Here is a 72,089-nt window from a genome sequence, read left to right on the forward strand (position 1 = left end):
ACCGATGAAGTAAAAGCTGTTTACGAGACTCGGAAAACTCGGTACTCTCAAGTTCGGTGTGCCATCCTGTGCGATCTGGAATCCGATCTTCAAAAACGTTTTGAGCACCACGATCCTCATGAGTTGATGAATGAGCTGAAAGCTATTTTTGAGACTCATGCGGCCGTGGAATGCTATGAAGCATCGAAACATTTCTTCAGCTGTATGATGGAAGAAGGCAGCTCCATTAGTGAGCACATGCTCGCCATGACCGGGCATGCGAAGAAACTCGGTGACTTGGGAATAGTGATTCCTAACAGACTGGGGATTAATCGTGTCCTTCAATCACTGCCACCAAGTTACAAGAACTTTGTGATGAACTACAATATGCGAGAACATGAACAAGGAGTTACACGAACTCTTTGGCATGCTAAAAGCTGCTGAGATTGAGATCAAGAAAGAGCACCAAGTGTTGATGGTCAACAAGACCACCGGTTTCAAGAAACGAGGGCAAGTCTAAGGGAAAATTCAAGAAGGGTGGCAAGAAAGCTGCCACGCCTCCTATGAAACCTAAGAACGACCCTAAGCACGATGCTTGAGTGTTATTACCGCAAAGAGAAGGGACACTGGAAGCGTAATTGCTCCAAGTATTTAGCGGATCCGAAGAGCGGCCTTGTCAAGAAGAAGAAAGAAGGTATATCTGATATACATGTTATAGATGTTTATCTCACTAGTTCTCGTTCTAGTACCTGGGTATTTGATACTGGTTCGGTTGCTCATATTTGTAACTCGAAACAGGAACTAAAGAATAAACGACAACTACTGAAGAATGAAGTGACGATGCGCGTTGGAAACGGATCCAAGGTCAATGTGATCGCAATCGGCACACTTCCTCTACATCTACCTTCGGGATTAGTTTTAAGCCTAAATAATTGTTATTATGTACCTGCGTTAAGCATGAACATTATATCTGGATCTTGTTTAATGCAAGACGGTTATTCATTCAAGTCTGAGAATAATGGTTGTTCTATTTTTATGAATAATATCTTTTATGGTCGAGCACCACAAAAGAATGGCTTATTTCTATTAGATCTCGATAGTAGTGATACGCATATACATAACATTGATGCTAAGCGAATTAAATTGAATGATAATTCTACTTATATGTGGCACTGTCGTCTTGGTCATATTGGAGTGAAACGCATGAAGAAACTCCATACTTATGGATTACTTGAATCACTTGACTTTGAGTCACTTGATAGATGCGAAGCATGTCTAATGGGAAAAATGACTAAGACTCCATGTTCTGGTATGATGGAGCGAGATACTGACTTATTGGAAATCATACATACCGATGTGTGCGGACCAATGAGTGTAGCATCACGCGGTGGTTATCGTTATGTTCTAACCTTCATGAGATGATGCGAGTAGATATGGGTATATCTATTTCATGAAACATAAATCCGAAACTTTCGAGAAGTTTAAGGAATTCCAAAGTGAAGTAGAAAATCAACGTAACAAGAAGATCAAATTTCTACGATCTGATCGTGGAGGTGAATATCTGAGTTATGAGTTTGGCATGCATTTAAAGAAATGCGGAATACTTTCACAATTGACACCGCCGGGAACACCACAACGAAACGGTGTGTCCGAACGTCGTAATCGAACTCTCTTAGATATGGTTCGTTCTATGATGTCTCTTACTGATTTGCCGTTATCATTTTGGAGTTATGCATTAGAGACAGCCGCATTCACTTTAAATAGAGCACCATCAAAATCCGTAGAAACGACACCGTATGAATTATGGTTTAATAAGAAACCTAAGTCGTCGTTCCTTAAAGTTTGGGGTTGCGAAGCCTATGTAAAAAAGTTACAACCGGACAAGCTAGAACCCAAAGCGGAGAAATGCGTCTTCATAGGATACCCTAAGGAAACTATAGGGTACACTTTCTATCACGAGATCCGAAGGCAAAATCTTTGTTGCTAAGAACGGAACCTTTCTTGAGAAAGAATTTCTCACTAAAGAGGTATTTGGAAGAAAAGTAGAACTCGATGAGATTAATGAATCTATACTCGTTGATCGAGTAGCGCAGTACCGGAAGTTGTACCTGTACCGCCTACACCGGCAACAGAGGAAGCAAATGATAATGATCATGAAACTTCGAACGAGGAAACTACTGAACCTCGCAGATCGACAAGGGAACGTGCCACTCCTGATTGGTATGATCCTTGTCTAAATGTCATGATTGTGGATAACAATGATGAGGACCCTGCGACGTATGAAGAAGCGATGATGAGCCCAGATTCCAACAAATGGCAAGAAGCCATGAAATCCGAAATGGGATCCATGTATGATAACAAAGTATGGACTTTGGTAGACTTAACTGATAGCCGAAAGGCTGTCGAGAATAAATGGATCTTCAAAAGAAAAACAGATGCTTGATGGTAATATTACTTGTCTATAAAGCTCGACTTGTCGCAAAGGGTTTCCGACAAATTCAAGAAGTTGACTACGATGAGACTTTCTCACCCGTAGCGAAGCTAAAATCTGTGAGGATTTTGTTAGCAATAGCTGCATTTTTCGATTATGAGATTTGGCAGATGGATGTCAAAACGGCATTCCTTAATGGAGACATTGAGGAAGAGTTGTATATGGTACAACCCAAAGGTTTTGTCGATCCTAAAAATGCTCGACAAAGTATGCAAACTTCAGCGTTCAATCTATGGACTGAAACAAGCATCAAGAAGTTGGAGCCGACGCTTTGATAAGGTGATCAAAGACTTCGGGTTTATACGGTGTCATGGAGAGGCCTGTATTTACAAGAAAGTGAGTGGGAGCTGCAGTAGCATTCACGATATTATATGTATATGACATATTATTGATTGGGAATGATATAGAATTATTAAGCAGTGTAAAAGGTTATTTGAATAATAGTTTTTCAATGAAAGACCTTGGTGAAGCATCGTATATATTAGGCATCAATATTTATAGAGATAGATCAAGACGCCTAATAGGGCTATCGCAGAGTACATACCTGGACAAGATTCTAAAGAAGTTTAGAATGGACGAAAGTAAGAAAGGGTTTTTACCTATGTTACCGAGGCAAGGTCTTGAGTAAGACTCAAGGACCGGCTACGACAGAAGAAAGAGAAAGGATGAATCGGATCCCCTATGCTTCGGCGATAGGCTCTATTATGTATGCCATGCTATGTACAAGACCGGATATAGCGCATGCTTGTTAGTTTGACTAGCGAGATATCAAAGTGATCCAGGAATGGAGCACTGGACAGCGGTCAAGAATATCCTGAAGTACTTAAAAAGAACTAAGGATATGTTTCTTTGTTATGGAGGTGACCAAGAGCTCATTGTAACAAGTTACACCGATGCAAGTTGGAACACTGATCCTGATGACTCTAAGTCACGGTCCGGGTACGTGTTTATATTGAATGGTGCTGCGATGAGCTGGGCAAGCTCGAAGCGGTGCACGGTGGCGAAGTCTTCAACGGGAATCGGAGTACATAGCGGCTTCGGAGGCTTCATCGGAAGCGGTATGGATGAAGAGGTTCATTGTAGAGCTCGGTGTGGTTCCTAGTGCATTGGACCCACTAGTCATATATTGTGACAACATGGGTGCCATCGCCAATGCACAAGAACCAAGGTCACACAAGAGGCTGAAGCATATCAAGCTGCGTTACCACTCGATTCGCGAGTACATCGAAGATGGAGAAGTAAAGATTTGCAAAGTACACACTGATCTGAATGTAGCAGATCCGTTGACTAAAGCTCTCCCTAGGGCAAAGCATGACCAACACCGAAATGCCATGGGTGTTAGGTACCTTACAATGTAATCTAGATTATTGACTCTAGTGCAAGTGGGAGACTTGTTGGAGATATGCCCAAGAGGCAATAATAAAAGTGGTTATTATATATCTTTATGTTTATGATAAATGTTTATATACCATGCTATAATTGTATTAACCGAAACATTGATACATGTGTGATATGTAAACAACAAAGAGTCCCTAGTATGCCTCTTAACTAGCTTGTTGATTAATGGATGATTAGTTTCATAATCATGAACATTGGATGTTATTAATAACAAGGTTATATCATTGTGTGAATGATGTAATGGATACACCCATATTAAGCGTAGCATAAGATCTCGTCATTAAGTTATTTGCTATAAGCTTTCGATACATAGTTACCTAGTCCTTATGACCATGAGATCATGTAAATCACTTATACCGGAAAGGTACTTTGATTACACCAAATGCCACTGCGTAAATGGGTGGTTATAAAGGTGGGATTAAGTATCCGGAAAGTATGAGTTGAGGCATATGGATCAACGAGTGGGATTTGTCCATCCCGATGACGGATAGATATACTCTGGGCCCTCTCGGTGGAATGTCGTCTAATGTCTTGCAAGCATATGAATAAGTTCATAAGAGACCACATACCACGGTACGAGTAAAGAGTACTTGTCGGGAGACGAGGTTGAACAAGGTATAGAGTGATACCGAAGATCAAACCTCGGACAAGTAAAATATCGCGAGACAAAGGGAATTGGTATTGTATGTGAATGGTTCATTCGATCACTAAAGTCATCGTTGAATATGTGGGAGCCATTATGGATCTCCAGATCCCGCTATTGGTTATTGGTCGGAGTGAGTACTCAACCATGTCCGCATAGTTCTCGAACCGTAGGGTGACACACTTAAAGTTGGATGTTGAAATGGTAGTATTTGAATATGGAAAGGAGTTCGAATATTTGTTCGGAGTCCCGGATGAGATCCCGGACATCACGAGGAGTTCCGGAATGGTCCGGAGAATAAGATTCATATATAGGATGTCATTTTATGTGAATTAAAATGTCGCGGAAGGTTCTATGGAAGGTTCTAGAAGGTTCTAGAAAAGTCCGGAAGAAACCACCAAGGAAGGTGGAGTCCACATGGGACTCCACCTCCATGGCCGGCCAACCCTAGTGGGGGAGGAGTCCCAAGTGGACTCCCCCTTAGGCCTTGTTCGGTTAGTCCCGCCCCGGCCGGGATTTGGACTCAACCCCCGTGGGTCGACCGGGATTGGCCTGGCCGGGAATCAACCCCGGACAGCACTAGAAATTGCGTTCGGTTAAACCCGGTCTAGATCCCACCCCGGCCTAAACCACCCCGATCCCGTCCAAATCACGTGTATTAAAAACATCGAGTCCCACCCCGTGGAACTGTTCCCTGCGTTCTAGTCCCGAATCGGTACCGAGAATATCTCGCTCTTTTCTCCCTCGCTGCGCCGCCGACGACGGAAGGACCGGCGGCGAGGATGTAGTGCACAGCAGCCGGACGAGATGGGCGCTCCCGCCTCGAGCAGATGCTGCTGAGGAGCCCCGGCCGGAACTCTAGCTAGCCTAGGCTAGGTCCCATCTCCCCTGCCGCTTCCCGTCGGAGAAGATGAAGCAGCTCCGCGCAACAGGTTTGGGCGCGCGCGCTCTCCCTCCCAGATGTCAAGTTCCTTGGATAGTAGTAGATTTTTTGGTGATTTTGCGATTGGTCGTTACTAGGCCGGTGATTTAGCTGCAGTTTCCCTGGGGAGTAGGGAGTAACCGAACAAGCAAATGTCCTGCAGGGATTATAGGGTGTTTATGGGAAGGAATTAATGGGGATCTTGGTGACACGAGGGGATCACCCAATTCCTCGGGTGGTTTGTTCCACGTGTGTATTGGTTCGGGATGAACCGAACGAGCCCTTAGGGGGCCGGCCACCCCCCACATGGGAGGTGGAACTCCCACCTTGGTGGGAGTCCTAGCTTGGCTAGGTTTCCCCCCTCCTATGGAAGGTTTTTTGGTTCGGGTCTTATTCGAAGACTTGGACACAACCTCTTGGGATTCCACCTATATAATGAGGGGCCAAGGGGAGGGGGCCGGCCACCCCAAGACCACAGCCTGGCCGCCCCCCTTGAGTGGCCGGCCACCCCCTCCCAAAACCCTAGCCGCCCCCTCTCCTCCATAGCTCCCGCGTGCTTTAGCGAAGCTCCGCCGGAGTTCTCCACCGCCACCGACACCACGCCGTCGTGCTGTCGGATTCAAGAGGAGCTACTACTTCCGCTGCCCGCTGGAACGGGAGGTGGACGTCGTCTTCATCAACAACCGAACGTGTGACCGAGTACGGAGGTGCTGCCCGTTCGTGGCGCCGGAACCGATCGTGATCAAGATCTTCTACGCGCTTTGCAAGCGGCAAGTGAACGTCTACCGCAGCAACAAGAGCCTCATCTTGTAGGCTTTGGAATCTCTTCAAGGGTGAGACTCGATACCCCCTCGTTGCTACCGTCTTCTAGATTGCATCTTGGCTTGGATTGTGTGTTCGCGGTAGGAAAATTTTTGTTTTCTATGCAACGTTATCCTACAGGCGGTGGTGGAGGGAGGGAGGGAGGGGCGGCGGTAGCGCTGGGAGGGTGGAGGGACGGCGGCTAGGTCAGGGAGGAGCCAGGAATTCTCTCTTCACCTCCTAGTCTTATATGATGGCTCACAAATGTAGCTGGATCCACACTTCATGGGCATTTGGGACGTGATTGATAGCCTGCATGAAGATAGACTAGACCATGGGGATGTAAAATCCCGGCGGCGGGATGCCCGCACGAGCTCTTGGGTGAGGCTAGCGCTCCGCTTAAATCACCTACTCCCTCCATACCGGTTTACAAGACAATTACATATTTCGAGAAAAAAAGTTAACTACTAATTTGGTCAATAAAATATAAAATATATATCACAAAAATTATACTAGTGGAAACTTCTTTTGAATATGAATCCAATGGTATAATTTTTATGGCATATCTTATATTTTGTTGACGAAATTTATAGTTAATTTTTTTTCTCGACATGCATAATTGCCCTGTAAACCGGTATGGACCTGCCAGGCTGCTGTGATCGGCAGTTTTGTTGGAGTGCCCGGGAAGGAGCAAAGAGCGCACATGTGTAATTCCAGGGATGCACTCGCCTATGTGAGCATGCACGGAATTTACTCTGCTCGCTTTCCTTAATCTCATTCATATACTCCCATGTTACACAACCAGGTTTCGATTCAAACTAAACTTTACCTGAAAAAGATGCTATGTTGACGATGTGACTTCATTCTCACAAACGGTTCCGAGTTTCGGTAACAGTAAGCCTTAAATTTCATGTATGAGAATATGTAGATTGGTTTAGTTTCGGCTGTACCTCTAGGGCTGCCGTCAGGTCTCATATATATAGCCGCATGGCACAACAACTGAATACAGTTTATACAATTATAACAACCGAACAACCTCGGTGTTTATCTATCTATACCGAATAGGATCGGTATCTATCTCTAACTCAATCGTAGAGTACAAGTAACGAATATACAACAGAACCTTCTAGAGTACAACTCGTTTAACACGCCCCCTCAAACACAGCTCATCAGATTGAGATGACGTTTGAACATTTCGAGTTGCTTCACCGGTAGGGGCTTTGTAAACCCGTCTGCTACCTGGTCTCCAGAAGGAATGAACCGCACATCCAATAACCTGTTCGCCACACGTTCTCGAACAAAATGAAAGTCTACCTCGATGTGCTTGGTTCTAGCATGAAAGATCGGATTGGCAGCTAGATAGGTCGCTCCAAGATTGTCACACCATAGACATGCTACCTTGGGCTGCGGTACTCCAATCTCTCTAAGAATGGACTGTACCCAAATAACCTCTGCCGTTGCATTAGCCAATGACTTATATTCTGCCTCCGTGCTAGAGCGAGAAACTGTCGCTTTCTTTCGTGCACTGCATGAAATCAAGTTTGGACCAAAAAAGACAGCAAACCCTCCTGTGGAGCGACGGTCATCTGGGCATCCGGCCCAATCTGCATCGGCGAATGCACTCACAAGTAATGAAGATGACCGCCGAATCTGCATACCAAGATCCATGGTATACCTCAAATATCTGATGATCCTTTTCACAGCCGCCCAATGCACACTAGTAGGTGCATGCAAGAATTGAAAAACCTTATTTACCGAATAAGAAATATCTGGCCGTGTCATTGTGAGATATTGGAGAGCTCCAACCACACTTCTGTATTTAGTAATATCTTCAAGCTGTAAGGGTGTTCCTTCATGTGCTGAGATTTTATCTGATGAAGACATAGGTGATGTAACTGCCTTGCAATTGCTCATCCCAACACGCTTGAGCAAATCTGCCGTATACCTCCCTTGCGAAAGAGTTATGCCATCACTTGCCTTCTTCACCTCTATGCCCAAGAAATAGTGCAAATCACCTAAATCCTTTAGAGCAAAGTCATCCCTTAATTGTTTCAGAAGTGTATCAACAGCTGAAGGAACTGAACTAGCCACTATTATGTCATCAACATAGACAAGAACAAACATAGTGACTTCAGGCCTGGCAAAGAAGAATAATGACGTGTCTGCCTTGGAAGGAGTAAAACCAAGATGCTGAAGCTTAGTGCTCAACCTAGCATACCATGCCCTTGGAGCTTGCTTGAGGCCATATAGTGCCTTATCAAGTTTGCAAATCAAACCTTCTCCTTTTTCAAAACCAGGTGGCTGCCTCATGTACACCTCTTCCTCCAGAACGCCGTGCAAGAACGCATTCTGTACATCAAGCTGTCGTAGTGCCCATCCTCTAGATACTGCAATGGATAGCATAAGCCGAATTGTAGCAATCTTCACCACGGGACTAAATGTGTCCTTGTAGTCAATTCCGTAACGCTGCTTGAAACCTTTCGCCACCAGCCTTGCCTTATAGCGATCAATTATGCCATCTGATCTCCTTTTGATCTTGTAAACCCACTTACAATCAATTACATCTTTTCCTTGCTTTGCCGGCACAAGGTGCCATGTATTATTCCTCATGAGAGCTGAGTATTCTTCGTGCATGGCCTTCTTCCAATTTGAGTGCTCAAAAGCTTCTGCAGTGTTCTCAGGTTCACCGGTTTCACAAAGATTAGCATACCGAATCATGCCATCAAATAGTTTTACCGGTTTTTGAATCTTGTTCTGCAGTCTGGTCACAGGCCGACGCACAGGCTGAAGCGGCACAGAGGATCCAGGCGGTACGGACTCCTGGGTCGAGACAGATCCTTCCGCAGAGTCTGCAGGCGCTGACGGAGCTGACGGGGATCCCGTGTGCGCTGCGGAGTCGTGTGGCGCGGACGGGCCGCAGAAGATCCACTCCCTGCGCCTGGAGGAGACCCAGGTTCGGTAGTGCGGGCAGTCGCATCACCCGACCGTGCCGTGGCCCGCGTGGCGTCTGACTGCGCGGATCTCGGAGGGGATCCTGTCGAGGATCTGGCAACCGATCCCGAGGCGGATCTGGCAGGCGAATCAGCATCGCTTTCCGTTCCGGTTGCTCCTGCTCCGTGCACCCCATCCTGTGTACCAGAAAAATCTCCAGAAGCAGAATTAGCAGGATTAGCAGCCAAAAGATCATCTATTAATTCTCCCCCTTGATCAAAACGTGTAGGAGGAAGGAGATGGGTGGGCAGAAGCGAGATTTCTGCACGTAGTCGTGCGCCAGCATTTGGATTTAATTCAGCAAATGGAAAAACGTGTTCGACAAAAACCACGTCACGTGAGATATAGATGCGACCACTTGAAATTTCTAGGCACTTGTATCCTTTATGTAGGTTACTGTAACCCAAAAAGGCACATCGAATGGAACGGAATTGGAGTTTATGTGAGTTGTATGGTCGCAAATTGGGCCAACATGCACATCCAAACGTGCGAAGAAAGGAGTATTCTGTTTTTCTCTTGAATAGGCGTTCTAGTGGTGTGTCATGGTTGATTACTTTACTGGGAACACGATTGATAAGAAAGGTGGCAGTAAGGAAGGCTTCATCCCAAAATTTCAAAGGCATACTAGCATGAGCTAAAAGGGACAAGCCTACTTACACAATGTGGCGATGTTTTCGCTCGGTGGAGCCATTTTGTTGGTGAGCATGTGGGCAGGAAACATGATGTTCTATCCCTATGCGTTGGAAGAATTGATTAAGTTTCTGATACTCCCCTCCCCAATCCCAATCTGACTGGAGAGCAATGATCTTCTTATCAAAAAGACGTTCAGCATGATTTTGGAAGTCATGAAAACGAGCAAAAACATCTGATTTATTTTTGAGAAGATAGATCCATGTAAACTTGCTATAGTCATCAACGAAGCTTACATAATACTTGTACCCTCCAAATGAAGCACAAGCATGACCCCACACATCGGAGAAAATGAGCTCTAAAGGAGCACTTGACACACTACTAGATTTTGGATAGGGGAGTTGATGACTCTTCCCCTTTTGACACGCATCACAAATAAAATCTGATGAATTATCCTTTGAAGAAGGAAGTTTATTTTGGCTAAGGACTCATTGAACAATCTCATACGAGGTATGCCCTAATCGACTATGCCACCGAGCGGTTGATGGTTTATTGACTCTAAAAGCTTGCTTTGTCGAGGAAGAAATGCTCGACGAAAAGGGATAGAGGCCTCCACGACATCTACCTTGAAGGATGGTTTTCCTCGTGCCCTGCTCCTTGACAAAGAAATTATAGGGATGAATTTCAACAAAGGCATCGTTATCACATGCTAATTTGTGGGCAGAAACAAGGCTTTTTGATGCTTGAGGAGAATGAAGAATATTCTTTAATTGAAGATGTTTTTCACAAGGGGTACGAATAATAGCATGACCAATATGACTGATATCCATACCTGATCCATTCGCAGCGTGGATCTGCTCATGGCCGTGATACCTGTCACGCACGGTGAGCTTCTCTAGCTCTCCGGTGACATGGTCGGTGGCGCCCGTGTCGAGATACCAGTTGGTGTCAATCCCGTAGGCAGATGCCGAGCCTGATCCGGCCGACTTTTCTTCGCCATTGTAGTCCTTGTTGAAGCGCTTCCAGCACTTGATTGCCGTGTGCCCGTACTTGGCGCACACCTGGCACTGAGGACGAGGATTGCCGTTGGCGTCGAATGGTTGCTGGCTGTTGGGGCGCGCAGAGTTGTTGTTGAAGTTGCCGCCCCCGTTGCCACCACCGCGTCCGCCATCGCCACGTCCACGGCCGCCACCGCGACCGCCGCCACGATAGCCTGAGCGGCCACCACCGCGTGAAGCCAGGTTGACGGAGGAGACGCCACCCACGCCTCCCGGAGGTCCGCCACCACCGTAGCTGAAGGAGCCAGCACCTGCTCCAGGCGCCCCGCCGTTCTGGACGTCGAGGCGGGTCTCGAAATTCAGCAGATGAGCATAGAGCTCAGAGAGGGAGACCGTGTCAGCCCACGTGGTCATGGACGTGACGAGCGGATTCCACTCCGCGTCAAGCCCGGCAAGGATGTATGCCGCCAGATCGTCGTCGTCCATCTTCTTCCCGGTGGACACCATGGCGTCGCCGAGGCTCCTCATGCGCGCGAAGTACTCCGAGACGCGCATCTCCCGCTTTTGGGTGCTCGCAAGCTGCATACGGATCTGCATGACCTGCACTCGTGACTGCGACGAGTACATCGCGGTGAGTGCCGCCCACACCTCGGATGAGTGTTCCAGGGACGACACTTGGATCAGGACTCCTCTCGTGAGAGATGACAGGAGGAATCCAAGGACCTGCTGGTCCTGGGCTACCCACGCGGCATACGCGGGGTTGGGGACGACCTGTGTCTCCTTCGCGCCCTTCTCGTTCTCGACTTCAACGTCGATCACCTCAGATGGCATCTTTGCTTTGCCATCGAGGAAACCAGTCAGCTGGCGCTCCCGCAGAGGCGGCATCACCTGCGCCTTCCATAGCGGGAAGTTATCCCCGCCGAGCTTCTCCGTCACCGAGCCAGATTGTGGTGCAGAGGTCGGGGCAGGGGCTGTCGATGAAGAGCTTGACATGGTGGAGGAAGAAAGCTCTGATACCATATGAGAATATGTAGATTGGTTTAGTTTCGGCTGTACCTCTAGGGCTGCCGTCAGGTCTCATATATATAGCCGCATGGCACAACAACAGTTTATACAATCATAACAACCGAACAACCTCGGTGTTTATGTATCTATACCGAATAGGATCGGTATCTATCTCTAACTCAATCGTAGAGTACAAGTAACGAATATACAACAGAACCTTCTAGAGTACAACTCGTTTAACATCATGTTCATGTTTGGAGCTATTTTAAATAAACTTTGATTGTCAAGTTTATCGCACACAATCGACCGTTTGAAATTTTCTTGGAAGAATAGCTTCATATTTCCATTTCACATGACTCTCATGTTATAAGTTTCTAGTTTCAATGCTAACAAATGAATATATCTGAGTTATTAATCTCCCAAATGTTATGATTATTATATCTTTTCTATTTTTTTGTACTCTCTTTTGGTAATTTCTGATTTGTCAGTCCATCGTTTCGTGATTACATTTACAAAGAAAAGATTCACATTGAAAATGTGATTATCTATTCAGGCAATCGGTTTCAATTTTCTTAACTTCAAATCCCCAATTTCGTCTTCATGTTTGAACCATTGTTAGACCAGTTTTGTCAAATTCATGGCACATAGTTGATCGTCTCAAATTTCCTTTGACCAGCAGTTTCTTCTCGTCGTTTTACACCACTCTCATGTTGTATTCTTTTTTGTTTTGAGACTCATAAACAAAGTGGTTATGAGTTATTTGCAAGAGGTGGTGTAGGAGGTAAGTCTACCATGTTAAGAAGAGAGACGAGAGAAACATCACTAATGCAGACAACCAAAGACATAGGCATTGCATCATTGGAGCTCATGTAGGCAACTAAGAAGATGCAGCTATGTTGCCAACGATGCAATGCAGGCAACCAAACAACTGACACAACATGGCTCAGAGGTTGTATTCATGAGGTTATGCTCTAGGGGGCATGCACCCACGGAGCGCAAAAATAGGCCCAAGTAACCAATCGCAACCTTGGTTGAACAATTGTTCCATGCATAGAGACGACCTTGCCGTTGGGAGCTTGGTTTGGCATATGCAAGATTAAATTAATTGTGTGCATATTGTTTGTCTGAAGGCATGTCTTAGCTTCCATGAAGGCAAAATTTGAAGCCCATTGTTTGATTGGATGCATTTCTAGTTTTATTTTGGCTTGGCTAATGCAAATACTGGCATTTAGTTGTATCCTAGACAAGTTAACAATATTACACATAAACTCATATAAGATATATCTAATGGCTCCAGAGTGTGTTGGGCATTTGAAAACAACCTCGAAGCAAGAGTAGTCAAATATGACCACATGGAATATGTTCGGGTCCACTAACTTGAAGGTTACAAAAAGCCTTTCTTGAGCTGGTGAGAAACTGCAAAGCCCGTCTGACCATCCTTCATCCATCACTACTTTGTTGTTGACATCCTTGAGCCTGATCATCCACGTACAACTAGTGGTCGTCTTCAGCGTGATGTTCATTGTGGTCATACCACCCAAATATTGCATGAAGCATGGGGATGGGAAAGCACCCATTACCAATGTGCTAACAACAATTTGTAGAAATAGGGAGGGGTTACTTCGTCATGGAAGTGAACAACCCTAGCCATCCACCCCTTGACCTATTCATGATCTGCCCTCTCTGCCATTGGGAATGGAGATTCCATCCCTAAGCTTCGGCTTCTTCCGTGAGCACTTAAAAATAAGATATGAGTCAAAGCTTTATCAACGACATGTGAAACTAGCAAACAATGAACCAATATGTCTCATACCAAGATTCCACACACCCAATGTACTTCCAAGAGACGAATCTAAATTACTAATGAGATGGCACCAGCGATAGCCCCAAGTGAAGGGAATTGTTGTAGCACATTTCAGTAAGTATTGAGTCGTTGATCAAACAAGAAGCTGAAGTTAAAATATCTATTCTCTAATCAATATAAACCCTTTATATGGTCATTCATGCACTGAAATATTTTACAAGGTTGCAAGGTTCTTTATACTACTTGATACTACTTAGTTTGTAAGCCTTAGATTATATGAGATTGAGAGCTTGTGTTTGAAAGTGCGGAAAAGTGTGAGAAAGTGGTAACCAAAGGGAGCAAATGTTCTAGGCCAATAGTTATTTTATTAATTTTGGTTCTCTTTATTTGAGGTGCAAAATTTACACTAGCCAACGGTGGTGCATACCATGCAACCTCCTCATCCACCTACACTTGGTGTGTCAGCACCTCGCGTCATGGGCAGAGTAGTCATTACGAGCAATGGAGCTTGTGACTAAAAGCCCCAGGCCACATACACAAGCAATCAAGGTATTATTAATTGTATACTAACCACCGAATTATCTTTTCATATAAAGATAGTCTATGTTTCTTCTAGGGAGGACCCAAATGTACGTGCACCCACATCCATGAAAATTTACATTTATAGTGATTAATCTCAAGGACCCATGTATGATAAAGCAAGAGATTTGTTAAGATGCATGCTACAAATTTATGTTGCTCTCGCCTTCCCTCCTCCAAGTAAAATATGATATCAATATCCTTATGTGATCACTTAACATACACATGCACTCATTCATCACCACATAAGAGCATCATAGAATATGACAAAAGGTTTATGCAACAAAAATAACGAACTATTACACCATCGTGATGAACGTGTCACTACTCAGAATTAGACACGGTGATACATCGTGGGGAAATAATATATTGCACCACACATCATGTAAATTTCCAAGAGGTTACCTTGGGCCGGGGAGATGATGAAGTTATTGTAAATGATGAGGGAAGGTATGGCGAAGGGGAGAGGCCAACCAGAGGCGATTTCGGTCGTGTTCCCCCTCCAATCTCTTCCGGCGGCAGGCTACCTAGTCTCTATTTTCTAATCTATTCATAGTGTCACCATTGTTGAAAAGTCGCAAAAACGAGGACGTATACCGTCTTTTTTGGTCAAGACGGAGACATGGCAGTTAGGTTGAGGGAAATCAAGTAGTTGGGGCGTCAGATCCTTCTCATGGTGCGGCCAACATGGTGGGTTGTGGCCAACATGGTGGCCACACCATGGTGTCACTTGCCCCTTTGGGTGGCTACTAGCCTCTGACTTTCTCTAGTTCTCTTAATGTCCCATAAATAATAGTGTGCCCAAAACTCCTAAGGTGTTTGAGCCGGGGAGATGATGAAGAAGTTGTTGCAGATGATGAGGGCAGCGATGGCGGAGTGGGAGAGTCCAACCGGAGGCGATTTCGGTGGTGTTCCCTCCTCCAATCTCTTATGGTGGCAACCTATGTAATCTCTAATTTCTTCTCGATTTTTAGTGTCGTTGTTGTTGATAAGTCAGAAAAACAAGGAGGTATCCAGTCATTTTTAGAACAAGACGGAGACGTGGGCATCAAGTTGAAGGCAATGAGGACCAGATCCTTCGCATGACTCGACCAACATGGTAGGGCACACCACGGGGTCGTTTGGCCCTTCAGGTAGCTCCTAGCCTCCGGCTTTCTCTAGTTCTCTTCATTTTCCATAAATAACTAGATCATGACAGCGCGTTGCCGCGCCCGTCCGGTCTAACGCTATGATGAGAATAATTATTGTAAATGTATGGACATGAAACATGAAACTGGTTTTTTTCTTATCACCGAGCTCATATATTACGCAGAACTGGCCCACATCAAAGCAGCCTCTTAAGAAAGAACGATATAAGTATTTGAGAGTTTGGACAGTCCAAATATGTAATAAAATATGAACGGTAAAATAAAAATGCCCTGGTGTAGGGACATATGACTAATGTTTTATGTTCAGAATCGCAAAAATCAGTACAATGGAAACATAAAAAATTACCACTGCCCACTGCACAGAAGTCTATTTTCCAAAACATTTAGATAACATATAAGAAATACACAAGACAGCAGTTACGACATAGTGACTATATGTTTTACAGCAAGGGGTCTTAATGCTACCAATGAATATGGAGATTTATCTTCCAGCTAGCATTGCAAGAAATTTTCACTTCAAAGGAGTCTAGGGTGAGGAATTATCACTTTAAAAAATAAACAGTGCGAATCTAAGAGCATTCTCCCCGATATCAACTTGGTAGGATAAACTAACAAAAAAAAAGTTTTCTCTTTCTTGCCTCAGTTAAAAAAAATCTGCTGTGAGCCACCAGATGATGTTCAAACCAAGTAATTTGTAGATTTAGCCTACGCATAATCTCATTCACTCTCAACATAAAGTTAGTGGACTTTGGATAATATTTCCGCACCAAGATTTTTAACAAAATTTGACAATATCATTATATGGAACTGAGCTATAGCTATGCATATGCAGTCAATACATTACTATGGAGGTTGTACTCCTAGCTAAGTGAACATGTCAACTAAAATAATTTCACAATCAATCAAGACTAACTAATAAATGGTACCGGAAGCACATTACGTATTTTTACATTTCTATAATACAGTTCAGGAAAATAGGATATGCAAGAAATGGACAGAACAAACTGATTCTTTTGTTAATGTGTACCCCCTCATGGGAAGGAAACATCTATACTCAAGTCAATGTGTTTTTACATGCTCTATATACTAAAAATTCGTGAGAAGAAAAAATGCAAAAGATGTAAAGAACAAACTAATTTTCTTGACTGTGTTTTTTATTTGAGAATGTGTATTTGTTCATGACAAGGATAGGTACAATATGTTACAGTTAGATTTATATATTTTTTCGATAAAGGAGCAAAGCTCCAGCCTCTGCATCAATAGATGCACACGGCTTCTTTTATTAATATTGAAGAGCCAAGTCTCAGTATACCATCACTTATAACAGTCACGGAAAATCTAAAGTCGCAACAAGAATCAACCAAAAGAAAATACGGCTAACAGAAGAGCTATGCATTTGCTATTCTATTAAGATGCCGCCACCCAGTAGCCTGGAAAAAGAAGTCCTGAGCAACCAGTAGCATCCGGTTGCATCCAATAACCATAGCCTCCCGCTGCTCCATAGGGAGAAGTAACACCCATTGCTGAATTGAATGAGCAGCTCGCCGGATAACCTGCAAAAAATTAGTCCCAGTTTGTTTGTTAAAGATCATATCATTTCTAGTCCTCCAAATAGCCCAACATAGGGCCGACACACCTATTCGAATCTTATGTTTATCCTCTTTCCTCACTCCATTCAGCCATCTACCAAACATATTAGTAATATTAGCTGGCGGAGGAATGTTATATGTAAGATACATCATACGCCAAATTATCTTCGCAAAAGGGCAAAAAACAAATAAATGATTTACATTTTCCATGGAATCACAAAAACAACATTTTTGACAACCATTCCACTTCCGTTTGGCTAAGTTATCCTTCGTTAGCAGCATCTTATTATTGAGAAACCACATAAAAAAATTTATCTTCAAAGGGATCTTTAACTTCCATAGATACTTTCGAAGGTAAATAGTATGCCCATTCATCATATCTAGATACATAGATTTAACTGTAAACACACCCGAATCATTTAGTTTCCAAATAAAACTATCCGATTCAGTTGTTAAATTGATAGTAATTAATCTTTGGCATAGATGTAACCACTGTATCCACTTATTATCATTCAAGCCTCTTCTAAAAGTAATATTAATAGGTTGAGTATCAAGCACAGTTGACACTAACACATTCTTATGCTGAATAATGTTATACAGAGCCGGATACTGATGGGATGGAGGCACATCCCCCAACCACGCATCCTCCCAGAACCTAACAGATTTTCCATCCCCTACTCTGAATCGGCCTCGCTTAAAGAAATCTTCTTTGACATGCATAAGACCCTTCCAGAAAGGTGAATCAGTCGGTTTAACCTCTACTTGTGCCAATGTTTTGTTTTTAAGATATTTGTTACAAATGAGTTGTTGCCACATACCCTCCTCTGATAGGATTTTAAACAACCATTTACTCAAAAGACATTTATTTTTCAATTCCAAAACCTCAATACCCAATCCCCCTTGATCTTTTGGTATACACAAAATACTCCATTTAGATAGCCTATACTTCTTCTTATGCTCATCAGATTGCCAGAAAAAATTGGATCTATAAAAATCAAGTCTCTTCCTCGCACCAATTGGGATTTCCAAGAAGGAGAGCATAAACATTGGCAAACTTGTAAGGACCGAATTAATTAGCACAAATCTATCACCATATGATAACAATTTACTACGCCAACCCCCCAATTTGGAGGCAAACCGGTTCTCAATAGGATTCCATTCCGCATTCCGCAAAGTTCTATAATGTACCGGAATTCCCAAGTATTTTAAAGGTAGCGTTCCTGACTCACACCCAAAAATGTGCCTATACTGATCCTCCATATCCTTTGCTTTACCAAAAGTAAAATCTCACTCTTATGGAAATTAATTTTTAAACCCGATAATTATTCAAAAATACATAAAATCAATTTCATATTAACAGCCTTCGCAATATCGTGTTCCAAAAACAGAATTGTGTCATCCGCATATTGTAAAATGGAAATTCCTCCGTCAATAAGGTGCGGTAACAAAATTCCCACTTTACCTACTTCCTTCGCTCTAGCAATGAGAATCGCTAACATATCAGCGACAATATTGAAAAGAATTGGGGATAAAGGATCGCCCTGTCGTAGGCCTTTCCTAGTTTGAAAATTATGTCCAATTACATCATTCACTCTATTCCAACACTCCCACCTTGCACAAATTGCTTTATCCTATCACACCATATCGGATCAAAACCCTTCATACGTAGAACTTGTTGCAAAAAGGGCCATTTGACTTTATCATACGCTTTTTCGAAGTCAGTTTTAAAAATCACCCCATCTAATTTTCGTCTATGCATTTCATGTATTGTCTCATGAAGGACAACAACACCTTCTAAAATATGTCTTCCAGGGATAAACGCCGTCTGTGTCGGTTTGATAACTTTTTGAGCTACCTCCGAAATACGATTTGTGGCAACTTTAGTAAAGATTTTAAAACTCACATTGAGTAAGCATATAGGTCTGTATTGTTGAATTTGAGTTGCATTTTCCTTTTTCGGCAATAGAGTGATTACTCCAAAATTCAATTTATAAAGTGGTAGTTCCCCTTTCTGAAAGCTCTCAAATAAAGCCATCAGATCAAACTTAATTACTCCCCAAAAATGTTGATAAAACTCCGCAGGGAAACCATCTGGTCGAGGTGACTTATTATGTTCCATTTGAAAAATTGCATCATGAACCTCCTCCATCGAGAAGTTTTCAATCAACACCTGATTCTCTTCCGCTCACAATTGCGGGATATCATCAATTATACTTTCATCAAGCACAACCGAGCTAGGCTTTGGATTACCAAAAAGTTTTTTATAGTATTCTGAAATATACACCCTTAGATTATCATCACCCACAATAGTTCCTTCCTCTTGCTCAAATTGATAAATTTTCTTTTTCATGTGTTTACCATTAGCTATAAGGTGAAAATTTGGTATTATCCCCCCCTTCCTGAATATATTTAACTTTAGCCCTTTGTGCCCACTTGATATCTTCGTCTCGTCGGAGCTTATTTAACTTTTCATTAGCTATCTTTAGCTCATTACGCTCCCCCTGTGATAGCGGTATCATTTCCGCTTTAATATCTAGCAAATCAATAATACTCAGAAGTCTCTCCTTCTCCTTCTTATATTTTCCACTCAAATTTTTCGCCCAACCACGTAAGAAGCGTCGTAAATGCCTTATTTTATTTTGCCAAGTTTGAATGGGACTTTTCCCAATGGGGCCGGCTGCCCATTCAGCAGCAATGAGCTCATCAAACCCCTCTTGTTCAAGCCATGCCAACTCAAAGGAAAACCGTGATTTTTTACCTATATGCGCCTAATCCCCGCATCAATCAAAAGCGGAGTATGATCAGATCCCGTGCGTGACAATGCCCGGACCGTGACCAAAGGGAATTTCTGTTCCCACTCTACACTCGCAAGAACACTATCCAATTTTTCATATGTAGGCGTTTGTCTTCTACTAGCCCAAGTGAATTGCCGACCCGACAACGCAATTTCTCTCAAATTGAGGTTTTCAATAATCGCATTAAAAATAAAAGGCCAGCGGGGGTTAAAGTTATCATTACTTTTTTCTCCGATTTCCTCAAGATGTTAAAATCCCCAGCTAATAACATAGGTATCGTCTCTGATTCACAAGTCGTGACCAACTCGGCAAGAAACTCATACTTATTTTTATCTTGAGCCGCCCCATACACCGGCACAAGAATCCATTGAAAACCATCAATTTTAGAAGTAATAGACAACTTGACACAATAATCTCCACTATCAACTCTATTGACCACCAAAGTTGTTGTATTAATCCCTACTAGAATTCCACCCGATCTACCATGCGGCGGCAAACAAAACCAAGCAAAAAATTTACCCACCGCCAACTCCCTTAAAAAATGCACCTCAAAATTAGATCTACCAGTTTCTAGCAAAGCAATAAAATCCAGGTCATACTCCCTAATCGATTCCTTCACAAACAAATGTTTACCCGGATCTCGAAACCCTTCACTGTTCCATGTCATACCCTTAAGATTTGTCATTGTAATTTTGATGGTTTGAATCTAACACGGTTACTCCTTCTAACATTTTCTTTATCATAAGACTTCTTCTTTCGAATCTTTCTCTCCCTAGTAATGACCTTGGGCCTCTCTAAATTCTCGTCACTTAAAAAATCCTCCTCGGCTTTTAAATCGTCACACAAATCAGAGGCACGGGAAACCATCATACAATTTTGTGCCAATGAATCATTACATTTTAACAAAGTGATTGATCGTTGTTTCTCAACATCTTTTATTATCTTAGCCGATTTAGTGCAATCTGAAAGAGAAACGCCTAAGGAAACCCCTAACACCCTAGCATCATCAATTATTTGCTCATCCGAAAAAGAATGAATAGATGTTGGTTTTACTGATGACATACCTATCACTGGCATCTCGGCTCGTTTCTGTGCGATCATAGTCGCCCTCTCCATTTGCGTCATATCCGCATTATTCTGAGTCCGCAGTCTTCCACTCGACCGCACCTCGCGCAAAGCCTCCTCCTGAATCCCTCCGAAAGCAACAATCTGCTCATAAGTATGCTGCCCTATCATCGGCCCATTCTTCTTCTTATAATCAGAGATAGTACCAGGTGCCATACATCCCTGTTCATCATAATGTTTAGACTGAAATACCGAATCAGAATTATATAACACAACCCCTACATAAACTGAATGTTTCACCTTAGATAACTTGGTCGGCGTGATCGACGCGCCCAACAGCATGGCCTTGAGAGGCACGCCATGCATACCAGGCTGCCCTCCAACTCGGCCAGAATCTTGGCCTGCTGGTGCCGAAGGCGGGCTAACAGCAGCAGCGGTTCGAGAACCCAACGCCGTGACGGCCCGGCCCACGGCTGCATGCATCGGGGCAGCCGCCGCATGCACGCGCGGCATGTCGCCTCCGATCGACGTAACAGCAGCCTCGGCACCTCCCTTCTGCACTGCTCTACTCCCCATCTGGTTGGCTGAAGTTTGAAGCATAGATGGTGATAGGTTGACAACAGGCTTAGGCATACACTCGCCTGCCTTGTCGGCCACTTCGCTGAAAGAATTAAACAACACTTTTGGACTTAAGCACAAAGTATTCGATCCATACGAAATTTTTTAACACCGCAAGTAATATCGTACCTATTCGCTTGGGGTTGTGACAGTATCATAGCATTCTTCCCCACTGTATTATCAATCCCATTTGGTGATGTGCTAGAACCATTTTTATTAGCATCATTCTCCCCCACATTCTTAGTTCTCTTGTTATTTCTGTCCAGCTCATCCCTCTTCTGGTTATCCGGAGCCTTAGGATCATCATCCCCACCCTCACCAGGAGCCTCTGACATAGTAACATCAGAAGGTACAGCATGTTTCCCCCCTTCCACTTCAAACCTCAATCTGAAGAACTCATTCTTAATTTTAAGATCCCAAGTATCTGGTATGAGAGAAGTATCCAAACAAGTAATAAACATACGAAGAACATTGTACTGTCGAGTAAAGACTATATCAACCTCCTTAGTCTTTCCAAACACATCCCCCAGAGCCCAAAGAGCAAGGTAGTCATCCAACGCCACTGGTGGTAAGCCATATACCCTCACCCATACATCCTTCGGCTCCCAAACTGGCTCAACCTCCTTCTTCCAGAAATCAAAAGACAAAATAATAGTCGAATCTGGCACATGAAAACGCCCAAAGTGTTGAACTCGCACTAATTCAACCTTACTAGCAAAATTCACCTTGAACACATTTTCTTCGACTTGTTGAACCTCCCACTGATATGTACTATCTGGTACAACCCACTGCAAGTGTGTAATAAGTTGTGCTACTGATAAAGTACCCCCTGATACCTCCACTCTTCCTAAGCGCGTGTTCTCGACCCTAGGCCGAACAGAAGTAGAGAGAGGAAGCTCCCAAAATGACAAATCCGGGTGCCCCGATCCATACATTGCTATTCTTTTCCTGGGAGCCTTGTGCAAAGGGCAATCTTTAGTTGCATGGTCTGGTTTTTGGCAACAATCACAAAGAACAACCTCACAATCATTCAAGAAATGACCATTCTGCCTACATCTAAAGCAACTAGGGCCCTTCTTTTTATTTGCAGCAACAAATTCAGCCTCACTCATACCGTCAAAGTCCACAACATTATCCTTACCTCCAATCCCCGCAACGGCTAACAAAGCATCCTCAGCTCGCTGTGGTTGTGGCACCAAACTCGGAACAGGCTGCACCGGCGTGACCCTTGCAAACCCAGGCTGCCGAACCACATTTGGCACCGGCTGCGCCCTCCTATTTTGCGGCTGCTGGTCAGAGTTCTGAGGATTCTGAAATTCTGGTCGTCCGGCGAGCTGACGAGCAAACGCCTCCGCCGCCTCAGTAACCAACTTTTGCTGCAAATCCGATAGCCCCGGCACCGTGGCAGCATACCCGCCATTGGTACTCCTAACATCAGCACTATTATTCGGAACAAAACAACGAGAGTTGTAATTGTTGTACCCATAATTGCGTCTCCCATCATACTGGTTGCTGAAACCATTGTGATGCCGGCGATCACCGCGGTCACCGCCATTGTTTGGACGCGCCGCACCAGCCCGAAAGACACCGTCTCCGAAGACATTGGACTGGTTCGCCTCACCAGCATCCGATCCGCTGTACGCCGTGCCGCTAGAGCCCCCTTGAAAGTAGTTTGCCCCACGGCCAGCAGCGAAACCATCATGCCAACCCGATCCACCGCGGCCACCCGGTGGACGTCCCCTGTTCGGCTGCCCACCACCATGATTTGCGATCGTCAGTGGTAAGATCGGAAGAGCTTTCTGTGAGGAACGATGTGTCTGCGATATGGAAGATGATGGCGGCGAAACAGGAATTGTGCGGGCCAAACTTTTGGTGTTAAACCCTAACCGACAGCGAACCCCCGAGCAAACTGAGGGATCCTTGCCAAAGATCGATCGATCTGACGAACCAGGCCCATACGACCCGATGCGTCTCGAACAGATAATTCCTCGCCCAATTCTGAGCCCATCCGGCCCGTTTTCAAAAAAATTGAATTTGGAACAGTAAGATCACACCGTCGTCGCTGCCGTGTATCAGATCCCACCGGCGGCCATACTCGACGCCGACGAGATCTTACCAGTTTCTTGTTGCGTCTCTGAACCAGGATCCACTCATCAGGATCAAAATCATCGAGAAAGAAAGTCGTCGGTGACAGGACCGGCGTCCTGCATCTGTTCATCATCCTCGGCTCCGGCGTAGGAGTCGAAGACAAAAGATTAGAACGAAAGGGAGAAGTAGATGGAGGCGTACCTGGTCTAAGCTCCAGCGCCGCCGCCCGCTGCCGCTGCCTCTTCTGCTCCCTTCTATCGACGGCGGACAGAGAGGTCGACGCGAGATCCCGCCCATCATCCTCCACCGGCGTACTGTAGTACAGAGCCAAGGATGATGTCGCACCTGCTGCCGGAGACTTGTCGTCGGAATCTTCCTCCGGCGAGATCGCCCAGAACCGCCGCGTCGCCTCTAACGGTCCGCTGCTATTTCCGCTCATACCTGGTGCTGATGTAGAGGAGGCCTCCGTCCCGGCGCGCCCGCATCCCATGCGGAGACCCTTTTAATCCATATAAATAACTGAGATTCATGAATCGCAAAATCTGAGGAGACATAAAAGTCAACAATAATCATATCTACCTTTTTCATATGAGGATGCAGATTTTCACAGATAAATAGCCTGGTTAAGCAGGGTAGGCAAAGTTCGTTACAAATAGTGCAAAACTGTAGTTTTCGAAGCTAAAGGCTCAACATTTGGTTGGTTGAGCTTCGAAATTCTCATAAATAATTGTCTTGGCGATAGAGCTGCAACTTAGTGTTTCCATTTGGAATCTAATAATTGGAAGTTGTTGCCAATCTATGTAATTGAGATGTTAAAACAACAGTAAAATAGATCAAGTTCCAAATACAATGATAAAGAGCGTGTAATGTAGTCCTAGCTGATATGCATGCTTTGGCAAAAATAAATAGAAGAAAATTTTAACCAACTAATTTAAGAGATGTCTGAAGATTGCAGAACTACAAAATGCTTATACAACTACAAGGCAATGCACCAAGAGTACACTGCACCCGTGAAGGATGAACTCTGGAGGCATAAACATGCTTTCTGATTTTGTACCTATTTTAGGTCATTGTCAAGCTTTTGTCCTTGTCGTGGATTCAGCATTTTTTTTTGCCAGACCTAGCATGGCCTGAAGAAGAAGGAAAATAACAACTATTAAGTTACATTCAAGGATAATAAGCTGGCTACATTCCATTAGTTGTGTGTGCTCCTAATTCGAATTCCACTGTTCCTTAGAGGAAAGCGTGCCCCCACCAGAGGCCGCGAAACAAAGGCGAAGGAGTCAAAGAAGCTGCCGACGAACGAGGAGAAAGACGTTGAGGCCGCGAAGCGATAGGGCAAGCACATGAATCTGAAGGAGAGGAAAGATGCGGCGGCGGTTGCACAGCAGGCGAGGGTGGCCACCTGTATGGCCTGGAAGATGCAGGTGAAAGCCAACGCCGAGGTAGGCCATGCTCTACGTCAAGCAAGAGAGGATCGCCAGCGTCGCTCCCCCGGCCTCGTCGGTGTGGTCGGTAAGTTCCCAAATGCGTCCTGAAACGCCATCGGCCTGCACGCAGGTCCACGTGGCGTCCCGGTTCGCCTCTGGCGCCGCGCCGTTCTAGTTCAACAAGGCCCTAGTTCCCGTCCTCAATCGGACGCCGAGAAGCGGTGACTCATTCCCAGCGGTGACACAAAAGATGCGAGCGGTACATGAGGAGAACATGTCGGTGCCCCACATCCTGTTTGAGGAAATGACACCATTTGCCCCAAAGATGGACAACGCGGTACATTCGCTCTCATTGTCTCTATCTGGAGTGTCTCATTCGCCTCACGTTTCGGTGATTCGTAGGACTATTGGGCGGGACGCGTGGATGGCTATATTGCGGCCATGATCTATGGTGGCGGCTTCGTGTGTGAAGGCGGTGTCGGGACTGGGCGCAAGATCCATGCCCAAAGACGCAGGGTCAGTGGCACACACGCTAAATGGGTCAGACATCGATGGCGAACAACTGTTCTTCACCCAGCCGACGCATCCAACATCGTTTGCGTCGATGCCGATGAGGAGGCATTGGGGCCTGACCTAACCCGGGTTGGTGATGCCAAGAAGAAGGGGAGAGCTACAGGACCATCGGCTTCTCCGACGATGAGGACAAATGTTTGTGCAATGTGTTGCTCGCAACCAGCCATGACAACATAAATGAAGCCCAGCATAAGGGCAAGGTATATTGGAGCAAGGTGGTCCAAGAGTAGTATGAGAGAAAGCTCCACAAGCCATACCAGATGCGCGGCAATCGCACGGAAGAGTCCATCAGAAAAAGATGGACCTAGATCAAACAGCCTCCAAGTTTTGCGCCGTCATCGACCATGTTGTTACCCACTACGAGAGAGGCACGGGTGTGATGACATTGGTAAGTAACTGGCATCGTCATTTCATCTATCTATGCGGCAATTAGCATATCATAAACCTAACTTTTAGATATTTTAGGTACCTAAGGCCTTGGATAAGTTCAAGGCAACACATAAGAAGGGATTTCATAAGATCCAATTGTTGGGAGAAGCTGAAGGAGGCGTCGAAGTGGAGGGTTGGCTATGAGGCCTACCATGAAGTTGTCAAGAATTGGACATCCACGTTGGTCGTTGATGGCGAAGACCACGATCTTGGGCAGAATGCCCTTCCACCTCATCCCCGAGGCCATAAGGCTAGCAAGGCCAATCTTGCCCGGGAGGCATCAACCCTTGCGTTAAGCCAGGCCTTGAAAAAGATCATGGCCTATTCTCAAGTCGCCCTGGCCAAAAGGGACGAAAGAGGCGCCTAGAAAAAGAGGTCTCTACTGCCATCTACCTCAACCTTACCAAAGAGGCCATTGATGTCCAAAGGGTGGACGTCGAGGCCAAGCCAGAAGGGCATACGTTGAGGCCAAAAGGCTTGACGCCGAGGCCAGAAGGATGGACGCCGAGACCAAAATTCGGGCAGAGGACACAAGGATCATGCTGCCGACTTGGCCACCATAGACGATGACACCAGGTCTGGATCCTGAAGAAGTGCGCCGAAGTCCGCGCGCGTGACGCATGATCTGCTGTACCAATGTCAATCACCATGAACACAATATCTCCCTACATTTGCTGATCGTGGCCATGGTGTGCCCCTTTTGAACTACATTTTTGCCGTACTATGTGCACAGGCTATGTGTAGGATAACGTTGCATAGAAAACAAAAAATTTCCTACCGCGAACACGCAATCCAAGCCAAGATGCAATCTAGAAGACGGTAGCAACGAGGGGGTATCGAGTCTCACTCTTGAAGAGATTCCAAAGCCTACAAGATGAGGCTCTTGTTGCTGCGGTAGACGTTCACTTGCCGCTTGCAAAAGCGCGTAGAAGATCTTGATCACGATCGGTTCCGGCGCCACGAACGGGCAGCACCTCCGTACTCGGTCACACGTTCGGTTGTTGATGAAGACGACGTCCACCTCCCCGTTCCGGCGGGCAGCGGAAGTAGTAGCTCCTCTTGAATCCGACAGACACGACGGCGTGGTGTCGGTTGCGGTGGAGAACTCCGGCGGAGCTTCGCTACGCGGGAGCTATGGAGGAGAAGGGGGCGGCTAGGGTTTGGGAGGGGTGGCCGGCCACTCAGGGGGTCGGCCAGTGCTGTGGTCTTGGGGTGGCCGGCCCCCTCCCCTTGGCCCCTCATTATATAGGTGGAACCCCAAGAGGTGGTGTCCAAGTCTTCGAATAAGACCCGAACCAAAAACCTTCCATAGGAGGGGGGAAACCTAGCTAAGCTAGGACTCCCACCAAGGTGGGAGTTCCACCTCCCATGTGGGGGTGGCCGGCCCCCTAAGGGGAGTCCACTTGGGACTCCTCCCCCACTAGGGTTGGCCGGCCATGGAGGTGGAGTCCCATGTGGACTCCACCTTCCTTGGTGGTTTCTTCCGGACTTTTCTAGAACCTTCTAGAACCTTCCATAGAACCTTCCGCGACATTTTATTCACATAAAATGACATCCTATATATGAATCTTATTCTCCGGACCATTCCGAACTCCTCGTGATGTCCGGGATCACATCCGGGACTTCGAACAAATATTCCAACTCCATTCCATATTCAAGAACTACCATTTCAACATCCAACTTTAAGTGTGTCACCCTACGTGTTCGTGAACTATGTGGACATGGTTGAGTACTCACTCCGACCAATAACCAATAGTGGGATCCGGAGATCCATAATGGCTCCCACATATTCAACGATGACTTTAGTGATCGAATGAACCATTCACATACAATACCAATTCCCTTTGTCTCGCGATATTTTACTTGTCCGAGGTTTGATCTTCGGTATCACTCTATACCTTGTTCAACCTCGTCTCCTCACAAGTACTCTTTACTCGTACCGTGGTATGTGGTCTATTATGAACTTATTCATATGCTTGCAAGACATTAGACGACATTCCACCGAGAGGGCCCAGAGTATATCTATCCGTCATCGGGATGGACAAATCCCACTGTTGATCCATATGCCTCAACTCATACTTTCCGGATACTTAATCCCACCTTTATAACCACCCATTTACGCAGTGGCGTTTGGTGTAATCAAAGTACCTTTCCGGTATAAGTGATTTACATGATCTCATGGTCATAAGGACTAGGTAACTATGTATCGAAAGCTTATAGCAAATAACTTAATGACGAGATCTTTATGCTACGCTTAATATGGGTGTATCCATTACATCATTCATATAATGATATAACCTTGTTATTAATAACATCCAATGTTCATGATTATGAAACTAATCATCCATTAATCAACAAGCTAGTTAAGAGGCATACTAGGGACTCTTTGTTGTTTATATATCACACATGTATCAATGTTTCGGTTAATACAATTATAGCATGACATATAAACATTTATCATAAACATAGAGATATAAATAATAACCACTTTTATTATTGCCTCTTGGGCATATCTCCAACAGTCTCCCACTTGCACTAGAGTCAATAATCTAGATTACATTGTAAGGAACCTAACACCCATGGCATTCTGGTGTTGGTCATGCTTTGCCCTAGGGAGAGCTTTAGTCAACGGATCTGCTACATTCTGATCAGTGTGTACTTTGCAAATCTTTACTTCTCCATCTTCGATGTACTCGCGAATCGAGTGGTAACGCAGCTTGATATGCTTCAGCCTCTTGTGTGACCTTGGTTCTTGTGCATTGGCGATGGCACCCATGTTGTCACAGTATATGACTAGTGGGTCCAATGCACTCGGAACCACACCGAGCTCTACAATGAACCTCTTCATCCATACCGCTTCTGATGAAGCCTCTGAAGCCGCTATGTACTCCGATTCTGTTGAAGACTTCGCCACCGTGCACTCGCTTTGAGCTTGCCCAGCTCATCGCAAGCACCATTCAATATAAACACGTACCTGCACTGTGACTTAGAGTCATCAGGATCAGTGTTCCAACTTGCATCGGTGTAACTTGTTACAACGAGCTCTTGGTCACCTCCATAACAAAGAAACATATCCTTAGTTCTTTTCAAGTACTTCAGGATATTCTTGACCGCCGTCCAGTGTTCCATTCCTCGGATCACTTTGATATCTCGCTAGTCAAACTAACAGCATGCGCTATATCCGGTCTTGTACATAGCATGGCATACATAATAGAGCCTATCGCCGAAGCATAGGGGATCTGATTCATCCTTTCTCTTTCTTCTGCCGTAGCCGGTCCTTGAGTCTTACTCAAGACCTTGCCTCGGTAACATAGGTAAAAACCCTTTCTTACTTTCGTCCATTCTAAACTTCTTTAGAATCTTGTCCAGTATGCACTCTGTGATAGCCCTATTAGGCGTCTTGATCTATCTCTATAAATCTTGATGCCTAATATATATGATGCTTCACTCAAGGTCTTTCATTGAAAAACTGTTATTCAAATAACCTTTTACACTCGCTTAATAGTTCTATATCATTCCCAATCAATAATATGTCATCTACATATAATATCGTGAATGCTACGTAGCTCCCACTCACTTTCTTGTAAATACAGGCCTCTCCATGACACCGTATAAACCCGAAGTCTTTGATCACCTTATCAAAACGTCGGTTCCAACTTCTTGATGCTTGCTTCATCCATAGATTGAACGCTGAAGTTTGCATACTTTGTCAGCATTTTTAGGATCGACAAAACCTTTGGGTTGTACCATATACAACTCTTCCTCAATGTCTCCATTAAGGAACGCCGTTTTGACATCCATCTCGCCAAATCTCATAATCGAAAAATGCAGCTATTGCTAACAAAATCCTCACAGATTTTAGCTTCGCTACAGGTGAGAAAGTCTCATCGTAGTCAACTCCTTGAATTTGTCTGAAACCCTTTGCGACAAGTCGAGCTTTATAGACAGTAATATTACCATCAGCATCTGTTTTTCTCTTGAAGATCCATTTATTCTCGACAGCCTTTCGGCTATCGTGTAAGTCTACCAAAGTCCATACTTTGTTATCATACATGGATCCCATTTCGGATTTCATGGCTTCTTGCCATTTGTTGGAATCTGGGCTCATCATCGCTTCTTCATACGTCGCAGGGTCCTCATCATTGTTATCCACAATCATGACATTTAGACAAGGATCATACCAATCAGGAGTGGCACGTTCCCTTGTCGATCCGCGAGGTTCGATAGTTTCCTCGTTCGAAGTTTCATGATCATTATCATTAGCTTCCTCTCGTTGCCGGTGTAGGCGGTACAGTGCACATCTTCCGGCATCGCGCTACTCGATCAACGAGTATAGATTCATTAATCTCATCGAGTTCTACTTTTCTTCCAAGTCACTTCTTTAGTGAGAAATTCTTTCTCAAGAAAGGTTCCGTTCTTAGCAATAAAGATTTTGCCTTCGGATCTGTGATAGAAAGTGTACCCTATAGTTTCCTTAGGGTATCCTATGAAGACGCATTTCTCCGCTTTGGGTTCTAGCTTGTCCGGTTGTAACTTTTTTACATAGGCTTCGCAACCCCAAACTTTAAGGAACGACAGACTTAGGTTTCTTATTAAACCATAATTCATACGGTGTCGTTTCTACGGATTTTGATGGTGCTCTATTTAAAGTGAATGCGGTCTGTCTCTAATGCATAACTCCAAAATGATAATGGCAAATCAGTAAGAGACATCATAGAACGAACCATATCTAAGAGAGTTCGATTACGACGTTCGGACACACCGTTTCGTTGTGGTGTTCCCGGCGGTGTCAATTGTGAAAGTATTCCGCATTTCTTTAAATGCATGCCGAACTCATAACTCAGATATTCACCTCCACGATCAGATCGTAGAAATTTGATCTTCTTGTTACGTTGATTTTCTACTTCACTTTGGAATTCCTTAAACTTCTCGAAAGTTTCGGATTTATGTTTCATGAAATAGATATACCCATATCTACTCGGATCATCCGTGAAGGTTAGAACATAACGATAACCACCGCGCGATGCTACACTCATTGGTCCGCACACATCGGTATGTATGATTTCCAATAAGTCAGTAGCTCGCTCCATCATACCGTAAAATGGAGTCTTAGTCATTTTTCCCATTAGACATGCTTCGCATCTATCAAGTGACTCAAAGTCAAGTGATTCAAGTAATCCATCAGTATGGAGTTTCTTCATGCGTTTCACTCCAATATGACCAAGACGACGGTGCCACATATAAGTAGAATTATCATTCAATTTAATTCGCTTAGCATCAATGTTATGTATATGCGTATCACTACTATCGAGATCTAATAGAAATAAGCCATTCTTTTGTGGTGCTCGACCATAAAAGATATTATTCATAAAAATAGAACAACCATTATTCTCAGACTTGAATGAATAACCGTCTTGCATTAAACAAGATCCAGATATAATGTTCATGCTTAACGCAGTACATAATAACAATTATTTAGGCTTAAAACTAATCCCGAAGGTAGATGTAGAGGAAGTGTGCCGATCGCGATCACATTGACCTTGGATCCGTTTCCAACGCGCATCGTCACTTCATTCTTCGGTAGTTGTCGTTTATTCTTTAGTTCCTGTTTCGAGTTACAAATATGAGCAACCGAACCGAGTATCAAATACCCAGGTACTAGAACGAGAACTAGTGAGATAAACATCTATAACATGTATATCGGATATACCTTCTTTCTTCTTCTTGACAAGGCCGCTCTTCAGATCCGCTAAATACTTGGAGCAATTACGCTTCCAGTGTCCCTTCTCTTTGCAGTAATAACACTCAGCATCAGGCTTAGGGTCGTTCTTAGGTTTCATAGGAGGCGTGGCAGCTTTCTTGCCACCCTTCTTGAATTTTCCCTTAGACTTGCCCTGTTTCTTGAAACTGGTGGTCTTGTTGACCATCAACACTTGGTGCTCTTTCTTGATCTCAATCTCAGCAGCTTTTAGCATGCCAAAGAGTTCAGGTAACTCCTTGTTCATGTTCTCCATATTGTAGTTCATCACAAAGTTCTTGTAACTTGGTGGCAGTGATTGAAGGACACGATTAATCCCCGATCCGTTAGGAATCACTATTCCCAAGTCACCGAGTTTCTTCGCATGCCCGGTCATGGCGAGCATGTGCTCACTAATGGAGCTGCCTTCTTCCATCATACGAGCTGAAGAAATGTTTCGATGCTTCATAGCATTCCACGGCCGCATGAGTCTCAAAAATAGCTTTCAGCTCATTCATCAACTCATGAGGATCGTGGTGCTCAAAACGTTTTTGAAGATCGGATTCCGGACCGCACAGGATGGCACACCGAACTTGAGAGTACCGAGTTTTCCGAGTCTCGTAAACAGCTTTTACTTCATCGGTTTCAGTTTCGCAGGAGGGTCACCTAGCGGTGCATCAAGCACATATTGCAGATTTCCGCCGAGAGGAAGATCCTCACATGACGGAACCGATCGGTGAAGTTGCTACCGTTGCTCTTAAGCTTTTCTTTCTCTAGGAACTGGTTAAAATTGATTGAGGACGCCATCTCTACAACATATATTTGCAATAGTTTAGACTAAGTTTATGACAAATTGAGTTCAAATTTTAATTCAACATAATTAAAAATCTAGGTGAACTCCCACTCAAAACAATATCCCTCGCATTGTCTTAGTGATCACACGAACCAAATCCACCGCACCTCAAATCGATCATCACGAGAAAAGGTGTGATTTCAATGGCGAACACTCAAAGTGTTCATCATATCAATCATATGATTCATGCTCTACCTTTCGGTATCATGTGTTCCGAGACCATGTCTGTACATGCTAGGCTCGTCAAGGCCACCTTAGTATCCGCATGTGCAAAACTGTCTTGCACCCGTTGTATGTACTTATCGAATCTATCACACCCGATCATCACGAGATGCTTCAAAACGATAAGACTTGATAACGGTGCTACTAAGGATGAACACTTTATTATCTTGAGATTTTAGTGAGGGATCATCTTATAATGCTACCGTCGCGATCTAAGCAAAATAAGATGCATAAAAGGATTAACATCACATGCGGTTCATATGTGATATGATATGGCCCTTTTTGTCTTTGCGCCTTTGATCTTCATCTCCAAAGCACGGACATGATCTCCATCATCTTCGGGCATGATCTCCATCATCGTCGGCGTAGCGTCAAGGTCAATGGCGCCGTCTTCATGATTGTCCTCCATGTAGCAACTATTACAACTACTTTGAAATACTACTCAACATGAAATTTAAAGACAACCATAAGGCTCCTGCCGGTTGCCACAATACAATAATGATCATCTCATACATATTCATCATCATATTATGGCCATATCACATCACCAAACCACCGCAAAAACAAGTTAGACGCTCTCTAATTTGGTTTGCATATTTTACGTGGTTTAGGGTTTTCGATATAGATCTAATCTACCTACGAACATGAACCACAACGTTGATACTAATGTTGTCAATAGAAGAGTAAATTGAATCTTTACTATAGTAGGAGAGACAGACACCCGCAAAGCCTCTTATGCAATACAAGTTGCATGTCGAACGAGGAACAAGTCTCATGAACGCGGTCATGTAAAGTTAGTCCGAGCCGCTTCATCCCACTATGCCATAAAGATGCAAAGTACTCAACTAAAGATAACAAGAGCATCAACGCCCACAAACCATTGTGTTCTACTCGTGCAACCATCTATGCATAGACACGGCTCGATACCACCGTAGGATAACGTTGCATAGAAAACAAAAATTTTCCTACCGCGAACACGCAATCCAAGCCAAGATGCAATCTAGAAGACGGTAGCAACGAGGGGGTATCGAGTCTCACCCTTGAAGAGATTCCAAAGCCTACAAGATGAGGCTCTTGTTGCTGCGGTAGACGTTCACTTGCCGCTTGCAAAAGCGCGTAGAAGATCTTGATCACGATCGGTTCCGGCGCCACGAACGGGCAGCACCTCCGTACTCGGTCACACGTTCGGTTGTTGATGAAGACGACGTCCACCTCCCCGTTCCAGCGGGCAGCGGAAGTAGTAGCTCCTCTTGAATCCGACAGCACGACGGCGTGGTGTCGGTTGCGGTGGAGAACTCCGGCGGAGCTTCGCTACGCGGGAGCTATGGAGGAGAAGGGGGGCGGCTAGGGTTTGGGAGGGGGTGGCCGGCCACTCAAGGGGGTCGGCCAGGCTGTGGTCTTGGGGTGGCCGGCCCCCTCCCCTTGGCCCCTCATTATATAGGTGGAACCCCAAGAGGTGGTGTCCAAGTCTTCGAATAAGACCCGAACCAAAAACCTTCCATAGGAGGGGGAAACCTAGCCAAGCTAGGACTCCCACCAAGGTGGGAGTTCCACCTCCCATGTGGGGTGGCCGGCCCCCTAAGGGGAGTCCACTTGGGACTCCTCCCCCACTAGGGTTGGCCGGCCATGGAGGTGGAGTCCCATGTGGACTCCACCTTCCTTGGTGGTTTCTTCCGGACTTTTCTAGAACCTTCTAGAACCTTCCATAGAACCTTCCGCGACATTTTATTCACATAAAATGACATCCTATATATGAATCTTATTCTCCGGACCATTCCGGAACTCCTCGTGATGTCCGGGATCACATCCGGGACTTCGAACAAATATTCCAACTCCATTCCATATTCAAGAACTACCATTTCAACATCCAACTTTAAGTGTGTCACCCTACGGTTCGTGAACTATGTGGACATGGTTGAGTACTCACTCCGACCAATAACCAATAGTGGGATCTGGAGATCCATAATGGCTCCCACATATTCAACGATGACTTTAGTGATCGAATGAACCATTCACATACAATACCAATTCCCTTTGTCTCGCGATATTTTACTTGTTCGAGGTTTGATCTTCGGTATCACTCTATACCTTGTTCAACCTCGTCTCCTGACAAGTACTCTTTACTCGTACCGTGGTATGTGGTCTCTTATGAACTTATTCATATGCTTGCAAGACATTAGACGACATTCCACCGAGAGGGCCCGAGTATATCTATCCGTCATCGGGATGGACAAATCCCACTCGTTGATCCATATGCCTCAACTCATACTTTCCGGATACTTAATCCCACCTTTATAACCACCCATTTACGCAGTGGCGTTTGGTGTAATCAAAGTACCTTTCCGGTATAAGTGATTTACATGATCTCATGGTCATAAGGACTAGGTAACTATGTATCGAAAGCTTATAGCAAATAACTTAATGACGAGATCTTACGCTTAATATGGGTGTATCCATTACATCATTCATATAATGATATAACCTTGTTATTAATAACATCCAATGTTCATGATTATGAAACTAATCATCCATTAATCAACAAGCTAGTTAAGAGGCATACTAGGGACTCTTTGTTGTTTATATATCACACATGTATCAATGTTTCGGTTAATACAATTATAGCATGACATATAAACATTTATCATAAACATAGAGATATAAATAATAACCACTTTTATTATTGCCTCTTGGGCATATCTCCAACATTATGTGCACAATGTGATGGATTTATATTTGAGACCTAATTTAAGCCAATCCGATGGTCATATTTTGGTGAAATTTTACTTGTTTGTGCTTTTTTTGGGAGATTTCAGAAAAGATGGCCCGGACGGACAAAATGCGTCGGTCCGCTGGGATACCCCTCGACGCAAACAGATCCCTGACCATTTTCGTGTCTGCGGACCGACGCAAACAAACGCGCGTGGCTAATTGGGATGTCCGAAATGCGTAGGGCGTTGGAGATTCCCTAACTCTATATGTGAGCACCTTCAGCTATCACTTATCGGTCAGCCTGCCAAAGGGACACAAGAAAGGCGTTATCCGTTTGCAAGATCACCTGCTGGGTAAGGTTAAGTCTCACCGCATGGGCTACAGGATCAGCCAAGTCCATGTTTCACGTGTCTGCAGGAGATTGACGAACCTGACGACAATCTGTTTAATTATGTGTACGCCAGGGAGGTTTGGTTCATTTTTTTTTTTTCAGGATGCCAATCTGTTCGAAGCTACGCTATCAGATGACGACAGGCTAGAGGATTGGTAGTTGCGTGCAAGGACGAGATATCAGGGGAATGCGAAGAAATTGTTCGACTCCTGAGTTATTCCCACTTGCTGGCTACTCTGGAATCTGGAAACAAGAAATGCTCGTGTGTTTCAGAATTCAGGAACACACAACTTCGGTCAATCAAAGAAGAACATGCGCAATGGATGATTGCTTGGAGGAGTAGGAGTAGGAGCAGGAGTCAAAATAGTTTAGGAGAGTAGGCGTACACGTTTCCGGAGCGTCTTAGTGTCCTTCGATTTAACATGTATGCAGGGGCTAATCGAAGCTTGTAAACTTATTCGTTCTTTCTATAAAGCTATGGTAGGCATTCGCGCACCCTCGAAAAAAACTAGAAGATTGTTGGTCCCTACCATACAACGCCTCGATCACAAGCTCATGCTAGTGACTAGTGAGTCAACGACCCGGCCACGCTTGCTTGGGACTATAGGGCCCTGATGGAGAACTATGGGGCAGATTCATGTACGTACAGATCTTATGGCATGTGCTAACCATATGGACGTGATAAACAAGATTGTGAACTGCCACTAGAGACCAAGCTGTGGCCAGTCCGCTTTCTTTGGTGCTGGTGGTCCGAAGGAAATATAATGAACAACCGTGAATGATCGATTACTCAGCCTGGATGAGTACGGGTACAAGGTGCATGCAAAATCTTGCTTAAAGTGCTTTGAATGGGCACGATAATAATCAAACAACAAACTGTGCGCGCTTAAAGACCAAGATGCTGCTTATTAGCGTCCAAATTGAAATATGTATACATCCTAAGAGAGGATGCATAATGGGGTAATTGTTCTCCGCTGGCTGAAAAAAGCAACATTTTGCCAAGCAGTACCATTTTGATGGCCGTTAGTTAGCAATAAAAGTATAACCGGAATCCCTGGCTTCCTGGTTTCTGCAATCCTACTTCCTCACATATATACAAGTACCACCATCTGGGCTTCTAGATGCCTTCAGCTCCAGCCATTTTCCTCACTTAGCACGTGCTCCCAGTCAGACGAGCCGTACTCGGAATTGCTGTGCAAAATGCTACCTCTTCCAGTGATATATGAGGGAGGCAGCACGTCATCCAAAGTGCATCCATTCGACTCTGGACGAGCTCTACTTGACGCTTGTTGCGACCCGAGATGCGCATGACGATGTGTGGAGGCTTCTTCCAATCCTGCCAGGACATGTCTACGCTGCAAATTCTTTGGCATAGTGTAGCCTTTGGTGCTTGAAGAACAGCTAAGTGCGCTGTTGCCTCCTGACTGAATGTAGTCTCCAGCATAAAAGAGATTTTGACTGGTTCTTGCTCCTGATGTCTCTCCAGTAGGTGGATCCTTGGAAAAGGTCAGCATCGGTGCGTGAGCTAGGGAAGCTCCATACGAACTACTTGGATCGGTGCCCAAATCAGATACTTGCAAATAGTTCTTGCTGGGACTGCCAATAGGAGCCATGCTGGACTCTAGGTCTATTCTTATACAAGTGTTCATCAGCTGGTACTTCAATTCACAATTTGCACGCTCCGCTTCAATCCAAAGACTTCTATACACCTGAACCTGTGAATGCTCTTCCTCGCAGGAGATCTTCTTCGGAACATCATTGAGTGGAGGCTGGTCAATCATTAACAATGGCTTGTGAATAAAGTGAAATAGTAATAATTAGTTAAACTACTTATGTTTTCGATGCGAGTGCCCCTCAAATCCTGCTAGACTTATCACAAGGTATGACTTTCCTGAAAGAAATTGCAAGGAGCAAAACTATTTCGCACATATCTTCTAAAAATAGCCAGACCTTTTTAGCATGTCTATTGAAAAATGCATTCCTTTAGTAATAACATAAACAAAATAAGTAACTTACAATGCGAAAAGATTACCTGCCCACGTGTCAAGCTGTTTCTGCCAAACTCGTTGAGCATGTGACTAGAACCAGCAAAATGATTAATGATTATGCCTTTTCCACCGTCTGCAACGTAACTACCATTGCATTTTCCTGCATCAGATTTTAAAACTGTAGTCTGAGAATATGGAGCCTTTGACCCTGCCTTGCCGGAAGCACCCTTAATAGGACCCTAGTAAACAACAGATACAAGATATCATGGGGTGACTGATTTAGATATCATGATACTGTTGTAAGTTTTAACGGCTTTTCTTCTTTTTTGACGACAAGAAGGCAAAGAACCAAGTAGCATAGAACTTTTTTTAACCGGAACTACAATGTAAAGAAGTAAAATAAAATTAACAAACACTCGTAATAATACAATCTTCTTATCCTGCATATGAAATTCGGACAAACACATTTGGCATAAGTAGAAGCAATCAAAGTTCAGAGTGAAGCAAAAAAAAGAGCAGAATGAATCAAAGTAATTAAGCTCGGTACTGTTCTCTCATGTCAAATTAGTTCTGAATAATGCAAGACGACAATAAAACTGCAAGCTGCACGTTATGATTATGCTCATATGGAAATATTTGAAATTAGCAGAATGCTTATGCTCAATAAGAATTAGAAAACAACAATTCCCAAAACAGCATACCTGTCTTGTTTTATGAAGGAAAGTCTGAAGACTATCAATCACTGATTCAAGGAGGATGTATTCATGTTCCTCTAGCTCAATTTTCTCATTGGAACAACTACTCTGGAGGAGCTCTGTAAAATTCTTGATGTCCTTCAGAACTCCTGATACATTCCTTCCTGTTGAAGAACATGGTCCTGTAACATTTTCAGTAACTTAACATGTTATGCATTAGAAGGAAATGATAATTTCAAATATGAAGCAGCAGGTACTATCATATAGAACTTCAAAGGAGTTAGACATACCTTGGGAAGTTATTGATTTCCCAATTGATGAAGGTACATAATCCGGAGCAGCAGAATTCAGACCAGATCGCTTCACATAATTATCTCTCAGCTCCAAAAGGTGGTTCTGCTCTTTTTTACACTTGGCTGCATATTGGTTTGTACACTCAAGCTCCTTCCCATGGGTATCTTTTGTTTGCTTCATACCTATAACTCCAGATTTCTTTGACACATCGGCTTCAGTTTGTGATTGGGAATGGTCGTGCTTAGTCTTACTAGTGACCAAACTTTGAACCTCAGACAGAGCATTATAATGTGGAACAGTGCTACAGCTCTGTTTCTCTCCCGCCCCAAAAGCTTCTAATTCTTGATCAGTTGACTGGATAGCAGGTGTTTGAAGTGCATCAAATGGAGACACGTGAGAAGCTGAAGCTCCTCTATAACATGGTGAATCGACAGAGCATTCCGATGGATCTGGCATCACATCATCAGCCATGAAACCACATGGATCAGCAGAGGTAGTTGGAGTATGAAGAGGCTTCACACTGATGGCAGGATCTGCCTCTTTGAAGCAGATCACGGTACCTTGTGAGTTGTCCTTGCCATCAACAGGAGTACTGACTTGTAAAATGGGGAATGATGTTTCTTTCCCCCTGTCTCTATTTGATTTGAGATTTTCTGCCACAGCCAGCTGGCTAGTAGAACCAGAACTGTTGTTGTTAGTTTCTGGTGTTTTATTCGGTGGCCTTTCTATCTTCACTGTTGAGCATCTGCTGCCATTTCCCGAGGTCAAGATACGTTGCGGCTTATAATCGGATGTTATCCTGGCCGATGGCGAGGAGGGATACGCATCCATACAGCCTGCTGACCATGAACTTGGCTGTCCAGCATGCATTCCATATGTAGAGGGTGGATAAAAAGCAGCATTTGGTTTTGCCGAGACGCGTGCAATTGGCGACGCTGAGTCGTCAGCGCACACCACAAAGGTACCATCCGTCGACCTAGAAACGTCACCTAGGCATCACAATGAACAATTAATGTCTCTGTTATGTAGTACAACCAGAACACAAATATCGAATTTATAATATTATGAAGATTTTGCCTAAGAAAGTGCAGGTTGGGGATAGTCATGGATAAAGTCATCATCTAGTAGCAACTAAGGGGGTGAAAGAAAGCGCACGGTACAACTACAACCATAAATCTTGAAGATGAATAATGCATGCCGGATACTTCAAATCAACTAGGATCCGCCGATTCGTGGCCTACCACGATAGACCGCAAACCTCACCAACGCCCAGGAACCGCACAAAGGTCAAATCTTTGGCGAAGCTAGCCAGAGCCACCAGATTGACCCAGCGGCGTAGCGCAATCACCAGGTGCTACGCGATAACGCGCGGACCAACCAAAATACGGAGCAAGGCGGAGATTAAGAAGAAAAGGGTGGGGATTGGAGGGGGGAGAGAGGGAGGTTACCATCCTGGCGGCGCCCGGGAGGTGTGCATGCCGGTCGGGAGGGGAGGGTGAAGGGAGCTGCGTGCGGGGAGAGGGCGGACGAAGGGGCGGGGTTAATGGCGGCGGCCGCGGCGGCTGAGGTCATCGCCGGCGTCTGGCGCGGAAACACTGGTAGAGTTGAGTGGCCGAGCCGTAATAATTGAGGAAGCGGAGAAGTACGGGGAATTTTTCGGCTCCGGTTACCAAAGCAAAGCTGAAGGATGGGACAGTACATGATGCACAAGAAAATGTTGCAACTAACAAAGTTTAGAGCATCTCCAGTCGCGTCCCCCAAACCGTCCCCCAAAGCGCGCCGGATTGAGCGTTTGGGGACGTGTTTTGTTCGTGCCGCGTTTGGGGGACGTCGCTCCCCAGCCGCGTCCCCCAAACGCCGCCCCCAAACATTTAAAATAATTTTTTTAACACATAAACCATTTATATCCTTGCAGTCTCTTCCTCAGTTGGCCCTCTCAAGTAGTATTTGCCAAACTTTCCCACCACAGCTCGGCAAAACTTGTACATGCACTCAATGGCAGTAGACTCACTCATGCGAAGGTAGTCGTCCTGTGTATCGGCGGGTGCTCCGTATGCAAGCATCCTCATGGCGGCGGTGCACTTCGAATGGATGAGAACCCGAGAACGCCTACGGCGTCGAGCTTGAGCTTGAAGTAGGGGTCGAACTCTCGAACGCCGTGGAGGATATTCATGAACATGCCCTTGCTCATCCTGTACCGGCGCCGAAAATTGTCGGCATGTGTTGCCCGTCGGCGAAGTAGTCGTTGTGCGGCATGGCATGCCCCTCCATCCTCTGCCGGGGCTTCGACTTCCTTCTTCCCGGCCTTGATCCTCCGCGGCGCGGCCTCTTCCTCTTCTCCGCCTCGGCGTCAAGCATGTCCTGGAGGGACGCGATGATCGGCAAATGCTCCCGCAGGTCGTCGTCGAACGCTTGCTCGTCCTCCGGCGGCAGGGCAACCATCTCATCGTCGTTGTCCATGGCTAAAGCAAAATCAATGGTTAAAATTGCGCCGAGGCGGACGACGCAACAAACGAGCGACCAATCGCGCCTACCCGGCAAGTCGTCGAGCACCTTCACGTGCGCGGAGGTGGGGCGGATTTGACGGCGCGTTACGGGAGGCGCCGGCGACGCGGCGGCGGCGGCACGGCCGGCGGGAGCCCCGGCCGCGACAACGGTGCCGACTCGCAGACACGGATCGGACGCCCAAACGGCCGGGAAATCCGGCGGCGGCGGTGGGGTGGGAGGCGCGGGAAGGAAGGAGCGACGAGAAAAGAGGCGCGAACCAATGGTTTATGCAAATAGTCGCCGACATGTGGGAGCCCGCCTCGCTTTTCGTTGTGTCCGGCGTCCCGGTGCGTCCCACGTGGGACGGGGACGGGCTCGGGACGCCGGACACCGTATCGGGGCGCGCCGGACAAAAAAGGGCTTTGGGGGACGCGGCTGGAACGCTTTTTTTGTCCGGCGCGCCCCAAATCGCTTTGGGGGACGGTTTGGGGGACGCGACTGGAGATGCTCTTAAGACTTTTTTGCTTTCAAAAAAGTTTAAGACTGTTTTTTTTTTCTTGACCACGGTACATGCTCATCCTTATCTGGTGCGAGTATATGTATATGCCTCCAAACCTAAGTGCATCTCCACTCGTCTCCCCGACGAGGCCCCCGAACGACATTTTTTCCTTCCGGACGGCGTAATTCGGCCCAGTCGCGCCCCCGATTCCTCGTTTTCGTCCGGATTTGTGCATAAATTCATCCGGCGATCACACGCCATCCCCGGCCCCCCGGGGAGCTTTCGGGGACTCCGGACGAAACAAAAGCGCGCGTGGCCCCAACTTGTCGGCGACAATGGCCTGGGTTTGTACGGCAATACCCTCGTCTTCCCGATCTACGGCAATACCCTCGTCTTCCCGATCTACGGCAATACCCTCGTCGAACGAAAGCTTTGAACTCTCGGGTGGTGCAACATAGATAGATTATATATATTTCGAATATAATTCGAATAAACATAAAAATTACATATAAAAACTTTAAAACAAACTTAAACTACTTCTTCTTCCTACGTGGCCCCGCCTCATCGTCGTGGCGGCGACGCTTCCGGCTCGTCACCTCCTCGTCGGAGGAAGTTGAGTCCTCCTCCTCGTCGGTGTCCTCGACCTCTTCGTCGTCCTCCTCCTCGCTGCTCCTCCTCCTCTTCCTCGGCCTCTTCCTCGGCCTGCTCCTTGGCCTCTTCGTCGTCCTCCTCGTCGCCATCCCATGTGTCCTCCTCCTCGTCGTCATCCCATTCGTCCTCGCTGGCCGGCGGGGGGGAATCGTCGCTGCTGGACGATGCAGCTTTATCCCACCAATGGCGCCATCCAGGCGGCTTCCCTCGCTGTCGGTGTCCGATGGCCAAGAGAGATCGCTCATGGTTGACGGAGGATGGTGAGGAGAGAACAGATGAATGGCGTCGGCCGTCGGAAACCGTATATGTAGGTCTCTCGACGAAGAGAGCGGCGGTTGCTCTTCCGCGGAGTTCGTGCTCCATTACGGCGGTTCTCGCATCGAGGCCACTTCGACCGTTCCCGACGAGTCGTTTCGGCTCTCCAGACCACTTCGCGACGGTTCAATGCGTCGAGGGCACTCCGACGATTGCCCTTCCCGGTGACTGCACCGTCGCTATGCACGCGGTGGGTGCGCGTCGAAAGGCGACCATGGGCTCGCGGCTGGGAAAATGGGCCTCCCCAGGCCACAAAATACATCCATCCGGCGCTAAATAACGCCGGATTTCGGCCTGGGGAGCCCCAACGGCTGGGGATGCTCTAATGGGTAGGATTGCAAAGCGGACATCCGTAAATCTACAGGTATTTTAAAAGTTAAACATGTGTTAATTTTAAATAAAGAGACTTCTAAAACGTTTGGTTTTATATGAGCTCCTCGCAACACTACTAAAGATTTGTTTGATTCAAAAAAATCTAATAGAGATTTTGTAAGATTCCATCCTCGTTTCTTTTTCCTATGTGTATTGTTTGATTCATAGAATGTATAAGAATTTTTCCTACGGGGTTGCATTGCACTATATTTTGAAGACAATTTCTTTGATTTTCCGGCGAGTCAAATGCTACTTTACAGAAAAATTGCTCTAGGATTCAACTAGATATGACATTCTAATTTTGAGGTTTTCCTATTTATTTATTTTGAAACGAGGACAAAAGCTTTGCCCATTTCATTGATTAAGAAAGGAGTTTACAAGAAAATAAAGTACTATTACAAAAGAGTATTACTCTCCCGACATCAAATGGCCCAAATGTTTCGCACCGGCTAAAACCCAAAGACGGGCTTGCTTGCTTGTTCTTTAAAACCCTATTGTTTCGTTCATTCCAAATCTCCCAAATGATGAGCATAGAGAGCGTGGCCAACCTTTTTCGGCCTTGACCCGAGATCAAAAGATTCCACCACTCCGGGAAAGAGAGGTCCGCCCAATTGTTTGTGCAAAGTGCAAGGAGGCCCAACCACTCCTTGGCTTTGTTCCATAGCCGCAAGGTGAAACGGCAATGCACAAAAAGTTGGTCGGCGGATTCTATGCAACTTTTGCAAAGAGGGCAAAGTCCACACTTTGGCCATCCTCGCTTGGCCAAACGGTCGGCCGTCCAAATCCTATTTTGATTTACAAGCCAAATGAAGAACTTGATCTTAGGAGGAGCTCAAGCCTTCCAAACCAACTTGTTTTCCTATTTATGTTTTTCAGAATCCTACGAATCAAACAAGCCCTAGTAGGTTTAGGTGTTGCTTCTTTTCTTCGAGACTAAGTCTAATTACTTTTCTACAGCGATACCGAAAGCATAATCTATTTCATGCAGATAAGCTGGGGTTCCAAATTTATAACATTTGACCAACAATGTAGATATAGAGAATGCAAAATACATTGATACAATGAAATAGCCAACGCACCTCATGAATGCAAAAAAAATAAAACAATAATTTAAAAAAGGTTAAAAAATCCAAATGCATTTTGGAATCAAAGATGATCAAATATTGTACTTGTATAAAAATATTTCACAAGGAAATTATTATCATTGTATCCTGCATAAAAATAACAAAATCGGAACAGTCCATATCCATGTACTATTCACGCTATATTCATCGTAAATTTTCATTTTCTACCATGGAAATCATTTCTCGCCCAAATATTTTTATAGGAGTATAACACTTGATCATCTTTGGTTTCCAGGAGGGGTTGATTTTTTATTAGTATTTGAAATTACTAAGCATTTTGGGGTTTATCGGGTGCTGCACCCATGGGCCGGATACTGTTCACGAATAGTGGTTGTTCCCAACCATATATCCTCCCAGAAACGTATCTCCGCCCCATTCTTAATGGAGAAGGACCCAAATGGGAAAAAGTGCTTCTTTGTTGCCATGATGCCGTCCTAAAAGTGTGAATCTCCAGGTTTCCACAAAACCTGGGATGTCGCCATTGAGCCAACGTACTTTTTCCGCAAAAGTTGTTGCCATACCCCATCCTCTGTTAATAACCTGGCTAGCCATTTACCGAGCAAAGCCCTGTTCTTAACTTCAAGATCGTGAACACCAAGTCCACCTTGATCTTTTGGACAACATACACTCCATTTAGTCAATCGGTATTTTTTCTTCTCACTATCCCTTGCCAAAAAAATCTTGATCGGAAATAGTCCAATCTATGCAAGACTCCTATGACGTTATTTACAGGGCTACCTATTGAATCTACTTTGTATCTCCTTCCTGCGGATCAGCACGAATATCTGAATTTTAGATGCAATTGGTTGATGCCAGTTGTACTGGCTGGGGGCAACCCATTAGGATACAATGATGCATAGAAGCTCTTTGTATGTTTTCTTTCGCTGGTTGATGCATGTGGCAACTTTAACTGGCTCATGATTTGTAATATTTTACGGACTTTTAAACTAAGCTAGAAAATTTTACAAACTGCTCAATTCCTCGTCCCACACACGGGGCGACGTCAACGGCACACGTGCCTATAATTGATGGTTTGGTGGCACCTTCATGTTCATACCGCAACTGAAGTTCTAAATTTTGTTGTCACGTCACAACAAATGGGCATTGTCACAACATAAGACAGGCATGCTAGGGTCGGCATATACTCCCTCCGATGTGTCATGCCAGGGTTTGCATATATACTCCCTTCATCCTCAAATAAGTGTATGTTTACACATGTTTTAATTTAAGTTTAATTGGTTTTGACTAACTTTCTAAAAAAAGTAGTAGAGACGGATGCAAGAGGTTATGAGGCTGATTGAAGACCCTGGTGGCAGCAAGTCTGAAATTGCGTGCATATGCCACGAGATCAAGGAGCTGAGTGGGAAATTTTTTTAGTCTTAAGTTTTGTTTCATTGGGAGGCTAGCTGATGAGACTGTTCATAATTGTGCTAAAAAGGCTAGTTCTAGTAGAACAAGGTGTTTGTGGATTAACTTCACACTATTGCACTTAGTTGATATTCTTGCAAAGGATTGTAATCCCACAAGTTAAGAAATGAAGTTCCTTAATTTGCAAAAAAAAAGTAGTAGAATTTATGACACCGACTTAGTATTGCTAGATTCATCTTGACATGTCCGTTTAATAATACAATAATTTAATGGCATATATATTTCTTCTTATGTAAAAAAATGGTTATTTGAAAATATTTGACTTCCAGAAAAGGAAAGCATACACTTATTCATGAACGGATGGAGTAATTAGGAAAACGTTTTACTTTCGTCGGGGGACAATGTCTCGCTATCCACCGCCTTCCCCATGCGCCGCGTGACCCCAAATCTGTCGAGAGAAACCGAACGTGACAAACAAGTGAGGGTCCCACCCACGTTCTATCTGCTCACACATATCTAGGCCCCACCGTCTTTTCAATCAAACCCATCAAACCCACACATGGCGCACGCCTATGAGAGCTCATAGCACCGCACTGCATCGCTTGCCCGCCGTCGTCCTAGCCACGTAGCGATGTCGCGACCATCGTACAACGAGCACCTCAAATCCCCCCTCTCTTGAGGCTATGTTCCTGCCTTAAACACCAACGTGTGCTACGAGGCCGCACCATGTCGTTGCTTCATTGGAGACGCAGATTACTGAGGAGTTGCGAGCAATAGGCGGCAAAGCTGCAAGTGGTGAGGGGCGGTGTTGCCAACGTCAGCCACCGATGCTACAATTAGCAGGCGGCGCAAATGCGAACACAAGGAGTGGTGCTGCCATCGGCAACCACCAGTGTTGTCGTTTGTGGCCGTTAGTGCTACGACCATGAGTTTGCGGTGCTGCCAAGTGACCACGGTGATGCTACTATGGAAGACGGTCATGCTGAAAACGGCGAGACACGATGCTACAAACCGCGGCACCATTGCTGCATGTGGTGCCGCCGGAGCTCGAGGGGCCACTGTCACAGCTGCAAGCGGCTGGCGCAGTTGTTACAAATGGTCGCTGGATCTGCTGCAAACGGTCGCCAGTTTTGCTACAAACAGTTCCCGGGTTTGCTACAAGTGGTGCCGCTATTGCAAGCTGCCCGGCGAGGGAGCTAATGGCTAGGATAGTCACCAGCCATGTCTCCTTGTACGTGAGGGGAGATTTCCATGTATTTTTCTGCAAGGAGTTATATGTTGTTGAACGAGCACCGCCGTTGCTGCTGCGAGCAGTTTTTGATGTTGTTGCCTACGGATGCAGGCTCACCAACTTGATGGGCCACATTGATTGGCGTGAGGAGCAAGGCCTGGAGATTTTTCCTCTCTGGTTCAGATGGGGGCACGAGCGAGGAAGCATGAGTTGACTTTTTATTGAGAGAAAATATGGGGCTTTATTGATTATAGTATATCATTACACAGTCTTCGGGATACAATCTGGAGCAGAATTTCTAAAAATGTGAGTTGACTTTGTTAATACGAACGAGGAAGAGATTTGCATGAATCAGATGATCGGGACCAACTCAATCTAACGGTGCGAACGGCGGGGATCCCCTGAAGCACGCTTAGCATAGCCCACATAAGTAACACGCATTGGAACATATTTCGTCACATCTAATCGAAAAGATCTCATCTGCCATCATTGTTGTGGATATATACTTCATAGATATACCAACGACATGGTCTAATACGGCAACCTCGGGTGGCCCACAGATGGTGGTTGAGCATATGGCTGAACCGGGCGTCTCAATTATCGATTGACCAAAATGGAGAGTCTAGAAGCAAAAGTTTTATCTAGATCTGCATTAACATAGTTGGTCAGATCCGCACCAACATAGGTTAGGCGGATCCTTACATGTACGGAATGATTTACCTAGTTAGCTAGGATAGTGCTAGTATAGTTCGACCTAGACTACTCCTTGTAAATCGGACAGGGTGGTTCTACACCCGGGTGCATATGCACCCTTTATTTGAAACGCATATTAAATATATTTAAAAATGTTAGAAAAATACAAATAAAAATTTCTTGTATATACCTTGACATGTTATATGCTTACAAAGTTGTTTCAGCAAAAACCGATATATTTCATGCCTTGTGCAAAAAAGATAAATCTTAGGTGCTAAAATAATCTATTTTTTGATGCATTATTTGTCTTTTTTACACAGGGTACAAAAAATGTTGGTTTTATGTGAAAATTTACGTGCACACATAGAACATGTCCCTCTACATGCTAGATTTTTTTCCTAAATTTTTTTACGGTTTGGAAATATGTTCTATACATACCGGGTGCATATGCACCCGGGATCAGATTTGGTTTTCCGTTGTAAATCCTACATCATAGCGACTTTATAAGCCGGATCCCGGGAACCCTTGGGCTAGAACCAACTATTTCATTATAATCGCGCACTTATTTTTCCTATAATAAATTATAGTAGCACGTAGGGTTTCATCACTGTTGCGAGAGATTTAAAGATAAGTAACTTGTATCACTCCTGAGCTTCACACGAGGAATATCTCATATCGTACCTCGTCAAGAGGCATAAAGTGACACCAAGGCAGCAAGCCAAGGTTGTACACCCGTTCAAACTGGTGTCCTTTAATATAGTTTACCAGTTCTACGGAATACAAATGCTAAGCCGTATCAGATATCCTTATTTCTCATTCAGTGCCGACATCCGTCGATTCAAGCGGCGTAAGGGGACACCAAGGCAGCATGCGAAATTTTTTTTTTTTTGCCCATTCAAATGGTTTTCCTCTGGCAGTCTTGCACACTTTATCGCTTTTACCAATTCTTTGTTGTACAAGAAATTTTTATTTCTCATTCAACGCCGACATCCGCCGATTAGATATTGACATCCATGCAAGAACGTGCATTTACAAACTCTGATGACTAATACCTTGCACCAAAGTGGTAAATTATTGCAACACGGTGATTCATAGATATATGATAAGTATATAAACAAATTTACATACCTTTTTTTTTTGAGATTCAGCTGCGATTTTATTGCATCAACGAAACATCCAAAACAAGAGAGTTCACAGTGTTAGCCGGTGGATCACCCAGCCATACCCTACACATTTTATTCTCACAGCCTAATTTCGCTAAACCATGCGCGGTTTCATTAGCTGTCACAGAGGAATTCCTGAAGCCTAGCAGAAGCTCCTTGATTTCCTCCACAAGTGGACCATGGAATGATCGCTCCTTCTCCTTGTTCCGCAGCTTGGCCATAACCCCTGTAGAATCCGTTTCCAGGATCACCTTCGACGCTTGTATCTCCTTCGCCAGCATCAGGCCTCGTCTACATGCAAGAAGCTCCGCCCTCTCCGCATCGGCAACATGGGTAAAAAAATGGCATGCTCCCGCGATGAAGCTACCATGGTGGTCTCTGATAACCACACCTCCCCCTCCGTCGCCATCGCTTTGACGGTATGCTCCATCTGTGTTCACCTTGACCCAGCTCGCTTCTGGAGCTCTCCACCGTTCCGCCACCCTGGTAGATTTCGCCTATTAGGAGAAAGGTGTTACACCACTTGGTGTCAGCGATGCTTTTGTTCACGATCGTGGAAAAGTGTGGTTATACAGATCAATAACAGCTGGTGGAACATTACTCGCAAATTGTGGGTGTTTTTTTCCGAAAACATATAGTACTATGCAGATGTGCACTCGCAACAGAAATTCACTAGCTCACACAGCAGCTATCTCGGATTGAATTGCTAGAACTCAAATTGAAAAAGTTGACATTTTGTTTTGCTACAGACGCCATCTGCAAAAATTATAAGCATATTACTTACTACCTCGTTCCAAAAATAAGTATCGTAACTTTGTCTAGATTCGAATGTATCTAGATGCATTTTAACTACAGATATATCCGTATTTAGATATAGCTGCATCATTTATTTTAGAATGGAGGAAGTATTTAATATTTTATCCTCAACCTTATTACTAGAGTTCAGTTTTATGAAGGTATCACCAATAACATTTTGATTGCACACATCAAACTAAACAAAGACAAGGGCAACCCAGCCTGATGGCCTAGCACAAAAGGCTAAAGGCCAGTTTTCCATCCAAAGCCTGGCATCAAAAAACCCAAAAGCCCTAAATACTCAAGATTTGAAGAAAAAAAGTGTAGTAATATATTTTTATATACACCAAAATGACTAGATTAGTATATTCAAATAAAAACTATAGTCTTAAGCTTCGGGTTAGGGTTAGGGTTAGGATGGACATATTTATTTCGGGCTTCACAAAGCCTACACCCAGACCCAAACCTAGCTTGACCTGAAGATGCCTAGGTCTACATCAAGCTATCACGATTACATGTGTTCTCCTTGTTTTTGCAACCCGAAAATTTTGGTGCCAAGTAGAGGTTTTTTGGATGTGGGTTGCCAATGTTTGATGACTTCTCTTATATTGGAATTCTGAAATCACAGGAACAAAAAAAATATAGGAATGCAATTTCACCCATGGATAAATCATGATTTGTACTCTTTTATGAAAAAAACTTTAGTAATAAATTAAAATGGCTATATGAATCAATCGACGCGGATGCCCGGGCTTACCCATTAAGGAGGGAGAGTTGGGTGTTAGAAATTTGTACACCATGAATTTGGCTCTTGTTGCTTCTTCAGTTTGGCGTGTTATCAAAGAACTAAATTATTTTCTTGATGCAGTGTGGAAATATAAATATTTCCCACAAACTTCTATTTGGAGGACAAATATCAATTTACCGAAATCTGCCTTTTGATCCTATGTATTAAAAGTTCTTCCTCTTATGGAAAGTTCTATTCATATTCAACTTGCCAAAGGTAATTCAAGTATTTGGTTCTCGCCTTGGTGCCCGGATTGGAAGAATATTATGATCATCTTTTAACCCAACTGAGTTCCATTTGTCCTGCTATCTTTAAAGATCTTTGGCATCCTGACACAAAACATTGGGATGAACAAAAGATTGCTTCTCATTTTGCTAAGGACTTCAAAAGAAAAGTTTTACAAGTTCCCATTATAAAGGACGATTTTGATGATGAAGTATGTTGGATACACACACCTAATTCTTAGTGCACAACAAAGAGTACATAAAAGTATTTTCTGCAGGATGCTAGAAGCAACTCTCAAGAATTAATTTATGGCGACGAGAAGAAAATCTGGTGGGATGTGTGGAGAAATAAAAAGCTAGCTCCTAGGGTCAAAACCTTTGCTTGGAGATTAATTAGAAGGGCATGTGCGTCGGGAGCGAGAGCTTTGAAATTCTCAAAACACATGCAAAGGAATGTTCAAGGTGACGGTTTAGAAACTGACTCACTTATTTTTTCATCACACCTTTGCCAAAGCAGTTTGGTTTTCTTCTTCAATAGGATTTAAAATTGATGCCTTTGATACTACTCTCTATTCTTTAAATATTATCCAATCTATGTTTCAGCTGGTACATCGTCTCTTGAAACGTATTTACCTTGCTCTGGTGTATTTGAAAAGCATGCAATGATTATCTCTTTAACAGAAAGATTTGATAAGAATTGCAGGTTCATCAAGCTGTTGCTACCCTTCTTTTATTTCTCCTATAAATGTTGAAAGACTACTCAGCCATCCAGGGGTCTGAAAGGGGCAAACACATCCTGTTCGTCCATTCTACCATCGCCAATCCCGCTTTTCACTGCAGCCGTCCGATCGGTAATTTTTTTTTCTCACTTCTTATGTGTCCCACCGAGCCCATGACGGTTGGGGCCAGCTTCGTTTGGGACCCGGCCATCAGAGGCAGCCTAGGGTGCTCATTCGCGTCGCCTTCCGTCTCCTACCGCGGGAGACGAAGAAAACCTAGATCGGCGTGGAGCCATGGACGACCCCCAATCCTCCCCGCCCCCAATCCTCCCCAATGGCGATCTCCTTCTCCCCCATCAGATCTCACCTCTGCTCCAGCCCCGCATGAGGCCGATGCGCAACAGAGCACGGGTTGGCGGTGGACGAGTCAAGCGCGAGCGGCGCGGGCCTTGGTGTGGGCGTGCGTGTGCAGGGCGTGGCGGCGGGGTCGAGGCGGCGGCGGTGCTATCCTGGAAGCGGAGGAGGGGGAGGCGCTCCTGGCCGAGGTGTAGCGGGAGGAGGCGGCGCGGAAGAGGGCGGGCTCCCTGGGAGCTCCTCGCTGTGCTGCGGGAGGCTCCCCAGGTCGGCCGGCCTCCTTCCCCAGCTCCAGCACAGGTATCGGTCTGACGAGGGATTCGGCGGCAGAAGGGAGCGCGGCCGGAGCACCAGCAGCGGCTGGACGCGGCAGCGGTGGTGCACGGTCGCCCGTTCCTGTGACGCCATGGTGAGCACCTCTCAATACTTCTTTCTATATGCTACTGATCTCTCTTTTAGACTTTTTCTTTCGATTTGCTTGTACTTTAAGATCTTGCGTGTGAACTGTTTGATGGAATGTATGTGTACTGATCCATTCTTGCTGCTCTATTTTTTTGGCTCCCCGTGCAGCAGCTGCTGGCCAAGCAAGGCACTTTGTGCGGTGACGGACTGCTCCTGGAAGAAAATGAGGACAATAGCATCAATGCCACATGTAAGCTCCGTGCTCATCGCATGTTAATTTACTCTAAAAAAGTGATGAGGTGCATCTTGTTCAACTTGTGTAGATTTGCTATGTTTGCAAATCTATGGACTATGGAGAAGTTGCATATGACGAGGATTCTGATCAGATGTGCGAGGGCTTTGGTTGCAGTGGATGTTTTATTTTGTTTACCAATTTTCTTTTGCCAAATTTGTTTTTCAAACTCATTTTTTGTGTGATTATAATACCTGTAGGAATTGATACTGAGCTAGATGATCCAATTCCTACAGTTTATATATCCGGCAAGTGCTCGTCTCGGTGGCCATGTATTAGCTAAATGAATAGCTAAAGCTGTTGGCCCTTATCGATTAGAAGTAATAATACATAGAACGCCTTTTTTCCTAACCCTGATTGGTGCATGACTTCTTGTTCTGATAGAACCGGGTCACCTATCACACATAATCACCACCCACCGCCACACAACATGTGGATGAGAGAGGCGGTGGGATGGAGATGCAGGGGAGAAGAAGGAGGCCGGCGACATGCGGGAAGAGCAGGTTGGCCTTGGTTCATCATGGAGAATGTTTGGTACGTCAGCCGCCTCTTCATTCATGCACCATGATCGTCGTCCCATTGTACCCCTTTTCCCGCCTGGACGCCCGCAATGGGAGACCTGGTGCTGATTGAGTTTTTTATCCTCACTAGGTCGAATACAGGGAGACACGTCGGAGGGCAGCAGCTGGAGGGTCACTTGATAGTCATCTTTGCAAAAAAAGGTCCCTATCAAAGTTCCTTCTTGGCCTTGCCATTTTTCTATACTCAAACCTCTCCACTAAAGAAATACAAGTGCTCTGTAATGTGATTTATCCTTTCTGTACTCATGACTTTTCTCTAACAATGATTTGTGTGAAGTGCCATTGATGTTCATTGTTTGTTTGGCAGAGGTTTAGTACCAAGGGAAATAGCCGTGGCAAGACAAATCAAACGATTTTATTTTCTTCAGCAAATCTGTTTTTTTTATAAATATTTTAGTACTAATGGTAAAAGTTTCAAAAGGATTGAACATCAATCTGAAATACACCTCTATTTAGAGACATGTCAATTATATACCTTCGAATTGCCTATTTTGTTATTTGTTGCTAGATTTGCTAACAAGCTACCTTTTTTGTTGCTGATTGCTTTGCAGGATTATTGAATTTGATTCAAATAGAAAATCTCCAGGCTTAGGAACATTTTGAGAGAATTGAGTTGTTGAATAAGAAGGTATATATTCTGTTTCTATGCATTTCTTTTGTCCTCAAAATTGTAGCAAAGCGTAGCTCCAGTAGTTCCAATGATGTCATTCAGAATGTAGGTCCTACTTTGCTAATGTCCACCAAATTTGAACATCCAAGATAAAGTACAACTTTTTTATTTTTAGAGGATAAGGAAATCTCTAACTATTTTCTAATCTCTAGAGAAGCCTAATGGAGTAGTTCCTTCAGTAGAAATAGAGAAGCCTCTGAATACTTTAGCAACATAATTGGATCGCACCATGAGACGGTGGAATACAAAGGGCTATGAAGGCAGACCAAGAGATCGTTGTTGTGTTGTTGTCTGCCTCGGTTACATCGAGCTTTACTTCCAGAAGGAGAAAAGTCACTCTCCAACTTAAATAGATACTGAGATTTTACAGGAGATGATACTCGGCTCTTTGATCACATATCCTTGTATTTTTGATCCTTCGAAGTCGTAGAAATGGTAGGATCATGACTTCCCCGGTGGCTTGAAGAAGATTGATGGGTTGCTATATTTTGTTTCTCTTCTTCGTTTTAAGTTTAAGAATGTGTGCACCTAAAGGATTGTTTAGGTCACTACCAATAGTTTATTTTTATTCTATGCATCTTAAGTATACTCCTAGAAAGAAATTGTACAAATTTAGTCATTCTGCACAATCAACAAATGTCCTGCATTTTTACGTTGCCATATCTTTAGCTCTTCTTCTATTAGTTTGTTTTATGTACCAATATTTCTAAACCGTTACATGGACGGATGTAAAACTACAAGCTTTTGGTATCCTATAATTTTTTAGGATAGTTTACAGGATAAAGAGTGAACACAATTTTTTTTGCAGGATAAAAAGTTCATATTGATTAGATTTTCAGTTGAACATTGCTGTCGAATGCTGATCGAAGGTTGTTGATTTCAATGTTCGACGAAGCAGTCGAACCTTATCTTTTCGCTCGCTCTCTCCCGAAGCCTCTCGTTGAGAGTCGACCTCCCAGCTCCACCGCCGCCCCTTTCTTTCCTGCTCTCCGGCGGCGCTGCCGGCCGGCGAGAGGATGGAATAGGAGGTAGGCATCCTCTGTATATAGTAGGAATAGTTTTAGCTGTTGGTTTTGCCTGTATGGCTGCTGGCTTCGTGCCGTATCAGAGCGTGTCGTCGGTGCTTGCAAGCGGCGCCCGACGATTTGTGGTGTTCTGTTTCCCGGCCATGGTGGTGAGGTGCTGAGGGTGGGCTGGGAGGTTGGCACCAACGTCTTCGTCAATAAGCTCGGCCCTCTCTAGCAGCTGGGGCGTGGCAGCGGTCTGTGTCGTGCCATCTTCTTCCAAGCGCCATGGTGGTGATGGGGGAATCCATGGTACGAAGCTGATCGGTCTACTTCTTGGCTGCTCTGGAGTTGTGATGCTACAGGATTTCGGTGAACATTCTTGGCGTCCTGAGATTTGGCGTCCGACCTTGATGACCATCTGGTGGTCTCCGACGCTGGCGACGATGGTTGGCGCTTCTTTTCCTCCAAGTGGAGGCCCTTTGTTGAGCTCGCGGCGGCGTTCATCTTCCTCTCGGTTCCAAGTGGTATCATCCCCGGTACCGGCGAGGATGGTCGCGGTTTGAGCTCTCAGTTGTCCGGCGGTGGTAGAGGACCTGATTGCTTTTCAAGTTTTACTTTAGGGTCTTTTCTGTAAGAAACAGGGGTTGGTTTCTGATTGTGTTGTTATTCAGGATCCCTGTTGTAAACTGTACCTACTCCGCTGTGTTTAATGAAGGCATCTAGACCCTTTGGGCCTCTCCAAAAAAAAAAAATCAATGTTCGACTAAGCTTGTTTATGTTATTCACTTTCTCCCTATTTCTGCAGTAATTACCTACAGCGAACACGACAGATTGATTGCGAGGAGCTGGTGCTCCTTCATCTCCTCCAATCAGCCAGGAGATGTCATCGAGATGTCTTGAGCCAATTATGTACAGTGAGGAGATGGTGGGGCCTTGTGGTGTGTTTGCAGCGGTGGATCCCCTGGCACTGCGGTGTCCTCAGCCAGAGCTGGACGGCCTGCCAGCAACCCCGTCATCACCAGCTTGTTCCTAGGTATAGAATCTCCCTCCCGGCTCTTCTTTAACTCTCCATTGGAAATCATGATTTATGCTTAGTTGCCATGGTTTTCTTAATGTTACTTGTTCATATGTTTTGCTGGTCGACACAAATGCAAAAGAGGAGGTGAAACTTTGGGATTAATGATGCATTGCTTACTAAAACAGAAGAGATCTATTTTTTATGAAGAGATCTAAATAATAGTGCTGAAAATAATATCAAACGCTTGATTAAAGTTCATTAACCTACACAATGCAACTCCATATATTTGATTTCCTAACTATTTCTTTCAGTTGAGTAGCTCCAAAATTAATAAGCTACAAATCTACATTTTTAAGGAGTGGAAAAGAAGTATATTGAGGATAATATAACCGTGATACTATATATTGTCAAGGTACACCAATAACTTGACTGTTTTTCAGCCTTTACTGCCAAACTATTAGAGAAATTGTTTGTACTGAATTACAAACATGTAGTATTGTTACATGTCAGAGTAATACGGTTCTGATGTCATCTTGAAATAATAGCAGTCGAAGGGGACAAAGTTTCCTTGTGGAAATTTTATGTTTGTGGTGAGTTAAGAGTATCCCATCCTTGCACAAAGGTTAGTTAAGAGTATCACATATCCAGTAACATGTGACTCTCGTTTTGAATATATAATATTTATATATTGTTAAAAAGGGTAAGACTGGTGTTTATGTTGGCGCTACAGTTTGCTTATGTGAAAATATATGTTCCTTATTTTCAATTTCTCATGCTTTCTATTCATTGTATACATCATTACTTTGTTAGGTCAACTCATTGTTCTTCAATACATGCAATGAACGGATCTTGGCTACAGGATTTGGCGATGCAACTATTAAGCTATCTGACTTGTGAAAACTATCAGGAAGCTTGCATGCTTTCGAAAGAGTGTGTATTTTCTTTATTGTTACCTATTTGGGTTAGTCAGTCTTTCTCTTTTATCATGCTGCAGTTTTCTGTTTTTTATTGGTCAGTCAATCTACCTGCTATCCTTAACTGCTATGCGGTTAAGCATGTGATACTTTGCGCTGCATTGCACCTGTAGGGGCGATGTCTTTCAGGTTGTGTGGAATCCAAATTTAGAGACTGAAAATATTGGTTAGTTCTTCATTGCTTGCTACGAGTTCATTGCCGACGGCAGTTTGCCTGCCTATGGAAAATATCGATTAGTTCTTCATTGCCTGCTATAGTGCCATGAGTTCAAAACAAAATAATCAGTAATACACTATAAGAATATGTTCTGAATGTAGGCGTCTTTGCAAAATTGAGGACAACGTAAATACTTACTTTTAGAAATTGCAGAGAGGCTGCCCAAGTTGAAAAAGATATATAGTATGGAATCCAAAGGAATATTCACCGAATGCTTCTGGGATAGAAGTGCTTGTGTTGGTATGTTCCTGTTGCCGTTTGCTCTCTAATGTTAGCTTGCATGATGAGAGGGAAGTGGTAGTTTTTTTCCGCTGGATATATATTTGTTGAATTATTTGGTTCCTTTCTAATCACATAGATGCACTTTTACTGATTACATCAGTGAATAGAATATGTGGCGAGGTAACAGTTTTCACTCGTGTAATAAGAATCCGTAACATTTGTTTAGGCATCATGATGAGGCTCCAGAAACAAGTGATATGCATCTTTTCTAATGGCCAGCCAACATACATGTAAGATAACAATTGGTATCTCTCGATTCTCTAGGTAATGCCTTTGTTTTCCTATTTTGAGCCAACTGGTGTAAATTTCATTCTTTGTTGTTGTCTAAATTAATGGAATCATTATAAGAGAATAGGAGATCCTTTAGCGTGGACAGTGCTTCCAGATCATGCCCTTTGTTTGGCTGCTTGAGGTGATCCCTTTCAGTCCATCCTATTCCGCTACTCGGTAAACATTCTTTATTTTGCTTAGCTTGCAACAAATAGATAGTTATTGCATTTAGCTATTAGAATACCATCTCCTGTGACACCATGGGCTTTTGGTATCTCCAGTTCACATTTGCACTGGAGTTCTTGAGAAAGTTGCGGACATTTTTTATTTTCCCGAGATCATGCCTTGCAGTGACTGGATTAAGATAATGATCGATGACTATTTCTATAGTCATTACCCCATCATCTGTTCACACTTAACATCTAATCTAATATTCTATGATAACAAAGTTTATTACAATGTTTACACCTTCTAACTATCAATCGTTGAAGAAGCTACACAACAGTAGAAAATGGTCTCATGGTCTGTACTTTTATTGCATCAATGGTAATGCAGTTATAAGGTTCTTTGTTTTTGTTGTGCTCCGATCAGATGGAAGAATGGTGTATCAATGTCATTGCATCCAGTTATTTGCTATCGGTTTCCATTTTTTGTTTGATGATGTTGCTTGGCCCTTGTTAAGTAAAGCACCAGTGCGATACGCTTGCATAAACCGCTCAAAAGGGAACCAGACACCTTGCTCATGTCTGTAACAGTTTGCTACAGATCTTCTTAATAAAACTCCATGCTTTTGGTACCGCTCTCATGATATATTGGTTTTAGAATCTAAAGACCAGCAAAATAAAGTGGTTATACATGCCTGTAACAATTTGCTGCTCTCTTTATTGCCAATGTTGCTGCTTTAGAGTTTTTCCAGGTGGCATATAGTTTTCTTACTGACAGTTTTTAAGCTTCATAGTATATTACTGCTCTCTTTATTAACAATCATCTATAACTCTTAGTTCATTGGTGTTAAATGTTTTTGCAGAGTTACGGATTTTCTTAACTGTTTAAAAACCTTCTCATATATAGTTTACTCCCCTACATTTTTTAATAGCTTAATAAAGGATCTGATAGTCACGTGAATTGGGCAACCTCATTTTAAATCAAATAATGACAATTATCTCTAATTTCATTGGTCCTTGTTTCCTTTCTATTTACTATATACCTCGCATTACATTTATCCGTGTTTTCTGTTTCTACGTTTTTTTGTTGCTGAGCTTGAAGTGAGGTGGACTATAAACTTCTAGGTGTTCTTCGTAGCTCTACAAATTTACATACTCAAACAACTGAGTCGAGTAAACTTAGAAAAAAAGTTTTTTTAACCAAAAATTTAGAAAGAAAGTTTGTTCATCCTCTTCTCTCCCATCACCACGGTCATTTCCCTTCCATCTTATCTCTGACAAGGAGCTAGAACTGATGATTATATATGAACTAAGGGTAGTCGAATTAAAATAAATGTTTTACCCAAATTGTTCTTCTGTAGGGTTCATTGTTTTTTTATAGCATGGTGTATGAATTATTTGTGGTTGACTAAACAAGTCAGCATTATGGTTCACACATTGAAAGGGGCATACAAGGTGTGTTGTTTTTCATGTATCCATTCACTTAAATAAACTAATTTAGGGAACAGTTCCTCTTATGTACTCATGGGCATAAAGTTGAGGTGATAAAACCCACTTTATCTTCCCTGTTGTTATTTTATTTTGCAGATAATAAGCAATGGTTAATTTTAAAGGAACTTCAAATTTGATATTAGTTACCTGATGTTCTTTGTCCAGCGTGCTTTGTTTGGCATCAGGATTCGTAGTTTTAATGTAACTTAACTACTTAAGATTTGATATTAGTTACCTAATCTTCAAATAGTCATTTAGTTGTCATCGGTGAATATGGGCCACTATGGTAATCGACATGTTGAGGAAACATGTAGGCTCTAGCTTTTTTGTTGAGCTGGGATGTCTTTTGAAGTGCTCAAATATCAGATATGTGTTCAGAGGAACTGTATAGAAGTGTATATTGTCATGGTGTAGTGAAGGATGATTCTGAAAATCTGAGACCATGATTCTTTTCGTGCATAGTTTTATATATTTTCAGTGCATTGTGAGATTTAGTTCAGTATAGTTTTATATACTCTTCTTATGTTGATTTGCTTGGTTTGCTCGCTTCGGGGAGGAGAGGTTTCGTAGTTCAAGCCGTTTCAAAGTAGAAACAGTGGAGGGCTAAGCTGTGTTGCAACTTCTTTTCAGCCCTAGGTGAGTGCTCGGGTTGTACAACCAATTTCTTATTTCTTCTTTTCAGCGCGATGGTGAGTGTTCAGGTTGTACGACCAATTTGTTATTTCAAGGAAACTGGACCATTTTCTTTCAAGAATATATACCTGATATAGTCTGAAACTTAAGAACCTTTGCATTCTGCCGTTGTTCCGGAATATGTTGCCTGTATAGGGGTAGTGGTAATCTGCTGTTCAGCAATGAGTCGCTTGAGTAAAGTTAAATACGGCTTTAACACCATGGAATTATGTATAGCTTGACTGCAGATCTAGACTGTACCTCAAACAAATAAGAATCATAGTTTCATCATGCTAAGAAAAAAAGAGTGATCCAATACAATGTCATATCGTTTTGGAGTGCTGGGTTTATATTGCTGCAGGACTGTGGCTAGGGAATTGGTGGTCTGGTGCTTGGACCGTGGTACTGTCGCTGCTACTGTCTAGGTTTCTTCCTGCATTGTTTATCTGAGAGGGAAGCTGGAACCTATGTAGTAGAAGTATTTTAGCCTTTACGCCATGGTGAAGGAATGTCATATTGCCTTGTGACACCACTCCCTGCAGTGACCATAATATGTCCTCTGTACTGTTAGTGGAAGAACCTGCAATCCTGTAAGCCTAAAGTATGAAATGAATCTTTCTATGTATGGTATGAATCATTGTCCAGACTTTCAGGCATACCATGAGTTGCTATCTTTAAATGTTTATTTCCTGTGATGTGCATTGCATACGAATGTAGGTATGGTCTGCTGATATTGATGACTTTCCTGCTTTGCATATGACATTATTCATCTATCGCAACTGAATTAAAGAGGAAAATGAAACTACGAATCATCCTGGCTATTTTCTTTTGTCTTCGTCATTTCATGGACCTTACTTTAAATAGATTGTAATGGTGTATTGCATATTTTCAACTTTTGGGTAATTACTAATTAGAAAGGTAGCTGATGTAGTTACTCTTGCATTTTTAGCATTTACTCTAGATGTCAGAATGATATAATGATCCATGTTAACATGTTTGCTTCCTTACTGGGTTTTAAGTTCAGGTGAGCCATGTCATATGCATTTTCTCTTTTTCAGATCTATTAGATGAGAGTAAAGTAAGTCTGTAGGATACAAGGAATTAGTACGTTCCTTACTATCAAAATATTTATATTGACCGTTGTACTTCAGCATGAAGCTAATTTACAGTGCCGCGCAAAATTAAATTAGCTTATACTGAAACTCTATGCACTTTCTAAATACCAGAGATTGATGTACCAGATAAATTTCTTTGTTCTTTTGCTTGGATATGCATGTGGAAAGGGTGCATCACTACGTGGGGATGCCCTACATAGCTCTGTGGGTGCATGTATTTGTATGTAATGTTGGGATATATCTACTTGGCCATATGCAGATTTTGCTCTTATTTGTGTACAATTGCTTGAAAGATTTTATTCTCCCTAAAAAATATTGATTATATAGGTTTAAGGATTCTCAGATACCTACTGAATTCTTGGATAATTACATAAACATCAACCCATTAAAACTTATTGTTACAATATCGTCTCGCTTTTGCCTGTGCGCCGGGGCGCACCGGGTCATCTAGTATAGCATAAAGACAAAGGCAATGCACCAGAGCTGCTCATACGACTATACTGTTAGGGTAATAGACTTGTTATATTATCAAGGGGCCAAAGGCCACAATATATAGTACATGTACAGGTGCAAATATGCAGGAAGCCCCCTATCATATGGGGAAAATACAATATACAGATATCCACCAAGAAACACACAGTAAGCAGAAAGTGAACGACGATCTGTAGGATCACTCGCCCACGTAGCATCCGAGTAGCACTGGAGATGGAGAGAGCTGGAATTAGGAAAGAAAAGGCGACGAGTGATCGTGCCACGAAGATAACGAAGAACACGGAGAAGATGACTGTAGTGAATGGTGGTAAGAGCTGAGACAAACTGATTCAGAATATGGACATGATAAGAGATATCAGGACGAGTGAGAGCAAGATAAACAAGACTCCCAACAAGATAGCGATAACGTGTCGGATCAGGAAGAGGATCACCATCAGTAGGACGAAGCTTAACATTAAGCTCCATAGGAGTCTCAACAGTGCGCTCATCCCCAAGAGCAGCACGAGCAAGAAGATCCTGAATAATTTTTCCTGAGAGATAGAAAAACCATCAGAAGTGGAGGAGACCTCAATCCCAAGAAAGTAGCGAAGAGGACCAAGATCAGTCATAAGAAACCGATCACGAAGACGAGCCTTGACAAAGGCAATATACTCATGATCATCACCAGTAATGATCATATCATCAACATAGAGAAGGAGAAGAGTGTGTTGATACGTCTCCAACGTATCTATAATTTCTTATGTTCCATGCTACTTTTATGATGATACTCACATGTTTTATACACACTTTATGTCATTATTATGCATTTTCCGAAACTAACCTATTAACGAGATGCCAAAGTGCCGCTTCTGTTTTCTCGCTGTTTTTGGTTTAGAAATCCTAGTAAGGAAATATTCTCGGAATTGGACGAAATCAAGGCCCACGATCTTATATTTCCACGAAGCTTCCAGAACACCGAAGAGGGACCAGAGGGGAGGCCCAGGGCCCCCACACGCCATGGCGGCGCGGCCAGAGGGGGGTGATACGTCTCCGACGTATCGATAATTTCTTATGTTCCATGCCACATTATTGATGATATCTACATGTTTTATGCATACTTTATGTCATTATTATGCGTTTTTCGGAACTAACCTATTGACGAGATGCTGAAGGGCCAGTTGTCGTTTTCCGCTATTTTTGGTTCCGTAAATCCTAGTAAGGAAATATTCTCGGAATCGGACGAAATCAATGCCCAAGCATCCTATTTTTCCACGAAGCTTCCGAACACCCGAGAGCCACCGTAGGGGAGCCCCGGTGGGCCCAGATGATAGGGCGGTGCGGCTGGGGCCCGGGCCGCGCCCCTATTGTGTCACCGCCTCGTCGCCCCTCCGACTCCGCCTCTTCGCCTATTTACGGGTCCCCGACCTAAAACCTCGAGACGGAAAAGCCACGGTACGAGAAACCTTCCGGAGCCGCCGCCATCGCGAAGCCAAGATCCGGGGGACAGAGTCTCTGTTCCGGCACGCCGCCGGGACGGGGAAGTGCCCCCGGAAGGCTCCTCCATCGACACCACCGCCATCTTCATCAACGCTACTGTCTCCCATGAGGAGGGAGTAGTTCTCCATCGAGGCTAAGGGGCTGTACCGGTAGCTATGTGGTTCATCTCTCTCCTATGTACTTCAATACAATAATCTCATGAGTTGCCTTACATGATTGAGATTCATATGATGATGCTTGTAATCTAGATGTCATTATGCTAGTCAAGTGGGTTTTACTTATGTGATCTCCGGAGACTCCTTGTCCCACGTGTGTAAAGGTGACAGTGGTGTGCACCGTGTGGGTCTCTTAGGCTATATTTCACGTAATACTTATTCATTGTTATGAATGGCATAGTGAAGTGCTTATTTATATCTCTTTATGATTGCAATGTGTTTTGTATCACAATTTATATGTGTGCTACTCTAGTGATGTTATTAAAGTAGTTTATTCCTCATGCACGGTGTAATGGTGACAAGTGTGTGCATCGTGTAGTACTTGGCGTAGGCTATGATTGTGATCTCTTGTAGATTATGAAGTTAACTATTGCTATGATGGTATTGATGTGATCTATGCCTCCTTTCGTAGTGTGAAGGTGACAGGTGTGCATGCTATGTTAGTACTTGGTTTGGTTATGTTGATCTGTCATGCACTCTAAGGTTATTTAAATATGAACATCGAATATTGTGGAGCTTGTTAACTCCAAGCATTGAGGGTTCGTGTAATCCTACACGCTTAGTGGTGTTCATCATCCAACAAGAGGGTGTAGAGTCTAGCATCTATTTATTTATTCTGTTATGTGATCAAAGTTGAGAGTGTCCACTAGTGAAAGTATGATCCCTAGGCCTTGTTCCTAAATATCGCTACCGCCGCTTGTTTATCTGTTTTCATCGCATCTCGTACTTCCTGCAATATTACCACCATCAACCACACGCCAGCAAGCACTTTTCCGGCGCCGTTACTACTCGCTCATACTTATTCATACCACCTGTATTTCACTATCTCTTCGCCGAACTAGTGCACCTATTAGGTGTGTTGGGGACACAAGAGACTCCTTGCTTTGTGGTTGCAGGGTTGCATGAGAGGGATATCTTTGACCTCTTCCTCCCTGAGTTCGATAAACCTTGGGTGATCCACTTAAGGGAAACTTGCTGCTATTCTACAAGCCTCTGCTCTTGGAGGCCCAACACTGTCTACAAGAATAGAAGCACCCGTAGACATCAGGGGGCGCGCCCCCCTACTGTGTGGGCCCCCGTAACCCTTCCGACTCCGTCTCTTCGCCTATTTAAGCCCTGGTGACCTAAAACCTCGACACCAATAAGCCACGATACGAGAAAAGTTCCAGAGCCGCCGCCATCGCGAAGCCAAGATTCGGGGGACAGAAGTCTCTGTTCCGGCACGCTGTCGGGACGGGGAAGTGCCCCCGGAAGGCATCTCCATCAACACCACTGCCATCTCCATCGCCGCTGCTGTCTCCTATGATGAGGAGGGAGTAGTTCTCCCCCGAGGCTAAGGGCTGTACCGTAGCTATGTGGTTCATCTCTCTCCCATGTGATCTTTATGTGATCATGAGCTTTGTGATCTAGTTGAATATCATCTATGTGCTACTCTAGTGATGTTATTAAAGTACTCTATTCCTCCTTCATGATGTAATGTTGATAGTGTGTGCATCATGTAGTACTTGGCATAGGTTATGATTGTAATATCTTGTAGATTATGGAGTTAACTATTACTATGATAGTATTGATGCAATCTATTCCCCCTTTCATGACCTGACGGTGACAGTGTGCATGCTATGTTAGTACTCGGTATAATTGCAACGGTCTATTATGCACTCTAAAGGTTACTTAAATATGAACACCGAATGTTGTGGAGCTTGTTAACTCCGGCTTGAGGGAGCTCTTGTAGCCCTACACAATGAATGGTGTTTGTCATCCAACAAGAGAGTGTAGAGAAAGTAGTATTTGTTTATTCAGTTATGTGATCAATATTGAGAGTGTCCACTAGTGAAAGTAGGATCCCTAGGCCTTGTTTCCAAGCATCGAATCTCCGTTTATTTACTGTTCCACTGCATGTTTACTCGCTGCCATATTTTATTCAGATTGTTATTACCACTCATATTCATCCATATCACTTGTATTTCACTATCTCTTCGCCGAACTAGTGCACCTATACATCTGACAAGTGTATTGGGTGTGTTGGGGACACAAGAGACTTCTTGTATCGTAATTGCGGGGTTGCTTGAGAGGGATATCTTTGTCCTCTACCTCCCTGAGTTCGATAAACCTTGGGTGATTCACTTAAGGGAAACTCGTCGCTCGTTCTACAAACCTCTCGCTCTTGGAGGCCCAACACCGTCTACGGGAATAGAAGCGTGCGTAGACATCAAGCTATTTTCTGGCGCCGTTGCCTGGGAACGAAGAAAAGCTACACCACAGAGATTTCTACCTCCCACGTCAACCACGCGCCAGTTGTGGACAGCAAGCTATTTTCTGGCGCCGTTGCCGGGGAGGTAAGGTAAAAGGTATTCACATCCTCCGACTACTAAGCTATTTCCTAGCACTGTTGCCGGTGTGTGAGTGCTCGAAGCTATTTCCTTTAGATCCTGCAATTATATCTTTTTGTTTCTTGTTCACTAGTTAGGCATAATGGAAAATAACAGTGAGCTTTTTATTCTATTTCCTGAGTTAAGACATAAATTGTGTGATGCGAAAATTAAAAAACCTATGGAACATTATTTGCATGCTAGTAGCAATGTTATTAGTATAAACACCATTGTTGATAATGCTATGGAAGAATTTAAGCTTGGGGAAGCTGGTTTTGATGAGCATGATATTTTCAGTCCACCTACTATTGAGGAGAAAATTAATTATGATTACAATATGCCTCCTATATATGATGATTATGGTGATGAGAATAATAATGATAGCTACTTTGTTGAATTTTCTCCCACTACAATTAATAAGAATGACTATGCTTATGTTGGGAGTAGTAATTATTTTATGCATGAGACTCATGATAAGAATGCTTTATGTGATAGTTATATTGTTGAGTTTGCTCATGATGCCACTGAAAGTTATTATGAGAGAGGGAAATATGTTTATATGCATCTTAATAATATTAAGTTTCCCCTCTCTATGTTGAGAATCTTGAAGTTACTCGTGTTTTATCTTCTTATGCTTGTCACTTTGCTCCTCATGAATCTATTTGTGTACAAGATTCCTTTCCATAGGAAGGGGGTTAGGCTCAAATTTGTTTCATACTTGCTTTTGATGCCCTCTTTTGCTTCAACTCTTATTTCTTGCGAGTGCATCATTAAAATTGCTGAGCCCATCTTAATGGCTATAAAGAAAGCACTTCTTGAGAGATAACCCATGTTTTATTTTGCTACTATTTTGTTGTGTCTTGGAAGTTGTTACTACTGTAGCAACCTCTCCTTATCTTTATTTTATGGCATTGTTGTGCCAAGTAAAGTCTTTGATAGTAAGGTTGATACTAGATTTGGATTGCTGCGCAGAAACAGATTTCTTGCTGTCACGAATTTGAGTAGGATTCTCTGTAGGTAACTTAGAAAAATCTGCCAATTTACGTGTGTGATCCTCAGATATGTACGCAACTTTCATTCAATTTGAGCTTTTTCATCTGAGCAAGTTAAGTGCCTCAAAAAAAATTCGTCTTTACGGACTGTTCTATTTTGACAGATTCTACCTTTTATTTCGCATTGCCTCTTTTGTTATGTTGAATGGATTTCTTTGTTCCATTAACTTCCAGTAGATTTGTGCAATATCCAGAAGTGTTAAGAATGATTGTGTCACCTCTGAATATGTGAATTTTTGATTATGCACTAACCCTCTAATGAGTTTGTTTTGAGTTTGGCGTGGAGAAAGTTTTCAAGGGTCAAGAGAGGAGGATGATACAATATGATCAAGAAGAGTGAAAAGTCTAAGCTTGGGGATGCCCCCGTGGTTCATCCCTTCATATTTCAAGAAGACTCAAGCATCTAAGCTTGGGGATGCCCAAGGCATCCCCTTCTTCATCGATAACTTATCAGGTCACCTCTAGTGAAACTATATTTTTATTCCGTCACATCTTATGTGCTTTACTTGGAGTGTTTGTGTGCTTTTATTTTTGTTTTGTTATCTTAGTTCTCTGAATAAATTGGATCATACCTTGTTTGGGAGAGAGACACGCTCCGCTTTTTCATTTGAACACTTGTGTTCTTCGCTTTATTTTTAATGTTCATGGCTAAAGTTAAAAGCTGTTGCATTTATTGCTATTTGGTTGGAACAGAAAATGCTTCATGTGGTAATTGGTATAATGTCTTGAATAATTTGATACTTGGAAATTGTTGTGCTCACATAGATCATGTTTAAGCTCTTGCATCATGTACCTTGCACCTATTAATGAATAACTACATAGAGCTTGTTAAAATTTGGTTTGCATGATTGGTCTCTCTAGAGTCTAGATATTTTCTGGTTAAGGTGTTTGAACAACAAGGAGATAATGTAGAGTCTTATAATGCTTACAATATGTTCATATGTAAGCTTTGCTGCACCGTTTTTACTTGAGTTTGCTTCAAACAAACTTGCTAGCCTAGCCTTGTATTGAGAGGAATTCTTCTCGTGCATCCAAATCCTTGAGCCAAAAACTATGCCATTTGTGTCCACCATACCTACCTACTACATGGTATTTCTCTGCCATTCCAAAGTACATTACTTGAGTGCTACCTTTAAAAATTCTATCTTTTGTCTTTGCAATATATAGCTCATGGAAAAAATAGCCTTAAAAACTATTATGGTGAAGAATATGTACTTATGTATCTTATTTCTTAATAAGTTGCTTGTTGAGCGGTAACCATGTTTCTGGGGACGCCATCAACTATTACACATTTGTTGAATATCATGTGAGTTGCTATGCATGTTCGTCTTGTCTGAAGTAAGGGTGATTTATCATGATTAAATGGTTTGAGTATGCATATTGTTAGAGAAGAACATTGGGCCGCTAACTAAAAGCATGAATCATGGTGGAAGTTTCAGTTTGGACACCAATACTCAATCTCTTATGAGTATATTATCTGTTGTTGAATGCTTATGCATTAAAGAGGAGTCCATTATCTGTTGTCTATGTTGTCCCGGTATGGATGTCCTAAGCTGAGATTTATCAAAAACGAGAAATCAAATGCGATCTATCTCCTTGGACCTTTGTACAGGCGACATAGAGGTACCCCTTTGTGACACTTGGTTGAAACATATGCTATGCAATGATAATCCATGTTAATCCAAGCTAATTAGGACAAGGTGCGAGCACTATTGGTATACTATGCATGACGCTTGCAACTTATAGGATATCTTATACATAACACATATGATTTATTACTACCGTTGACAAAATTGTTTCTATGTTTTATAAATGAAAAGCTCTAGCACAAAAATAGTAATCCATGCTTCCCTCTACGAAGGGCCTATCTTTTACTTTATTGTTGAGTCAGTTTACCTATTCTTTCTATCCTAGAAGCAAACACTTGTATCAACTGTGTGCATTGATTCTTACATGTTTACCTATTGCACTTGTTATATTACTTTATGTTGACAATTATCCATGAGATAAACATGTTGAAGTTGAAAGCAACTGCTGAAACTTATATCTTCCTTTGTGTTGCTTCAAAACTTTCTACTAAGAATTTATTGCTTTATGAGTAACTCTTATGCAAGTCTTATTGATGCTTGTCTTGAAAGTACTATTCATGAAAAGTCTTTGCTATATGATTAAGTTGTTTAATCATTGTCTTTACCATTGCTTTGAATCACTTCATTCATCTCATATGCTTTACAATACTATTGATCAAGATTATGATAGCATGTCACTTAAGAAATTATCTTTGTTATCGTTTACCTACACGAGGGCGAGTAGGAACTAAGCTTGGGGATGCTGATACGTCTCCAACGTATCTATAATTTCTTATGTTCCATGCTACTTTTATGATGATACTCACATGTTTTATACACACTTTATGTCATTATTATGCATTTTCCGGAACTAACCTATTAACGAGATGCCGAAGTGCCGGTTCTCGTTTTCACTTGTTTTTGGTTTCGAAATCCTAGTAAGGAAATATTCTCGAATTGGACGAAATCAAGGCCGACGATCTTATATTTCCATGAAGCTTCCGAACACCGAAGAGGGACCGGAGGGGAGGCCCAGGGGCCCCCACACGCCATGGCGGCGCGGCCGAGGGGGGGCCTACCGTGTGGGCCCCCGTAACCCTTCCGACTCCGTCTCTTCGCCTATTTAAGCCCTGGTGACCTAAAACCTCGACACCAATAAGCCACGATATGAGAAAAGTTCCAGAGCCGCCGCCATCGCGAAGCCAAGATTCGGGGGACAGAAGTCTCTGTTCCGGGGCACACCGCCGGGACGGGGAAGTGCCCCCGGAAGGCATCTCCATCGACACCACCGCCATCTTCATCGCCGCCATCTGTCTCCTATGATGAGGAGGGAGTAGTTCTCCCCGAGGCTAAGGGTTGTACCGTAGCTATGTGGTTCATCTCTCTCTCCCATGTGATCTTTATGTGATCATGAGCTTTGTGATCTAGTTGAATATCATCTATGTGCTACTCTAGTGATGTTATTAAAGTACTCTATTCCTCCTCCATGATGTAATGTTGACAGTGTGTGCATCATGTAGTACTTGGCATAAGTTATGATTGTAATCTCTTGTAGATTATGGAGTTAACTATTACTATGATAGTATTGATGCGATCTATTCACCCTTTCATAGCCTGACGGTGACAGTGTGCATGCTATGTTAGTACTCGGTATAATTGCAACGGTCTATTATGCACTCTAAAGGTTACTTAAATATGAACACCGAATGTTGTGGAGCTTGTTAACTCCGGCTTGAGGGAGCTCTTGTAGCCCTACACAATGAATGGTGTTTGTCATCCAACAAGAGAGTGTAGAGAAAGTAGTATTTGTTTATTCAGTTATGTGATCAATGTTGAGAGTGTCCACTAGTGAAAGTAGGATCCCTAGGCCTTGTTTCCAAGCATCGAATCTCCGTTTATTTACTGTTCCACTGCATGTTACTCGCTGCCATATTTTATTCAGATTGTTATTACCACTCATATTCATCCATATCACTTGTATTTCACTATCTCTTCGCCGAACTAGTGCACCTATACATCTGACAAGTGTATTGGGTGTGTTGGGGACACAAGAGACTTCTTGTATCGTAATTGCAGGGTTGCTTGAGAGGGATATCTTTGTCCTCTACCTCCCTGAGTTCGATAAACCTTGGGTGATTCACTTAAGGGAAACTTGCTGCTGTTCTACAAACCTCTGCTCTTGGAGGCCCAACACTGTCTACAGGAATAGAAGCGTGCGTAGACATCATGCGTCCACGAGGAGAAGTGTGAACAAATAGCGCTAGATCATGAAAACTAGGAGAGAAACCAGCAGCAGACACCACAGAGGCAAAGCGCTCAAACCAGGCACGAGGGGCCTGTTTCAGGCCATAAAGAGAACGTCGAAGACGACAAACCATCCCATCGGGAACAGAATACCCAGGAGGAGGTTGCATGTAAACCTCCTCACTCAACTCGCCATTAAGAAAAGCGTTCTGAACATCAAGCTGGGATACAGACCAGCGTCGAATAGAAGCAACAGCAAGAAGAGTACGCACAGTGGTCATATGAGCCACAGGGGCAAAAGTCTCATCATAGTAACGGTCGTGCTCCTGCTGAAAGCCACGAGCCACAAGACGCGCTTTATAGCGCTCAAGAGATCCATCAGAGCGGGTCTCAATTTTATAGACCCACTTACACGTGATAGTACGAACACCAGAAGGGGGAAACAAGATCCCAGGTGCCAGTGCGCTCAAGCGCATCAATCTCCTCAGCCATGGCAAGCTGCCATTCAAGATGACGCTCGGTATCCCGATAAGAAGTCGGCTCGGAGACAACAGAGAGACCATACTGACTAGGAGAATAACGGTCTGGAGCATGACGCTGACGAACAGGCTGTGAAGAGGGAAGCTCATCGGCGGAAGACGACTCATCAGAAAAGAGGAAGAAGGAACATCAGAGGAAGGGTCCGAAGCCAGAGAACGAGGAGAACTAGGGGAACTAGACGGAGGAGAGGATGGCGCCGAGGTCGAAGGGGGTGCATCAGAACTAAGAGATCGAGGAGAAGGGACAGCGGGAGGTGTATCAGGAAATAGAAGAAAGGATATATCATCCACTGGGTAAGTACCAGAGGTGGGGCGAGGATAGAAGGGACGTGTCTCATCAAACTGTGACATCACGAGAGATGCGCATCCGATGACCAACGGGGTCCCAACAGCGATAGCCCTTATGCTCATCACTGTATCCGAGAAAAACACACTCAACAGATTGAGCGGTCAGCTTGGTGTGTTCGCGAGGAGGTAGAAGGACATAGCAAACGCAACCAAATAAACGAAGAGTCGAGTAGTCTGGAGAACTACTAGAGAGACGCTCGAGAGGAATGCCACCTTGAAGGGCAGCAGAAGGCTGAATGTTAATGAGGTAAGTCGACGTAGCGACAGCCTCAGCCCAGAAATGCGGCGAAAGAGAGGAAGCAATCATCATAGCACGGGTAGTCTAAAGAATATGACGATGCTTATGCTCGGCGAGACCATTTTGAGCATGCGCGCCGGGACACGAGAACTGAGCGAGGGTGCCCTGCTCAGCAAGGACACCACGCAGGTGCTGGGAGATGTACTCACCTGCAGAATCAGCACGAAACACACGAATAGGCGTGGAATACTGAGTACGAACCATGGCCACAAAGCGCTAATAAATAGAGAGCACCTCACTGCGAGAGCGCATAAAAAACAACCATGTGTACCGTGAAAAATCATCAATGAACAAAATATAGTATCGATGGCCCCCTTTTGAAGCAAAGGGAGCCGGACCCCAAACATCTGAATGAACTAAGTCAAAAGGTCACTGAGATACAGACACACTAGTAGGATAGGGAAGCTGAATCTGTTTGCCTAACCTACAACCCTGACAATTTAAAGACACATCTCCTGAGACAGACCCCAGAAGACCACGACAGACTAATGACGATAAATGGGAGCCACAAAGGTGACCCGGCCGATGATGCCACTGCTGAAAAGAGCCAGTGACGGAAGCAGCAACCGCAGGAGAACTGGCAGAGGAAGTGTCAGTGGATGGAACGCGAAGCCAGTCTAACTCACATAGCCCCGGAGACTCAAGGCTGCGAGGGCCAGCTCCAACCAGGTCATGTGTATGGCGGT

General features: G+C 43.9%; 2 protein-coding genes and 1 non-coding gene across 4 annotated transcripts; all 3 read right to left on the reverse strand.

Moving 5' to 3' along the window:
* Nucleotides 1–11,203: 11,203 nt before the first annotated feature.
* LOC124685511 lies at nt 11,204–11,342 on the reverse strand. Its single transcript, XR_006997497.1, has one exon. It is a non-coding gene; the product is annotated as a small nucleolar RNA Z247 (small nucleolar RNA).
* Nucleotides 11,343–16,738: 5,396 nt separating this feature from the next.
* On the reverse strand, nt 16,739–24,034 carry LOC124654134. Its single transcript, XM_047193170.1, has 2 exons — nt 23,746–24,034; nt 16,739–16,942 (listed from the first exon to the last, which is right to left on the reverse strand). Exons 1-2 carry the CDS (start codon nt 24,032–24,034, stop codon nt 16,797–16,799), a joined length of 435 nt encoding a protein of 144 aa, XP_047049126.1. The 3' UTR covers nt 16,739–16,796.
* Nucleotides 24,035–36,650: 12,616 nt separating this feature from the next.
* Nucleotides 36,651–40,452, reverse strand: LOC124687420. 2 transcript variants are annotated; one of them, XM_047221216.1, is made up of 6 exons: nt 40,314–40,452; nt 39,426–39,854; nt 38,862–39,314; nt 38,578–38,753; nt 37,921–38,115; nt 36,651–37,657 (listed from the first exon to the last, which is right to left on the reverse strand). In XM_047221216.1, the coding sequence occupies exons 1-6, from the start codon at nt 40,435–40,437 to the stop codon at nt 37,016–37,018; spliced, it is 2,019 nt and encodes a 672-aa protein (XP_047077172.1). In that variant the 5' UTR covers nt 40,438–40,452; the 3' UTR covers nt 36,651–37,015. The 2 variants fall into 2 exon arrangements, with proteins under 2 accessions (XP_047077172.1, XP_047077167.1); XM_047221211.1 differs by having other exon boundaries at nt 38,862–39,854.
* Between the last annotated feature and the right edge of the window lie 31,637 nt (nt 40,453–72,089).

This window comes from Lolium rigidum, chromosome 1 (genome assembly GCF_022539505.1).
Source record: "Lolium rigidum isolate FL_2022 chromosome 1, APGP_CSIRO_Lrig_0.1, whole genome shotgun sequence".
Lineage (NCBI taxonomy): Eukaryota > Viridiplantae > Streptophyta > Magnoliopsida > Poales > Poaceae > Lolium > Lolium rigidum.

Bases quoted from the DNA above. Each gene is read 5' to 3' on its own strand.
- LOC124654134 (XM_047193170.1), bottom strand. From the start codon at position 24,034: ATGGGATGCGGGCGCGCCGGGACGGAGGCCTCCTCTACATCAGCACCA. The intron at 16,943-23,745 runs GTACGCCTCCAT...AATTTTTTGCAG, and splicing joins GGCGCTGGAGCTTAGACCAG to GTTATCCGGCGAGCTGCTCA.
- LOC124687420 (XM_047221211.1), bottom strand. From the start codon at position 40,437: ATGACCTCAGCCGCCGCGGCCGCCGCCATTAACCCCGCCCCTTCGTCC. The intron at 39,855-40,313 runs GTAACCTCCCTC...TGTGATGCCTAG, and splicing joins TCCCGGGCGCCGCCAGGATG to GTGACGTTTCTAGGTCGACG. The intron at 38,754-38,861 runs GTATGTCTAACT...AAAATGTTACAG, and splicing joins GAAATCAATAACTTCCCAAG to GACCATGTTCTTCAACAGGA.